Here is a 72,089-nt window from a genome sequence, read left to right as displayed (position 1 = left end):
GCGACTGCAGCATGAGGGGCTCAGAGCAGTCTCCTCGCTGTCGTGCTGCGCCCAGCCCGGGGAGGTTCGGCTGCTCTGATTCGAAGGTGGGCAAAGCCCGTACAGGAGCAGGTCGCTGCATATGGTGTTTGAGCTAAAACACCAGCTTTGTCAGAAGATAACGTAAGCGCTTCAGGTCGAGTTTAGGCTGTATTATTTGACAGGCTTTATTGCTAACGTTTCAAAGACAGTTCTAGCTCCCTCTCGTGGAGGATTAGCCACAGGCAAAGTTTTCCCTATTAAGAGGACATAATAGTTACACATTTATATATTCCTGGTCCTAAAGTTTATATACTAATAAGATAAACTCTTTTATTAAACAGATTAAAAGAACCTCACACTCTAATTTCGAAAAAAATAGCTCCTTTATCTGCATTATATTCCTACGCTAAACCACCCCATTCATCAGCACAATACTCCATTTCTTCATCAGGCTTCAGCAAAGCTTCACAAGGCTCCTTTCTCTCCTCAGCGCTTCCCCGGCTCTGTCTGTGTGATACTCACCTTGCCAGCCGACCTCTAGCTCCTGCTCACACTATACCTGAAGATGGAAGATGCTCTTCTTGCCAGAGCACTCCCTCAGCACTCAGCATCACATCAGATGACAACTACCTCTAGGATAAACTGAACAAAACGAGCTCTTTTTGAAGACAATATTTATACTTCATTCTTGGGGTTGTTTTCTGAGCTGTTTCAATATTTTTTTTACAGTATCTCTTTCACAGCAGTGATATAAAAGGTGACACTGCCATCTGGTAAGAGAATAGCTGATGCCATGTAGAGAAGTAATACCCATTTCCCTGTTCTTTCATATTTCCATTCAGCTCTCCATGGAAGCATAAAATACAAAGATTACATTATCTTACTAAGTGCTCATGTTTATTTGATGGTCCTTCATGGTCTGAAGTCCTTTCTTTCCCTCATTAAACAGAAGAAAAAGAAAAGTGAACCAAGAACCAGGGGAAAAAAAAAAGCATCATCCAGACATAAATCCCTACAAGATGCATTGTGTCTGACTGGTGAGAAAGTATCTTGTTGTTTCATTTTTACATTACGTTTTCTATGGGCTATTTATGTGAGGTATTAATTGATATTGCATATCAAAATAAGCAGTATTTTGTTAAGGTCAGAATTCCACCATGTGTCATGTTCATCACTGCACTTAAAGTACAGACCACATGCAAGAAGTCAATTTTTTGTACAAAAACTGTTTTTTAAAAAGGAAGTTGTACAGTCTTATAGATACAAAAAGAAAAGTGATTACATAACATCAGTGTTCTGTAGCACTTAAAATGCCATTCACTGCTCCTGATGCTCATTAATAAACTAAACCAAGTAATTTTTATATGATGTGTTTCATTTTTGTCTATATAGTGGTAATAGATATTGCAACTGATAAATAAATAAAAAAAAAATAGTCACCCACAAGACTGCCATAAGAGAGGTGGATGATTTTACACAGAAGCACCCATTAGAGAAGAGTTACTTGCATTTTTCCCAGCCTCTGCTGGCCTCCACTGAAACAGTGAAATGCTTCCAGCACAGCAAAATGTTGAATTTCACCTCCATGGCTGCAAAGAGAACAAATACAACAGCTGCTTTCAAGGCAAGTGCAGCGAAAATAAGTAATATGAATGCTCCTGGAGAAACAGTGGACACCTTCTATACCTTTGATATCCAATCCAATCCATAGCAGGCTGCTTGATTATCCCAGGTTCAACTGTTTGGATAGCCCAATCTTTGTTACTGTGTGAACACTAATGTCAGCAATAAAGTAAATAATAATAATGCTGAGTACAATCTCCCTTGAGAGAATTTAATAGTTTTGATTTGAAACGTCTGTACTAGTGAAATCTGACAGAAACAATCAACATCTCTTGAAAAGTCATGCTCCTCATAAATCAAAGATGATACAGTGGTAATATATCATCTCTTACATTTGTTATGTGTCTTATTTTCACTTTAATTTTCATAAAAACAATTACCCCCTGTAAAGAAGCTAATTTGCAATAACATGAATCTGTGGAAGCACAAATGAAGCTTAGTAAATAAGAACAACATACTTTCATTACTGTTCTTGTGACTGGTCTTTGCAATGTCTTATTTCAGTATTTTGAGGCAACTCACAATCAGCGAATTCACATCCACCAGGAATTTACCCTCCTACTCAGATGAACTGAAAGAAATGAGTGGCAAACACTGATTCTGCCTGTGTCGGTGGTGCTCAGTCAGTCAGAGCTCCCAGCAAAGAAGACTTGCACAGAATTTTCTTTTTTTCTGGTAAAACTAATTTTTGAAACATGATATTACAGGATAAAAAACCAAAACAAAATCCCAAGTGTGCCTCCTTATTCTACCTTTGAACATAAACACAAGGTACATCATGCAAATTGTTCCACACATTAACTGAAATTTGCAAGAGGCTTACAGGAATGCCAAAAACAACATACGTGTCTTGTTGAAACCTCCAAAACTCTGATAAAATCATAACTTTAAGCTTGTTACCATCATTACTGGCCAAGACAATATTTTATTTGGACACAAATAATCAAATTATATCTTAATTGTTTGTCACTAGGCAACCATTGATTTTAAGGTGAGTGATCAATTCTTGAGGTCAAAGAATAAGCTAAACAAAACCAGGACTTACCAGTTAACCCTTTAAATAATAATTAAAACTGAAGAATTGCTCTTTTCTCTAGCTGGAAAACTACTCTTTTTAACTCACAGCTTCAAAGAATCATAGCAGGTACATTTGTGTGGTTTTGCTAAATCAGTCCCCACTTTTAATTATGTAGGGGATATAAAAATGTTTCTATCAAAAAAGAAAATGAAAGTGAGTATGAGAGACAGACTTCAGTGCATTGTAAATCTTTCCTAAAGCTCAGGACTGAAAGCTACTATTGGGTCATTTTACCATGTCTCCTACAATGTCCTAGTAAGAGTATTTTCATATTGTTACTACACTTTTCCTTTTCTTTGTCTCTTATCTCTGCTACAACATAGCCTAAATGCTTTTAGTGGAAACTGCTCCAGAAGTGTGTTTTCTCCCTTGGCTAGCAGTCATCTTCCAGTGTCTAACCTGAACTTATTTGTAATCTATTTACACGCATTTTTTTCTGGCATCAATCACCCATTAGTTTATCTAGCTTTTTCCCATTGTCCTCAGTCTCTAGATTTACCTATGAGTAACAATCCCATTCTTTGTGTTTGACAGGCAAAAGAGATCAGCCTGTTAGATTCCTTTTGTGCTAGAGGATCTCTGCCCCCTTAATATCAAGTATCTGGATTAGTTCTTGTCAACTTTTATTTTTCTCCCATCCTCTTCTTCCGAATCTGTATTTCAACCATGTCTTACCACTAATATTTCCTCTCTTCACAGGAAATGTCTTTCCTGATGATCTGCCAATTATATCTGCCTAGAAGTGAGAAAGATCTGGCATGATTATTCCTTAAAATAAGTCATACAAGTTGGCAAGGAAACAAAAACAAACAGTCCTTCTACAGAACACTTCAGACATCTGTACCAGTGAAAGGAATGTAGGAAACTGAATAGAAGACCCTGAACCTGTTAAATATTAAGTGTGATTACCTATGCCAATTAGCATAACTGAGAATGGATGGGGTAATTCGTGTAGACTGGATGTGCAGCAGAGTAATCCCCCTGGGGTAGGGGAAGAGACATGCTGTTACCTTCTACCAGGGAAGCACCCCCTTGGCACAGGGGTAGTGGAAGATGTTATGCTGGAAGTGACCACGTAAAGGCAAGAAGACCCAGCACCATGTTAGAAGAGTGACCCATATAGTTGTTCAAAAAACTCTCTCTTAGTGTTGGGAAAAAAAAAGAAAATTCTATTAATGATTTCAGAGGGAGGGCAGTTTGACAGAGAAGGTGAAGAAAGGAGTAAAGAAGGAGACTTCCAATGGTCAGCAGTGCTTCTAGGGGAATCAGCTGTGCATACATAGGCAGGTCAAGTAGAGGAATAATTACATGCTAGATTAGCATTTCTAGGAAAAAAAGAGGAAGAAGAACAACTGTGGACACCAAGATAGACGACACCAGTTTCAAGGAACTGATTATATTTCACTGGCAGAAAAGTAGTTCACAGAGAAAAATCAAAGCAATTACACCATCTAAAAAAAAAGAATGAGGAAACTTAAAAAGAGATCAGCTTGACAAAGTCATGGGTCCTCAATAATCTCAACTCAAGAAGAAGGTATACAACAGGAAATGAATGAGAAGCAAAATATTTTTTGAAGCATGAAAGACAGAATGAGGCTGTCCAAGGCACAAAGGCAGATCCAACAGGCAAAGGTCATGAAGAACAGAAAAAAACACTCTGTCCACACATATTGTAAGGGGAAAAGCACAGAAAGAGATGGTACAGAAAAAGGCAATGTTGTCTGCTTTAGAGTGACATTCATGAGTTTATATTTTCCTTTTGTATTGGCTTACTCTTACCAGCTGCAGATCTTTCACATCTTCCTATTGAAATGCTGCTTTCTCTTTTTCTGCTCCCAAAACTACCCTAGCTCATCAAAGCTATTTTCCATATTTATCCCATCCTCCAGCATGCATTATACCCCTTACAGTTCTATGGCATCTGAGAACTCAATGGCACACTCTCCATCACCTAGGGAAAACATGGGTTATTATGGAACACAAACCAGACCCTTACAAGACCCCACCCAATACATATTCTACTTCTTTGACAGTATTCTCAGTGGCATGCTTGTTTGAAATCTGAATTCTAAGTCTTGCACCCAGCTAGTTATACATTGCCTTGGCCAAATTTCTCTAGTTTATGTACGAGTGTGTCATAAATAACAGTATCAAAAAGCCCTAATAATGCCAAGATAGATTAAATTTACTACTTCCTCTCTGTCCGAAAGATATGTTATCCCATCAAAGAAAGAAATAATATTAGCTCAATACAACTTGTTGATTATCATTCATCTCATTTTGATCTTTTAAGTACTTACATGTATTTCGAATTTTTATTCCAGAATTCATCCGGAAATTGGAGTTAGTTGACTGATCTACAACTGTCCACCCACCCCTTCTCTTCCTCCTTCCCTCCCCACTCTTCCCTACTTAAAATAAGGACTACATCTGTTTTCTCAGTACTTTTCTTGTCTTCCAAGTTTGCAGAGAGTGCAAGCAGTTCTGATTTTCAAATAATTTCAAACAACTTTAATTTCGGGATGCCTAAAATGTTGGCTGACACAACATTCTGATTTTTCATTGCTGCTGTGAATTCTGTTACTGGAGAAGGCACTAGATCTTAATAGTATAAATTACAGACATCTTTCCCTACAAAGATTATTTCCAAATAGCTCAGAATCAGAGGCAAACAATCAATTCCCTGTTGAAATTAAGACTGTTTACATACAGTAAAAAATTAACAGGAATATGTTAAAATAATCAGTAAAAATTCTCTTTATCTTTTATGTAAGGGTGTATCAGATACCCTAGTTTAAAAACATGGAAAGAGAGAAGACTGGGAAGAGAAAGTGAGAAATATTAATATATTACAATATTATGTTTATGCTAATGAAGACCATAAAAAGAGACATGGATACTATCTACATTATTTCATGGCATATTTTTGTTTTCTCTCCTCATTTCTGACTGAAAGTACTTGAATAGGCAGATACTTCTTATCAGTACATTCCCAAAAGTAGACCACAGAGTAGCCTGAGAAAGGAGTCTTGGCTGAAATCACAGACAAGAAAGAAATCCATCTCATAACACATGACTAGCTTTTGACATTTTAAATATTCTTGCTTCATGCTTGCCGATTCATTTCTTGATGCTTTCTTTCCTGGAAGTCTTAGCTACTTAGTGACACACCCTTCACTCATATATGTTTTGAACAAGAACATAATTTTTACCCAGTGCTGACAGCTTGTCATCTTCCTCCCAAGAATTCATACTGAGAGATGCTGATCTTGAGGTATATCCAGGATTGAAAGAATCTGCTTTTGGTTTTTGCTTAATAAGCTAAAATCTGTGAACAACTCTGGCACATGAGGTTGCGCTGAAGTACTGAAATCCATTTTTATTTACGCCTCATTATTCTTGGTGCAATTCTCTATTTTTTAATCCTTTATTTAAAGGAAGTTTGTCAGAGAAATTCTTTCTTTAAAGGAAGCTTGTCAGAGAAATCCTTTCCTGTTTGAGAATAACTTGGATGATTAGAACTCAGGGACCCATCCTCCTCCAGCCTAAGCATCCCCACCTGGAACCCTGTTTTGCAAAGCTGGTGCAATACACAGAACTCAAAGAGGGTTATGCTACTTCTTCTAGTTACTCGTAACAGCAGTGTTTGACCTCTCAGGAGAAAGTAATTTTGCTGTTCTACTTTTCTCGTTATTTCTCCAGTGATGGGTTCAGAAAGAAAAGGCTAGAGTACAGAAACTCTGGGTTTATATTGTCATCAGTTTTCAAGCCTGAAGAGATGTTAAAAAATTCCACATCATCCAGACATGGCTATACCCAAAATCATGATAATAGAGGCAAAGACTCAGCATTTTGCAGTTTTACTTGCATAAAATAATCCTCTCTAATTAGGCTGGGGAAAAATCTATTTAAAATATACCTCATGTTTTAGACCACCATGATGCCATGTCATACTCTGAAGAAGATGAAGTCTAACAAATAAAAAATTAATCCTGAGAGTAGAGTGGATATGCAAAAGAGCAAGTAAAATAATATAAATTTAAGGCTTTGTTCAAGTTTGTTTAGTTGGGTTTTTTTATTGAGAAGGAAACCTTGGGTAGCTGTAATTTTATTGCAGGGGGCATCACTCTTTTTTATTATTAGAATGGAAGTTCTCAAATGCTTTTATCATGGGGCTGTATCTCAACAGATATACAGAGCTCTCTATTTCCTTTTGCAGTCGCACAAGATCCGTATCTACCCTGCTGAATTGCATGAGATACCATCCTGCAAGCACTTAGTGTCTGGAACAGTGCCTGCTCAACATGATCAGCCAGCTGTCTTAAGGCCACCAACAAGTGTTCTGCAGACCAGTGATTCCAAAACCCTTCAATGAACAAATATTTAGAGCATTCATGTCTGCAAAAATGTTTTATTACATTTTTCAAACCCACAGAATAATTTTTAGAGAGACATAAAGGAGGCAAAAGGGCTCCAGAAAACACCATTTCAACAGCAGTACTCCTTTTAAGCTCTGCAAAACTCATACATGCATGCTCATACAAACTCGTACACGCTCACAAATGTAATCTATCACAATTTGTTAGGGCAACACAAACCTGGGGACAAAACTATGAGCAAACTATAGTGTCATTCACTTTTGACCTTTCCTGTTTAGAAAAGGCCAAACAATTTCTCGTCCTGCTTCATTAGGAAAAAGACATCACAAAGAATCATACAGCTCCATTAGGACACTTCAGACATACCCCCAAGTCCTGCTCCTGCACAGAGCGGTGGTAGTACAACGTCACGTACAGAAAAACCCACCTGCAAATGCACAGGGACCAAACCACGCCTGGCCACTCCCTCAGTCAAGGCATTGGGTTTCTTCCACCCAACTGCAAATTTTCACAGAACTTAGGCGAATTGCGTCTCTTCATGATTGCCGACTTGCCGCTCACATCAACCAATGAAACCAGCATTTTTGGATAAGAAGGCACAAATCCAGTGGGAACACCGCTGAAAAGGTAAGCATTAGCCTAAGAAGAGGAGGCTGCAGTGACGATGTAGTAGGTAGGGAAGGACTCCTTGCACAATGTATTTGCTTACAAGCCAAGTACTAACTAGCTCTAAATAAGCTCTCTTTAGTAAAGTACTGACACCAATTAAACATTTCCAAAATTGGTTTAACTTGATTATAGTTCTAAGGTTTGTAAATTTTGGTTCTAACAATCTTATTTATTCTATTGAGCCCTTGAAATTTTTTCTCCTAACCACAAGAACTAATATCTTGTTTATTTATGGCAGAGAAAAGGGTTGATAATGGGAGTTGTCTAATTCTTATATAATCCTCTTACTAAAAAGGAAGAAGCTCTAAAGGAAAAAGTAAATATTATAGATGTTTTATAGTCAGACTACACACAAAATATTACTAGTACTCTGACAGTTTTGTTTGCATATGGGTAATTGGTTTAAAACCAACTGTAGAATAACTTAAAAATACATTACATATGTAAAATCCATAACAGGATTCTATCAAATAAGAAAGTAAAACCTGTGCTTTCTAAAAGACTCTGAAGGACACCTTTGACAGCAGGTATTGTTTATGGTCTAACTCTGAAAGAAGCTTACCAGACCTATATCCAACAACTACTGCATTACAGCATGACCTAGTGCTACAAGGAAGTCAATTATTTAATAAATGTTTGAATCACTGAAGTTTATAAAAGAAGATTTTACATCCTTCACTGACAGCACTTCATACCTTCATATATCAAAACTTTAAAAAAAAAAAAAAATCATTAGGGCACCACTTCTCAGAGCAGTAACCTGAATAGATTTGTAGACCAGAACTTTAGGATTAATTAGGAAGACAATAGGTATTCCAGAAACTGACCCACTTCTGCACACGTTATTTTGTTTATTATATCTAATTGCATTCTTTCAAAAATACAGAATCTAGATCCAGGAGACACCTGTATAATATGGCATATTAAGAAAGTTTGCCGTATTTAGAAGGAATTAGTAGAAGTTAAGCTACTATGAAAAGTCACCTAATCCATTTCTTAAGCACATACAATTTCAGATAGCTACATACAACATGAGGTCAGAGGGTTATAATTGCAAATAAACCAGCACCAATAGGAATATTTATTAAAACTTCTAGCAGTACACAGCATATCTGACCTTATTAAACTGGCATCCATTAAGGATATGGCTTAAGCCAGTGATGAGCTATGGAGAGTTTCATACCCACTGCAGTGTACAAATTCGATGTGTTCAGCCACTTAAACTTCCAAATTGGTGAGACTACAGCTCCCGTTATCAGAGCACAGTATTTGATGTTTCGTAGCTGACAAAAAGGTAAACATGTCTATGCAGAATTTAACTTCGCAGCCTACCTAGACTTCCAAGTTTCAGCTGGTATGTGTTGGCCAAAATCTGTCACACTAAACAAGCATTGCATAACATGTTTCTCCCAACCTCTGAGTTGGGCTTCACTCACCTAAATTAGGAGGCAGAAGACAAGAAGAAGACTGTTGGGCATTTGTGGCTTTGGAGATGATACTGAAGATATATTTTCATTTTTGCAAGTTGCTGAATTTAGGTAACTTTCTTTGTTAAAGACCTACTAAAAATTGTCAAATGTGGTTTCAGGTAAGATCAAAACTGAATTCTTCTCTACTGTAGAAGGTGGGTAGTCAAAAGCAAAAAGCATATTTGTTGAATAAATCTTTTTTATTCTGGGCTCGAACAGTTCTTGTTCTATGAAAGCATCTGAAATAACATGACATCTTGAGGTGTACAATTATTCACTTCTATTAAAAATTATCAGGTGCTTTATGACTATCAGTATTACTCAATACCTAAGTGGCAGAGTTTAGAAGTTTTTGGCTTACCAACCTGTTTGGCCTGAAGCTCCACCAGAGGTAATATATGCGTATCATAAATAATTCTTCTGGTTTCTAACAGGTGTTTGTATCCCATAATTATCTTCTACTTTGTGGAACTGTAGAGCATTACTTCTGCCTAATAGGTCATTTTCTTCAGGGCAAGAGGCAAATGAGCTATTGGATAAAACATAATTATATCTACATGCTGCTTTTTCCATGTCAAAGGAATGATCAGGACACTTAGTAGTGGTAGTTCTGAGTGTGTAGCCACCACGTTAATTGTTAATGACAGTACCAAGTGACAGTGGCACTTAGCTGAAGCAGTTAACTGCATAATAATCACTGCGGTGCATGCCATTGGATTCAGTTAACATTACACTTACCAGTTCATCACTCAACAAATCAAATAAACTATCTTTCAGCCTTGGCACTTCTACCAATACTATTTGTGCATATCTTATTCAGAAGTATGTATCTCTGAAATCAATCTATATTCATGCCCCTCCAAGGGCAAAAAGTTGATTGTCTCACAGATGACACAGAAAGGGGAAAGCAAACAAAATCTTCATTGGTTATTGAAAAGGAGGAAGGGAAATCAGTTTGCTTTTTGATAAAGGACAAAACAGATAATAAATTACATGAGAAACACCATGCAAAGGTTTCCATCGTATGCAACACCTTTTATTTTGGCCCTGCCTATGGGTAGCAATGAAGTGCTTTCCACGAGCCTTTGTCATGCGCTTTCCATGCTGCTCCGGAACACAGGTCCTTCTTTTGCATCCTACTGCAAGCACCCTCAAACAGTGAGGGAAGGGCACCCTTTAACATTTGCACACACAGGCAGAGCCAGCAAACACTGACAGATATCTGCAAAAGCCAGCACAAACATTTGCTACAGCTGACAGATCATATCAAGTTTTAACTGGAACATTAAAAATGCTTTGTGTGAGCCATGCCAAATTTTCTCCCGCTTCTGGGTAGCTAGAGAGAACAAGTTATATGCGTCTTAACAAGTATTTATCTTAGCACTTGTCCTCTTTTCAGAAGTCAACCAGCCTGTTTTTACTTAACTTTTCTAAAATAATCTATCAATAATAATGTCAGGCTGGGAACAGACATGCTTTTCTTCAGTTTAAAAGTAAAGGGACACAAGAATAAATCAGCAGCCAAGATGCTATTGGATCATCAATTTTATGTATAATTAAAACTAAGCATTACGGTCATCCTGGAGGCTTTTCCCGGCTTAAAAACTCTACTCTAGCCCACTTCCTCCCCTGCAAATAGCCTTAGAAGGGAAACAAAGACATTCAACCATTCTTTGGTGAAGATATTCTTTGTAAAGGATGATTTACAAGATATCCTGATAATAATAGAAGCTAGAAATGTCTTAGTGAAACATTATTCACTTTTCCCATGCCTGTATGGTATAAATTTGTTTAATCTCCTAACCTTTCCACACTTATTACAGAGATATTGAAAAATAAAATCTACATATGAATCCCAGTCCTTACTTCCAGGAGTACTTCCAAATTGTAAGAAATGGACAATTTAATTTTAAAAAAGCATGAACACTGTGGGGACCACCAGCAGCCTGATCTCCCCTAGTGAGCAAGGCATCATATAAGCAATTTCTTTCTCTTGAGGCCAAAGTATCTTGCATTCCTGATTGCACCTTTAGCTTTTCCAGACTGTCTAGCTTATAGCCTTGCCAGAAATCTCCACGTGTTCCATAAAACAGTGCAGCACAAGCTGCACCTTCTCATGTCATACATGCTAGCAACACCTTTCCAGCCTGCCCCTTTTCCAGGTACATCTCACACCTGACTTAGCATTTTGTTTAGCTGCTGACTCTGTTGGATTGACATGCAGCATGTGGCAGTCATTTCACACGTAGCACAATCAAAGCCTGTCTCACTTCCAGAGAAACATGAAGAGAGCTGCCTGGGTGAAAGATGAGGGTGATATTCAGCTTACCCACTTTTTCCCCCTCCTCCTCCTCCTCTCACTTGTCTGGTACCCCTGTTCAAACAGGACCAGTCAAATGTGGTGATGTAATCTGAGGAGAAAAAACCTGTGTGGGAGCTAACTGTGGTTGACACCCATTGTGCCAGCTAGCACTGCACACATATGCATAGTTTTGTCATTTTATTCTTAAACAACTACCTTCCTTGTTTGCTCTGAGTGCAGAGATGCCAATACACTCTAAGAGGTGAAGGTGCTGCTCAGTGGCTCAGTTCCTGACAGGCACACGTAGCCCAGGATGTGAGCAGAGCTTCATCCCAGCTGTTACCCCTGCTGTTGTCAGCGCAGGCAAGTCATGAACTGACCCCACCTCTGTCCCACCCAGCCATCAGCCCATCTCTGACCACAATAGCCAGGATCTCACCTGTGTCTCAGGCTACCTCTGCAGGAGGAGTTTAGCACCAGGCTGATTTCATTCTGATGGGTTTCCTAGGGACAGCTAGGAGACCTGACGAGGGAAAAAGAAACAGGCTAGCCCCTGAGTTTATTTAAAGAGTATCTCCAACATTTTCATAATCAGTGTCACATAAGGAAAATTATGCCTGCTTAATCTTCTTGCTGTTTGGGTTTTTTTTAAACAATATTTTAGAAGAAATATCAATCTGCCATATTTATGATCTTTAAATCCTCTCTGGGGTGGGGCAAGATAACCACTAAGTATTCCCACAAAGCATTTCTGGAGGAAAAGCAGACTGCTGTAGCCTTCTACTCCCCTGTGCTCATAGGTCGTGCAGACAACCTGGGAAGGGAAGGTTGTCACACCCCAGCTCCCTGCAAATGCCAGCCACCTTATCTTTCATGTGGAGCCGCTTCCTTCTCAGCACTCTCAGGCTGGCACACCAGGGCATACATCCCCAGTGCACACCCTGGGCACAGGGCTGAAAAGGGAGGGAAGGAATCCCTGAGTAATTAATAAGTTTGTTTACCAGCTGGTCTGGCCCTGTCCTGTATTTGCATACTCCCCCTGGTTCTTCCTAAGGCACTCGTCCAAGCTGTGCTCCAGGGCTTAGTAGCAGTTACTCCAACCTTGACAATGATGAACACTTCTTACTTTTCTGGACCTGGAAGCTTTTTTAAATGTTTCTAGAAAAGGGGGAAGAATAGATTTAATTGGCACCAGAAGGACCTGGGAGATAGGTATCCCACTGAATTCAGAAAGCCAAGGGATGGAAGCAGGCATCCCATTTGATTCTCTACAGATGTACCTTGGGGAAAACACCTTGATCACTTTCTGAAGTTCATGTTGGAAACAGTTCCTGGGCAGGGAGCAGAAGGATGTCCTCCTGCTACCCCTCCCTAATGGGGCTGTGCTGTCTTGTTCTGACCACAGCAATATCTTGACTGCCTGGGTAGATCTCCACCTTGGATTTAGAGAAGCTTGAAAGGTCACTGTAGGATATAAGTTTCCTTGGCGAACTCCTAGGTAATTTGCCTACCAAAAGTTACTGACAATGGAGGGCTTCTTTGCAGGGCAACGGCCAAGAAGGTATCTTTTGACAGAGTCAGTGAGAGATAGATTTCCAGCAGCTTAAGCCCGATTCCAGCACCTAGTTAAAGGTTATTCCAGGATCCTTCCTCAGGTGGCTTCTAGATGAACAGAGGACACTTGTTACATGGGCAACACAGCTTTGTGCCACACATGGACTCCAACCAGTGTGAACAGGAAAGACAGAATAGGAAGAGGCTGATAATCTTTCAAGGAGCAAAAGTGGAAAAGCTGATAATTGCTAGCACTTCCCATACACTAGACAACTGTTGGTAACCTATATGCACACTAATATCCACACGCTGAAGTGCACTGAGAACCTAGCCCATGAGAGATCAGTCCTTGGGAGATGCATTCTAACTGGTGGTCATGACAGCGGTGTCCATGCATCATTATATCTTCATGTTCTTTATGAAATCCGGTTTCAAGGGAAAATACTCCAGATATTTCAGTCCAAACTCTTTTTATGTTAGCTTTGCAGTCACATATGCACTGCTGTATCAGCTAAAATACTGCTTTTGAGACAGATGTGGCTTTTTAACAATTTTGCAACCTGCTCACATAGCACAGGTTTGTTTCTATTTTACTCAGTTGTGGTGAGGCAGCAGGAGAGGCTGCTGCTGTCAAGGGGTTCATCGTCACTGGCTGCCATGGGGCCAACGGAGTTTTCCATACCATACTGAGACCTTGAGTCCTACTTTTTATGGGTACATTCTCTATTTATGATCTCCAAGTGCTAAAAGCCAAGGTGTCTTGGTTTCTACAATTGTAAAGATTCTTTTTATCTTTTACCAGAATTAGAAGATTTGATACTCTCTTTGTACCTCATCTCCTAGAGACTCACTTCCCTAGAACTTCTTTTCCTAAAAACACACAAACCCAGGAAGTTCCCATGTCTTCTGCTTGCCAAACTAAGAGTAACGGTGAGCTCTGATTATAGCCTAGAGGCAGTTAGCAGTGAAGAGGAGAGGTTTACGTCCCAGACAAATAGAGGGGAAAGCAGTTTTAGCTCATGCCCCAGGATCCACAGCTAGAGGAAGCTGTCTGTACAGCTCCTGAATGCCTCACTCCAAACCCGTGGAAGCAAGTGCTCGAGGTTTTGACCTGCTGGTATATACACCAATAAGCACTGAGGAAGACTTTTTGCCCAGGCTCACAAGCTGTGATATGAGCACCACTGGGTAATGTTTGCGTTCGAACAAGACCCTTATAAGCAGAGCAGGGGACAAGAAATATTGAGTTGAGGCAGAATAAGTGCAAGAAGGATGCCACATGGATTTGAGACTGGTATTTTGCCCAGCAGTACTCCAAATATGGGTGCACCACCAGTACCAGAAGTGGCTTAAGGGATCATAACAGAAATGTGAGAACACAATGGCACAGGGATCTTTTTCTACAGTGTTCCTCAGAAGCAACTTGAGACAGTCTATATGGTTCCATGATGTCTGCAAGACTCTGCCTCCATGGAAGAAGACGTGGCAGTTCTACCTCCTTATAAAACCACTCCTAATTGAGGGGCTCATGTGGCCAGTAATGAATTGGCACTCCCAAAGAAGCCCATGTCCCCCTACTGCAACCCCATCCATCTCCTTAAAAGTCCCAGTCACACAGTCTTACCTAGACACATCTTTAGCTGCCTTGCTCACAGCCATGCCCTAATCTTAGCCATACACAGAAAAAAGGCACTAAATTGTATCATCTGGCTCAGAGAAGATAACAGACAACACTGGGTGTGACACACACTAAAAATGCCACAGCTTCTCAGTACCCATATAAAAACACATCAAATAAAACACGTGGCAAAAATGGAACTCTGCCTGTGAAATGGCCTGTGAATTACTGGAAAGTTATTTTTCCTTCTAAAACAAATAAGCCAGGGATAAGAAATAAGAGATGCATGGTATATTTCTTCAATACTGCCAGAGAGTAAGGGGCTAAAAACTGCTGAGTCAGGAAACCTTTGCTATTGATTTATTAACCTTCATTAGCTGCATCTGCTATTACTGCTTCTTCAAAATTAAATGCCTTTTTTATAAGAATCTGCCTTGAAAGAGACTCAAATCTTCAATGCAAAGTGGGGCATTCTAGAATACATTTCTGAAATCACAACAGCTTATAAAAGATTGATTAATTAGAGAGTAGTAATTGTGGCGCAAAGCAAAAAGAGTCTGGACAACCATGTTTCGCTCTGGTCCTCCGCCATCATTTTGAAAAATGTGACTGTTGAATATTTTGAAAACAATTTCTGAATGTCATTTAAAACAATGAAAAAAGCTACTATTGACCACTCCTTTCTTCTAATTTTAGAGTTTACACTGTGATTTGATCCATTTTTGTAGGTTAGAACCATTTATAGCTCTTCACACATTTTAATTTCAGGTCACTTGCCATCTCTGAGAACCAGTGTTGTTACCTCTGCTGAAGGAGAGAATATAAATCAAAGACACTGAAAGGTTCAAACACCATAGAACAAGCACACACGTATCCATTCACTGCTTCAAAGTCAGCCCTTTAAAATGGTTACGATAAAACAAAAAACACAGTACCTGCACACTGTTCTTATGAAATACATTTGCTAGGTCTTCATGTAATACTTAAATGTACTTCCCCTGTAAAAAAAGAAATTCAAGTTTCAGCATGCACCAACTGTTTTGATTTGCCAAGTGATGTTTATCAGGTAAATTGCATTAGCACACCATATTTTAACAGTAATTTTACTTCCTTCTTAACCACCCCCTCCCACTATAGTCACGCATGGATCTCACACTCACTGCAAACAAGGGAGAAAGGCACATTTGTAATGGGGATCTTCAAAGACAGCGGCGTGTTTGGAATTATTGCAGGGTAACTCCAGACAGCAGCAAAATAAATGTCAGAAATAAGTCAAAGCTTCAAAGATTCAAAAAATGCTCTATTTCCAGCTGAGCTTCAAATGTGCAGACTAATCTTCTGCTTAAAAATAAGCATGTAAGTTAGGCGTGCTGAAGTCAAGGCTAAGCGGACACATGCTTGCAGGATTAGGCTCACAAAGTCCACATTTACAATAAGTGATTTCTGTTTTAAACAATTTCTTTGTCTCAATTGAATTTTTAAAAAAATCAATTTTAAGAACAGAATTCCTCTTCAAGATAGTTTACTACCACGCAATAAATGCAGCTCCTTGAAAGTAAAGAGTGCATTTCATAAGTTTTTTTAAGTGCATGGATTTAAACACGTTGCTGAACCAAAAAAGTCAAGTAAAAGTTGTCAAGACTGGGAAGGCATGGTTAGCAAAAGAAAAAAAACCCATAAAGTTCACAGAAGCCATCACATTTAAACTTGTTTTCATACTTGGAGAAAATAGTCAGCTTTTTGTTATGTATGAAAGACACAGAATATCCTTTCCTAAAGTAAGCATTTATTCAGAGAAGGGATTTTACAAAAAACCCCCAAACTTTCAGATGGAAAAAAAAAATCTTTTAATGAATTAACACACCTAAACCATTCAGCAGAATGGTTGTAATGGGACACATACATTTATTAATATACATTCAAAGCAAAGAGAAAATAACCATTAGCACCCTGCGATATATCACCAAGATTTAAGACCTGATACTTATTCCTTGGGTAGACTCTGGTTCTACAAAATTGCAGATATTTAATTTTAATCCCTGGCATAGTGGCTCTACCGAAGTTGCTGCCACTTTCCAGGGTGACCCTCTGCCTGCTTTTAAAACCAGAAGCAAGACTCCCAGTCTGCTTAAAAAAAACCAAACAATTAAAAAGAAAAGAAAGAAATGGAGGAATATTTAAGGGACAGTTTGCCATGGGTACCAGCCACATTTTTCTCAAGATAAATGATGTGCACTGAAGGAGAGGGAGAGGGAGAGGAGAGGGAGAGAAGAGGAAGAGGAGAAAATTAAAAAGTTCAATAAATGCCTTCTTGTGTGTGTATATGTAACATTATAAAAAAGACCCACCACTAAGACACATAAATGCACACAAATCATAAAATATAATTGAATATAATTTTGGAAAAACACTCTTAAAAGCACAACACCAAAACCAAATGAACCTCCAAGACCCTGAAATGCAATGAAATTTTCATAATTTCAATATGGGTGAATAGCTGCAAAGACTATTGCTGCTACCAACCTCCCCCACTCCCTGAAATTGCACTTACGAAAATAGGAAAAGCAAGAGAAAATGCATTGACAGAACACCCCCCACCCCCAACCCCTTCTTTCCTCTGTGGCTCAAGAAAGCATAAGCAGTATTTTCATACTTTGTCCTGGCTGAAAAATTAATTTCTCCCACACTCGAGAGCCTGGGCTGACGTAGAGGGCCAAGAGAGATGTTTGAGAGTGCATTTCTGAAACCGAGCCTTCTCCTCGGTAAACTGAACTAGCATCCCTCTTCCTACCTGCAGTCAAACCTCAATTACAATAATTCAACACCAAGTAGGTGAGCTTTAACAGGAGGGGCAGCGAGAGCTGAGAAGGTGGTGACAAGGGTTGTTTCTTGCTCCTGGGGTTGAGCGTGCTGACCCGCAGGCTGGAAGCCCAGGGGGGTACAAGCCTCCTCACGCTGCCAGACTGGTGCAGGGCAACCATGACTTATGCACCAGGCTCTGGGATGGATTCATGTCTGGGAACATGGGTAGTCGCCCTGGCTGCCAGGAGTGATGAGCCTGATTCCCACTACTACTGCCTTACACCACACCATCTCTTCAACATTGGTAGTGCTGCTCTTAGGAAACTCCCCCTTCCCAGTGGGGGTTTATCAAAATCCCTTTATTTGCATGTTTTTCATGATAAAATCTTTATTGGCATCTTCCTGTACTGCAAGACAGGAAGGTAAAATAATTGCTTTCTATTGAAGGAATAAGCTTTTCCACTGCTTGATAACAAAAATTTCCTGTGAGCTTCCCACGCTTCCACAGTTCTTATCTTAATAGTTTTTGAAAAATATTTTTTTTCTTTCCTAACTTCCATTGGGAAAATTACCTTGAATTCTCACCAAAAAATTAGATCTATACATTACATTTGAGTAAATGTAGAATATAATTCTGTATTAAAAACCAGTGTATCAGTCAGTTCATGTTTTTTTCAGCACACACCCTAATGACAGGGGAAATGATCTGTGCAGAAAAAGTAGCAATGGGAATTCAACAAAATGGGTGTTTCGGTGCAATGAAAAAATTAGGTCCCTTGGTCTTGCTTAAATACGACAGAAGATTAGAACTTCCCAGACCTGAGTATCAACAGGAATTTTGGGTGCACAGTAAACTTACCTCAGAATCCCAGTTAAGTAGGGATCCTCTTGTGGTTTTGGTTTGTTTTGGAGAGTGGGGCTGGAGAGAATAAATCTCTTCTTCTCTCCGTCTCCCATAGTTAGATGAGAATAATTTAAGTACCAGATTTATTCTTAAAAATAAGAACTGGCCACGCTTTCCTGAGTTCCACCAGTTTGTGAAAACTGCAACACGTACATTTTACTCAAAAAAAAAAAAAAAAACCCAACAACTTTTCAACTAATTTTATCCAATAATAGTCATTCACTAGTGGCACTGTAAATTTGCAAGCAGACAAACGTCAAGTCTAAAGTCATGAGCAAAAGATCTTTTCAAGCTGACAAGCAACAGCTGCAGAAAGACAGCAACCTTCCCAGAAGTATTCAGTCTTTCGAGAACTGAATCTTAACAAGAAATCATGTGCTTTGCAATCATGTAGCTACCCAGGAATATTGATATTCTCGTGGAGGTCAATATGTAACGCCAAAATAGCTGCTGCCTAGGAATAGATTTGACCAGGTCAGGAGACAATTGGATCTTTAAATTTAAAATTGTTTAGAGAAAGTATCACGAGAAAATGTACTGAACAGGGTCATGGAATACGTTCATCCATGAACAGATAAAATGGTGCCCTTCAGCTGTTAGCTATGTAATTTGCAGTACTTTCTTTTACAGTTTTAAAAGTTATTTTTGAAAGCAGTGTGAAAGAGAAAACTGCACACATTTGTACTAATGCTCTGCATTAGACTACATCTTTCCAGAAGTGTCTTATCTGTAATTTTACTTAGCCAAATTATTTACATGATAAAGCTGATATATCTCTTATTAAAACAGATAGTCCTATAAATCGAAAGGTGTTAATGAGAACTGGGACACCTAATGCCTAGGAAATTCTACAGAAATATTTCAGTTTTACTCTCTCCCCAAAGGTTTTACCCACAGCTCCACTCAAGCCGCAGCTTAATTCAACTCCAGAGGGAGAGCTCTCTACTTACAGCTCGGCACCAGCCGCGTTTCACAAAATGGACAAACTGCTATCAGTCATTTAGATCAGGTAATTCTCAGATGGGATAAACTTTTATACCTTCAAGACTCCTTTCACGAGTTTTTGATTAAAACCAGCTGTTAAGATGATATTCATATAATCAGTCTTAAATTCTTTCTTTTAATATTTCAGCTGGGTTTTTTTTCTGTTCTTTCTTTAAAAAACAGGCAATTACATCTGCTGAACACAGTCTTCTGAAGACTTGCATTTGATCTTTCTGCAAGTAATCTTTTCAGAAAAAAATCATTGCTAAATCACTAAAAGAAGTACTTTGAAAACAAAGTGCATATAATGATTAAAAATATTTTTAAAAGCACATAAAAGTTACCATATTCAAGGACCCTTCACACACAAATACATCAAATAACATCTGTATCATAAATTTATGCCACAGTCCAGGGTTAGGTCACATAATAGGGACTAATTGGGATCTAAATACATGATTAGGGCCAAAGTACAGGTCACAGCATCTATTTGTCACTTTGACTAAAGAAAAAGTTCCATATACATTGAATGCAAAGTCTCTTCATCTTCTTAAAAAACAGCAGACAAGACCCTGCCACTACCAAAGAGCAGAACTCCTATTAATACTCCAGCATCACCTTTCAGAGTCATGTTCCCATTAACGAGTAAAGCTACTACGCCAACTTCTTCCATCAATCACATTATTTTTTAAAAATTTAAATTGAAGCAATTATTAGTCTTCCTGATGTTTCAGCCAGAAAACTAGCATAACCAAAGCAACTGAAGTTTTCCTTTATATTTTACATCCTGACAATTTACTAGCATCTGTAGAAAATACTTCATTGTGTGAGCACACATGTACTATCACAAGAAATTTGAAGAACTATTTGCCTAGAAGGAAAATTGATCTTGTGGATATGGTTTTGCATGACTAGAGCTTTACAGTGCAGCTTTTTAAAGAAATTTGAGTTTTCAAAGTGTCAGCCTCTAAGTGCCAGACCCTAGAAACAGGGACTCATAAATTTGTTTGCATTACACCAGGTACTATTGCCCCCAAAAGGAAGAGTCCTGCAGCATTCTCTGACCTGCACGCACCAGCAAATTCAAATGTGCACAGAGGGATGTTTTCAGACAATATTTGGCAGAAGAGGGAAAAGAAGGCAATAAATGAAAAAAAAAAAATAACAACCTAAGACACATCTAAGAACTAGATCATGTAGCTATTAGTGAGGCAAAATCCCTGTCCAAATGCAAGATCTGAGCCATCCGTCACATCCAGCCTGGCACACACCAAGGGAACAAGCAAGGACAGGTGCTTGCTCTTTGTATGGAGCTGTGTTGATATCGATCACTGTCCCTTGCCCAAACAGTATGGTAGTGATGTGAAATTATTACTAAAGCCAACCAGCTCAAAGCTAAAGGCGTGGAAAACACCTTCACTCTTGAATCTTGTCAGAATACTTCTGAAGAAGGACTGATTAAATTTTTTCCAAAGAAAAACTCGTGAGAAATGTATACCAAATCCAAAGCAGAGTGTAGTCCAGAGACAAGTAAAGAAGGCCAAGTATCTCCTCGTATGTGAATGAAGTGGCAGCATTCCAGTACGAGAGAATGGGAAGAAACCATCCTGAGCAGTCTACACCTTAGCCAACTCCATATATTTGCTCCTTGATACTCACACCCCTGTATCTATCCCCCCGTGGATAAACACCCTTATGAGAGGGGAGAGGGGTTATGGAATCAGCTCTCTGTTCTCATGCAGAGCAGGAAAAGTGATGCAGAACTCAAAATTCAAAAAGCAGGCTGGGCAGGAGATGTGAAGGGGATGTTACAAAGACATTTCATTTTATTTTATTCCAAGCCTTTTCACCTGCACCAAAGCATGAGTTTTTGCATTCTGAATTTACCTAGAAAAACACATCTGGCTACAGCTCTGTCTTTTAGAACCTGAGCTCCCTCTACACTAAAACTCCTGAGCCATTCACCGTTTTTTCTTAATCCTCTCAGATTTCTCAAAATGAGCTTTTGGCGGGGGGAGGGATGGTAGCGAAGTCTACAGAAACTCATCCACCTTGCGCTTTTGACACAGTGCCAGCAGCCTGGGGTAACCCTCGACCGGAGCCGCAGCCCTCCCAGCAGTCCCGCCTCCCACGACCCACCCAGGGACAGCCGGGCGAGCGATAGGGCGCTGCGGGGCCGCTCAGAAACCAAGTCTCACTCCTCCAAAAGAGCGACTCTGGAACGCGCTTGGGGTTTGGTTGTTGGTTGGTTGGTTTGTTTTTTTTTTTTCACCCTCTTTTTTTTTTTTTTCTTTTCCCCCCCCCCCCCCCCCCCCCCCCAAGGGTTTCCTCCCCGCGATGAGCGGCTCTTTCCACGTGCACTGCCAAGGTCCATCCTTCCCTCCCTGGCCGCACACACGGCACTGGGCGTGTAGCCGGGGCTCTATGTAACCCCCGCCGGCACTGCGCGGCCGCGCCACAGCCGCTCCGGGCCGCCCGCCGCCCTCCTCCGGGGGCGCCCCGCCGCCGCGCCCGGCCCTTGCCCGCCGCCGCTCCTCTCCGCCCGGCCCGGGACGCTGCCGACCCCCCCACACACACACCCCCACCCCGGGACGATGCCTCCTCCGCTGGCGGCCGGCCAGCCGCCCGCGCCCGCCTCGCCGCGCTGAGGCCGCGGAGCACCGCGGCTGCCGGCGGAGCGGAAAGTGAAAGTACCCGCCGGCGGCTGAAGCCCCATGGGAAAAGCAAATCCCGGGCGCCCCGCAGCCGCCTCTGACCGCGCCGCGCCCCCCCCGGGCAGGCGGGCGGCGGGGGGCTGCTGAGCTCTGCCCGGCCGCCGCGGCTCCTCTCGCCCCCCTGCGCGGCGCTCCGCGGGCTGCGGCACCATGGGCGAGACGGCGCCGCCACCATGACCGCGGAGCCGCCGGCGCAGCTCCCCGCCACCCTCTCCGCGGACCATGTTCTATGGTAAGGAGCGCGCACCGCACCGCACCGCTCCGCGCCGCAGGCGGCGGCGGGCAGAACCGCGCGGGCGCCCCGCTCCGCCTGCGCCCGGGCCGGGCCGGGCTCCGCCGCTCCGCGCCCCCGGCCGCGCTGGTTCCTCACCGGCTCCGCCGCTCCGCGCTGCCGGCCCCGCCGCCTCTCTGCTGTGGCGGCGCGGTGCCGCCCGGTGCCCTTTTAAACCCGCGATGACGGCCGGGGAAATTCCCAGTTTTGCTTTTCGTTTTTTTTGTTGTTGTGGTTTTGTTTTTTTTTTTTTTTTTTTTTTTCCCCCTGTTCTCCTTAGAATGAAAGTAAAAGCGCCCGGTTCCCATCCCGCCCGCTGCCGGGAAGCGGAGCCCGGGAGAAGCGGAGGCGAGCGGGACGGTGCGGGGCGGGGGAGCTGCGGGGAAGCGTTGCTCCGCGCCGCTCCGCGCTGCACCGCGGGCACCTGCCGCCCCGCGGGGCGCGCCCGGGCCGGCAGAGCCGCGGCTCCTCGCCCGACGGGCGGCGGGGGCGACCCGCGGAGCCGCGACGCGCCCGCCCGCACCTTCGCGCCGGCTCAGCGAGGCAGAGGGGGAAACACTCGCTCCGCTCCTGGACTGCGGGGTGGGGCGGAGGCTGCCGCCCGCGGAGGTGCGGGTGGTTTTTGGGGTGGCCAGGTGGCCCTGCGGACGGGCTGCTACTGCGGGGACCGGCCGGGAGCGCGCCCCTTCCGGGCGGCACGCACAGGAGGGGGCTTCTAATTAAAAAAAAAAAAAAAACAACAACAAAAAAAAAACCACCGAGAGGGGCTTTTTTACATTTGGAAATACGGGAATGCTAACTCTTCCCGGCTTTTCTGGGAGAATTTTTTGGGACTTTCCAGATACAACTTACGAGTTTTGGGGAGTTTACTGAAAGGATGAGGTATTACCAGTAAGACACGCTCCCTCTCTTTCAAAGTGCTGGTTGTATGGAGCGCTATCAATTCCGCTTCTTTTGAAGTTACCTAACTTTAAGAAAAATCCTTCCACTTCTCAATCTAAAGCTCCTGGAACTTTCTATGGCACTCGTCTAATGGGTTCCAGGGGACTCATTTAGGAACATCTGAACAGGTTTCATCACAATCTTGCAGCGGGACAAGGGGACTTCATAAGTGCACAACATCTCTTTCAGAATTATCTGCATTGATTCTGTAATTTCCTCGCTGAAAAAATATTCACAATCTGTACAACAGATAAAGTAAAAATAAAAGAAGCAACTTTTCAGTTTTCACCTATTGTGTCCACTTGTTACAGGAGAAACAAAGTTGTAAGTGATGGAATCTGTTAGATTGATTTTAATTTAGGAGATTGTATCTTTTGAAGCTCATCATATCCACGAGTTATTTGTATCACTGTTATTTGGAAGCAAGCATTGCAGGGTTTTTTTGCACTGGAATCAAGGGGTGCAATGGTATGTTGGAAAAATGTTGGCCTGTAATTGAGTTCTTGCATTTTTTTGTAAACTTATTTTAAAATATTAAATCTCAGTCCTACAAACTGATAATTCGCTTGGCACAGACATAGTTAGTGTAGAGATTTACACAGGTAAAGCTCTGTGGAAGTCAGGTGTCTACTTGGTGTTTGAAGATTATAATAGGTTAGTTAGCCTCACCTAGTTTTTGTTATTTACTACATGTAGGATCCATTTAGGACCCATTATCTCTTCAGGCTAGATTTTTTGAGATATTAATAGACCTTGGTTGATCAGTATATGGAAAGGTTAGAAAATTTGGTTTTCAGGACATCAGATTTCCCATTGAAATTTGGCAGGCAGCTTGCCACGGGAAGAATTTTGGAATTCAGCTTGTACAGGTAAAAATTTTCCAGTCCTGTTTCTAGGACAGAGGTGTACATCACAGCATGTTCACAAGTAATCTATCAGAAAAAAAGGCTTTGGTAGTCAGGAAAAGTGACATTATGCATTCTGCTTTGAAGCAGCAGTGTGCAGTGGGAGTCAGCTGGGCTGGACTCTGAGGGACTGCATTTCTCTGAATGGCAGATGAGCTCATGGTGTGACTGTGGCTTTTGCATCACAGAGGTTAGGTGGGTCAGTAAGGATTATGGTCCAGTTTCATTTTTTTCTTCTTAGTTATTCAAGGTTTCTGTCTGAGGCTGGGATTTACTAGTGACACCCAAGTCCAGAGATGCCCATCTCTGAGTGCTGGACTGGCTGTACCCTTGCTCCATCCTTGCTGGAGAGGGAGGAACATAGCAGCTGGGGTCAGGGCATCCCTTCTGCCTTTCCTGGCTGAAACCGCAGTTGCTTTGGGTGTCGTTGTTCTTACTGAGTAGCAGAGATGGGTAGAGAAAGCTCATACTAGTCCAGGAACCTGCTGTGATCTTTGCTAATCCTCCAATATAGATTTCTAGCTGGGTTTTTTTTTTCCCCAAACTTTTAATTTCAGCATCATCCTAGCCAGTCTAGATGTAGGCCAGAGTCCAATTATGAGCGTCCTAATCCCAGTATCATCCTGTACCCAGTATCCTTCATTCCCAGCATCAGGCCAGTCACCTGTAGCCTCCAGTTACCCTGTCAGTCCCTTCAGGCTCTTTTGGTATTTTAGTCTTTTCTCTCTGCCCATCCTCACTGAACTCGTATTTTTCTGGATGTCATGCAAGGACAGAAGACCAGGGGTCTGAACAAAGCAAGATGGTCCACTGAAGGGAAAAAAAAGTGAGGGACAGTGAGACTTGCTCCAAAAGATTGCAAAAAACTTGCAGAGAAGGGTGTGTTGCTGCCTTATCTCATGTTATGGCCTCTAGTATGGATTTATACATTTGATCAGCGTGAAAAGGACATGTTCATGGGCATTTGTAGAATTTATAATATGAAAAATGGACAATTAGGATGAGATTCAGCTGCAGATTAAGACACGCAAATGTCTACACCTATTTGACTAAGACACTTGTCTACATATGGACTAGGTGGTTATAGTCCAGTTGTGATCAATGGAGAGATCTTGTCAACCCTTGCAGTGAAACCTGGAGATGAATTCAGCCCAAGTAGACACCAAGCAGCTGGTCAGCTCAATAGTTGTAGGCTCTTAACCATGCTGGCTAAATCATCCTTGAGTATGAGGGAGTTTAGACACCCAAAGTGTCTTAATCTGGAGCTGAATCCTTCCCCCAAAGTACATGTTATTTGGTTGTTCAGTTAAACTATTTTAACAGATTACATAATGTATTTGTTAATACAGCATACACTCTATGGCATTTAATATGTACTTAACTGCTCTTGTAATCCAGCCTTTTTTAGATCTATCTTTCGGGTTCTGCCACTGCTTCTTGTTCTGTCTCCAGTGAATTCATCTAGTTGTGCAATGGGAAATAAAACAACTCACATCCGTGAGAAGTATGAGAATATACTAAGCCACGACATCGATGAGCTGGTAGGTAATAGCTCTTGGGCTTTCAAAAACTGTTGATTATTTTTAGGTGATAGCAAATAATAATAATAAAAAAGCTCTAATGTTAACATATGATAGAAGACCAATTTAAAATCACATGTTATCCTGAAATGGTGGCTTTATCTGAGCGGGTGAGACAGTTCAGACTCTTTAAGATCTCTGAAATATGTGGGTGCTGCCTATTTGCAGGTACAAATACCGTGATACAGGTATTTGTGCCTATGCACAATGTGGTTAGACACATGTACCATTTGGCCCTAAATAGTAGAATATATTACATTTAAAAGTACTCTTTTCTGAAGTAATTTCATGACTACTTCTGTTTAGATCTTCTTATCAAGAGAAGAAAGCATTACACAACCTGTAATTTGTTCTACTAATGGCAGACTTACTGACTGAAGGTTTATGTTGTTCATTGAATACAAATGCGCAGAGGCACAAAATTGATAAAACAATAAAAGTTTTACCTATTAATACATCTTGTTTGGCCAACAAGCAATCAACTTTTCTAGATGGCAGCAGACAAAAACTTAACTTTCTCAGTTGTGAATCTCCTCCATTATGGCTTTATCAGCCAGATTTATTACAGCTTTGTAAAACAGTATCGTAACAGTTTACCGATCCATACCCAAAACCTACCTTCCAACTCTTCATCTTGAATTATTAACAATTAAGTTAGTCTGTCAAGAACACTTTAATGGGAGAAAGCACTTTCCATAGTTGGATTAGCAGAGGCATTTCTACAAAAATGGGATTTTTCTGAGTTTGTCACTAAACAAGAACTCATCATTCTGTTGCAGTCTTAAATCAAGATTTATTTGCACAAAATACAAGTGATATACAGTGCTTTTCCGAAGGTGAAATCAGGAGCCATTCTATTTCTTCACACTTATGATCCACCACCATCCTTCAGAGCACTATGCCAGTGGTTTCCAACCTTTTTCTACCAAGACACATCAGCCCTCATCTGGAAACAAAATACCTTTAGGGTCAGGGAACGACCATTTATTCTTCAAAAATATTCTGAACCTGTTGCATTTGTTGAGATTATGAAGAGAAAAGGGTACTTCTCCACAGATAAATTACCTCATTCTGAACAAGGCACCAAAGATGGGGAAAATATTCATGGCCATATTAGAAGACATAAGTAGCCCCTTTGGTTTGTCATCTTATTTCTGACAAAGACCAGTGTTTCCCAGAGAACAACAGTAAACCCTCTTGGTGAGCAGTTACAAGATAGCTGATCTATAAGAGAAAACAGCACAACAGGAATAACAGCCTCTGGGAGGCAGATCCTGCTGTCGTCCTGTGGTGGAGAGCCATGAAGTGCATCCCAGCTCTGCTGGAGCTGCAGGGTCAGGGAAGGTGGGTGGGTGTCCTGGGCTGGAGATGGCAATGCCTTGCCACTACCCAATTGCAGGATGAAGCTTGATGCACTCAGTGCCTTAGGGTTGCCATCAAGGATTTGAATGGAGCAGTGCCATTCTTCCAGATACATTTTGAGTCTTTATCTTTTTTACTGTAATAAATATTATAGAGTTTTTTAGGAGGCTGTATGAGAACTAAAACTGTTATTCAATTAAATAAATAAATAAATAAATAAAGTCTTAATGAATTAATGTGTGGGAATGTACTGAACTCTGAAGCTTTTACTTCCTAGGATAGGCATGCACAAGCAACTATTGTGCAAGTTTCTTCATTTTCCTGTCTTTATTTTTCCCAGAGAGATTCATTTGTCTTCTGTGTAAAATCAGTGTAGTCTTGTCACTATAACTTAACAGCAAATCTTACGGACAGGGCTGTTTGGGTGAGAGCAACTGCCCACTAGGCACTTTTCCGCAATTGCAGAGCCAAAGTCAGTAACTGTCAGTCCCTCAGCCTGATGTTTGGAGGCAGTTATGGAGAAGACTAGTGGGTTATATACTAAACCCCCACAAGTTAATTTGGTTTTCACTAATGCCTTTTCTGAGGCCAGGGTTTCCCTTAGGTTGCTTTAGTCACAGCCAATAAACTGCCTTCAGAAATGGTTACTGTATGTTAAAGTAAAGATGATCTGAGGAAATCAGTGAGAATGGGTAAAGACCTTAGCAGTTAGCAAATGCAGCCACAGATATATAGGTTTTAGGGTGATTATTTATTTATTTATTTTAAAATCTTGTTGCTGTGTGACTGCAGCAAAAATTCATTCTGTTGTGGTACAAGCAGAGATGTGTATTATCTTCCTAATGTTTTGGGTTTGCTTTGATTTTTTTTTCTCTTTGTTTTGAAAACACTTCCTGGATGAAGTTCTGTTCATCTTGGGTGAACTTCTGAAATATAGGCAATGTTACACAAAAATTTGCAGAAAAACTTTAAGAATTAAGGTGTCCAATGTGTTAATATGCATGCCTAAGTGAGCAGATCTAACAAAATTGTCATGAGCTGCCTTTTTAAAAGCTCTTCTGGTTGTATTAAGTTATCTGGATACAGGCTGAAGAAGAAAGTGAAAGAATTTTGTTGAGTTGGGTTCAGTTGTCATCTTGATGACAAGTGTGAAAGTAGAAGAAAAAAAACCCCAGAGAATAAACCATTGATAAAAGATTATGGTCATGCAAAGGGAGCAAGTGATATTGCTTAGGACATCTTCTGTTAGTGCATATGCAGAGCGAGTGCTACAATCTGTTTAGATGCCTGGGGCATGTATTTATTGAGACAAACATTGACAGACATATTTGATGTCCGTGTAAGATTTAAATATTCCTGCATGTTTTAAAATGCCAAAGAACCAAGTAATTCGATAGAATATGAAGGTTTAAAATGCATAGATTTGTGTCCATTTCTCAGGTCTCCAGTATGAGAGAAATATGGAGCTATTGTAGGAGTCCAGCAAAGGACCATAAAGATGATGAAGGGACTGAGGCATCTCTCCCATGAGGAAAGGCTGAGAGAGCTGGGACTGTTCAGCCTGGAGAAGAGAAAGCTCAGGGGGATCTTATCAACACCTGAAGGGAGGGTACATAGAGCCTGGCTCTTCTCAGTGGTGACCCGTGACAGGACCTGGGGCAATGGGTACACACTGAAAACAGTTTTTCAGTTTGAGGGTAACAGAGCACTGGCACAGGTTGCTCAGAGACTGTGGAGTCTCCCTCCTTGGAGATATTCAAAACCCGTCTGGACATAGACCTGGGCAACTGGCTCTAGGTGGCCCTGCTTGAGCAGGGGGTCAGAGCAGATGACCTCCAGAGGTCCCTTCCGACCTCAACCATTCTGTGATTCTCTGTGATTCTGTGAATACCTTTAGAAATTGTAGGTAGGTTGGGGTTTTCTTTGCCTGTTTGCCAAGGAAAAGCTCAGGAGTCTACACTGACCCTGCTACATCCGAGGAGATGCTACAGAACAATCTAGTGTTGACATCACCAGCTGTTAGTGAGAAACTTGGCTCACTTGATTAAAAGTCCTTCCTTCCATGTTTAAACAAATATGATATTTTACAGGTAAATATGTCTGCAGAGTATCGTGACAGGTGCTGCAAGAATAAAAAACATGAAAATAGCAAAGTGTTTTTCTGCAATGATACTCAGGTAAAATTTAACTTCTCAGAATTTACTTTAGAGAATACAAACTCAAAAGGTTCTTTTTACAGTCCAGTCCCTGAATAACATATTGTGATAGAGAGTAATATTACCTTTTAACAGTCAAATCATGATATTCAGACTTGTTCCTTTTTTGAATTTGGAATCACACAATTTGTCAAGTAAACTGATATTTTTAAAATATGAAGCAATTCCATATCCAAGAAATGCCTTTTTTTTTTTTTTTTAAACTATAAAGATCCTTTTATATTTTAAATACAAAATAGTACAGAAAACTTCTTTTATTTTGCCAGTGGAAGTAAACATAAAAACTTCCCAACATCTGTTTTCATTTTTCTACAGAAAATCGCACTAGCTAAGCTTTTCACTTCAGATCTGAAAGCTTTAAAAGTAATAGTTTGGGTAGATCTCAGATGACAGTGTCATGGTTTAACCCCAGATGGCAATTAAGCACCACACAGTTGCTTGCTCACTCCCCTCTCCTCGCAGTGCATTGGGGACAGAATTGGAAAAAAAAAGTAAAACTTGTGGGTTGAAGTAAAGACAGTTTAATAGGTCAGAAAAGGAAGGGAAAATAATAATAGGAATAATAATGAGAATAAACCAAACAAGTGATGCACAATACAATTGCTCACCACCCACTGACTGATGTCCAGCCAATCCTTGAGCCGTGGTGCCCCCCCGGCCAACTCCCCCCAGTTTACATACTGGGCATGATGTCACATGGTATGGATTATCCCTTTGGCCAGCTGGGGTCAGCTGTCCTGGCTGTGTCCCCTCCCAGCTCCTTGTGCACCCCCAGCCTCCTCTGGTGGGGCAGTATGAGAAGCTGAAAAGTCCTTGACTTAGTACACACATTGCTCAGCAACGACTAAAACATCAGTGTGTTATCAACATTATTCTCATCCTAAATCCAAAACACAGCACTGTACCAGCTACTAGGAAGAAAATTAACTTTATTCCAGCTGAAACCAGGACAGACAGAAAGCACAATTGCCAGCTGTTGCTGCAGATTTTATCATGACTTGATAAAAGGACTGATTCCAAAAATCATTCACTGTTTTCCTAACTGTATCAGCTGATTTCATTATGGCTATGATTTCTCCCTAACATCCTTACACTATTATTACTACTACAAATTGATACTTTAAATATTTTGAAGAGATGGCAGGTAGGTCAGATTAGTGATGTGTTTCATTGGAAAAGACTGGCATTATGAAAGCAAAAGAAACTAATGGTAACTGATGGAGCTTTTTTTTAAAGACAAACCAACTTTATAAAGTATTAATGGTGCACAGCCTTTTGAGGACATATTTTTCTTGCTCTCTTTACAGGAAATAGAATCACTACAGAGTATGGCATGCAATATGCTCAGATTCTTTCATAAGCAAAAAATCAGCAAAGACTATAGATGGAAAGCAGCATTAGTCTCTTGTGGGACATTACAGGTTCTACAGTGCAAATGCGAAAGACATAAAAAAGAAAAGGTGAGTGGTACCGATGGTCTAATGGTTTATTGGAAATATGTGATTTATTCCTTAGAGCTCTTCCACACAGACTATCATATCTACCTCTCAAAGGTACAGCTATCATGCACATGTTATACGCATGATAAATTTTGCTCTGTATAGCATAAGTCTTGTAGTAGACTTTAAGCTCAGTGCAAAGACTAAGACAGTGATCTGAAAATCTGTAGTGAGGATATATACTCAGGTTCAGTACTGAAATACCTGAGTTAATTCTCCAGTAAAAGATAACGACCACACTTGTGCGAAGAAGGCCTTTAACTTCTATAATGTATAAAAGCGTAGTTATTACTTCTCATTGGGATTTTACCCCAAGATTAATGTTTAATTTGGTTTGTTTCAAGTTTCTCCCCTTCCCATAATTCCTTGGATCTTTATTTTAAGCACAGTAACTCAAATGCAACGAGAACAGTTAGATATGAAAATGTTTGGATTTTTAGTCATCGGCAGAATCCGCTCTTTGATGCGTCACTGAAATCTAGCGCAATGATCTACAGACTACCATAGCAAAGGAAGAGCATTCTTTTAGGTGTGGCTCACAGTTACCTGTTGAACACAAAAATGTCAAAAAGCCTCCCAATAGGCACCAAAAGATATAATTCTTTATGATTGGCTTAAATAGTTGAAGACTGCATTTAACTTATTCTTTTTCTCCTTGAAATGGAGAAACTCTTATAATCTAGGAGGAGATCTTCAAAGTAATGCTGGTGTTTATATTTTCCTTAGCCACCTTCGGTGAATCCAATGTTGCCTTACCATAAAAGGTATCCCAGCTAAGTCACAGAAATCAGTGTCACCCTTGAAACTCCTGCTTAACCTCATGGATGCCAGGTTTTATTTAAAGACCAGTTAAAGTAATTTGGTAAAAATTATGAAGAGTCATTGAATATGGACAAGAATCATGGTCTTCTTGTCTCTGGGTGAGATCCTGAACACTAGGCCACAGCACCAACCCCTGGGAACAGGTCTGTCTTGTTCCACCAGTCTCAAGGTACCACACATGTAGCCATATCTTTTTAAGGTTGGCTCCTCACAATTTAATTGGCTTCATTTTTCCAGTCCTTCAAATAATGGAGGATAAATTTTAAACCACTGACAGAGGACGTACATGTTCTCAGTTGCACATGCTGGTTTCAGCTGTCCATATTTGCTGTGTGTCAAAGCCACATTCTCCCAGTCCGGTGGGCAGGGGCGGCAGCAGGGCTGCGCTCAGAGCGAGAACATCGCAGGGATGAAGGCTGTGTACCGCCACAGCACGTTTTGTGAGTAGCCCAGCTTTCTGGCTTAATTACCAGCTAAGATACCTCCATTATTTATTGAGATGTAATAGAATCAGTTTGTTTTAAAAGATGTCTATATGAAAAGAATAAGCACTTCTCAATTAACAATGTAAACTATTCTTTTTCAGGTTTGCACGCAGGTGAATACACACAATAAAGATACAGAAAAAAGTGAACAGTCCAAAAAGAAATGTAACCAAGAATTTTGTGAACTGAAGGAAAATATATCTAGCCTTCGATCCTGCTGGAATAAATTTGAAAAAATAATTTTCAGGTGATTCCAGGTGAATCCTGCTCTTTTCTTTCGAAGTGGCATTACTTGGTATCTTTGCATTTTACATGCATTCTTCAAGTAACTCTGCTCGCTTATATAAACACTTTATGCCAGAATTCTGATGGAAAGCTACTGTACCTTGTTCCTGGAGATGGAATAAACAGAAATGGCTAAACCAAGCTGCTGAAGTCCAAGAAGTGGAAATAAAAGACCAGTGTTTGAAACGAAGAACTCTGCAGAAGGCTGTGTCCCACCTTCACGCTCTGGAAACTACTTTGAATTTTCTGATCTTGCGAGTAACTTTATAACACTGTCATATGAAAGTAATCTCCTTACATATTTACTGCAATTTCTAAAACCATCTTAGAAGCTGCAGGTGAAGAAAACTGTATGGAAAAGTAGCTGGTTTCTTTATATAAAACGCATCAAGGACCAAAAGAAACAATTTACCAAACAAGGAGCTGATCTTGGGTCTGTTCTGCTGATGCAATATTGTCTTCAGCATGGGTATCTAATGGATCTGCAAACCCATATAAGTTTGGAAAAGGTTAACTTTTGAAAAACTTAGGAGGGGTGCTGATTTTTGAGAGACGTAGCACACTTCTACTGGCTGAAGTAGAGGCAAGGCAGCGAGACCTGTGGAAGGTGAAAAAGGAGATGCCTGAACGTCAGTTTGTTCAGCTGACTGGAAACAGCACTAGCCTTACATATCCTAGAGTTAGCTGCAGGAGGAGCTAGAATTTCTTACCTTCAGATTGTGATTTCTTATATGCAATTATTTTATATAACGTGTTTAACATGTTAGACAAACGTGACTTAAAATATTTTCAGAGACTAATATATTGGCATTTAACTAATAAAGTGTTCATATTTAATTTTGGATAAATAGAAGTATTTTTATAGTTGTTTATAAGTCTTTTGCAGTTTCTTACTTTGATATCATAACTCCTTTGGTAATAAAATATTTGTCTTCTATGGAATTGGGCTGTTGACTTTTTGGGTGTCATTACTCATTTTTTAGCTTTTTTTCACAGCTAGTCATTAAAAGCACAGCTGATAACATGACCTCCAGCTGCTTGGGACTTCCCATTATAAAATACTAATTTCTTAGCTGCTTGTAACCTGTCCAGTTTAGGTAAACATTTCCATACCAGGTATCTGCCTTGGACTAAATACTTTGGAAAATTTTTAGTTAAGTCAGCCTGTTGTTTCCTGGTTCAGAGTAAAGTAACATATATTGTTTTATCTGTGTTAAAAGAAATCTTCCATAGAACTACTCTGAAAAATTTTTGATATTCAGAACAAAGACTTGAAAAAATGGTGGGATGTGCTTCAAAGAACTGTATAGATCTCCTTTGACTGGAATAAAATCACTGTACTGAATCCATGAAACCCAGCATGCCCCACTGGTAATGGGGAGGGAAGAGGTTAAGAGCAAAGCAAACACACTGTTATGCTTTCCTGGAATATACCCCATCCAACCCCCCATCTATTTATGGTGAAGAGGCTTCTTGAGGTAGGAGCAGCATCTTTGTAAAACTGTGATTGAGACATTCATATATTCTCTTTAGCTCTTGATGTAAGAGATTGCAACTTTAACTCCAACCACTGAAAAAAACCCAACAAACCCAAACCATAACTTTTTTATGTAACTCTTTTTATGGAAAGGGAAACAGATTTCCCAATATCCTACTACAGATAAGAAAATGTAACCAGTTGTGTAAGAACTTCTCTGGAAATCCCTTCTACTGAAAGAAGTCCCAGGAGTCTGAGGATTAAATTTGTCTCTGAGACTGAAGAATAAAAAAGCTTTTCTTTGGAAATCTAAGAACAGTTGAAAGCCAAGATTTGTTTCCTGATAACCACTTGGCAAGGAAAGGTCAGTGGGAATTAAAGGAAAAAGAAACAGATGCAATATTGGCTACTACAAATCTGGAAGTTCAGTCAGCTTAAATGACTTAAGCAGCAGCCCACAAATTAAATCTCAAGGGAAATCAAGCAGTTTCAGGCCTATCCTGGGGAAAAGACCAAGGTTAGATCCAGAGCAGAAATTTAAACTAAGTGATTATGAAACTGTGGTTTTTTTCTGATTGCTTCTCTTAATAGATATCCTGCCTGCCTGATTCTTGTTGCCAAATTTCCTGAGTCACTGCTTACATGCAAAGACTAACTGCTAAACGCTGTCACTTGTGCTCTTTGATTTGTTCTTTCTATTTGAGAACCTTCTCTGGTCTCTCCTGAAATTACAAATGTGACAACAATAAACTGTTCTGCAGGAATGGGAAAAGGATTGAAAACCTTGCAGGGTATCACCACCATGCCTACCTCCCTGTCATTTTATGTATTTGTTTATTTATTTGGCCACAGCAAAAAAGGAATATGACTAGGTCAAAACCATGATTTAGAAATACATGGAATTTATGGGAGGGTGTCAAAGGAAAACAACTTAGATATTTAAATTAGTAAAAAGAATTTTAGTACTGTTGTTGCACAGGATTATGAGAAAGCAGAAAGAAGCGACTAACCCCCGTGAGCAAGATAATGTTGCACACTTTTAGCAGCAGGAGTTAGGTGCTCTGTGATTTATAATGAGAAGGAAGAATTTCTGGTGTTTAGGAAGCCAGATCAAGGAAGGCCATTGGATGAGAATGTTCAAATCTCACTTTACACCACCAAACAGGTGTTTACAGCTGTAGTTCTTTAGCTAAAGATGCAGGAGTAAACACCTCCTGGCTGTTTCCTTCCAGTTCTACATCTTCAGCTTTGTGCTGAGCAAAAGAGATGTTGGCTTTATGACAGGTTTCATTCAGCAGCTACTTAGGTTTTTGTTTTTTGTTTTGTTTTGGTTTTTTTTTTGTTTTGGTTTTTTTTTTCCCCTCCTGCTATCTGATTGGAATGGTTCATGCTGAACTAGAAGAAAGGGGAAGTCAGCATGAGGAATATCACGGAGTCAGTCTCAGCAGTGACAAACAGATTTTGCAGACTCTTGGCACATAAATGAATTTAATCCAGAATGAAGGGAAAATGTATCTGCCTTCCTCCGAAGAGGGTGTGGTGAAGTAAACAAGAGTCCAGTAGGAGGAACTTTCCTAAAAAGAGGAAATAAAAGAGGAATTGGTCTCTACTTATCTGTATTTAGCCAATAAAATCAGAAATACAAACCCTTATTACAATTTCTGCTCACATAAAGTGAACTTCACAGTAAAAATATAACTTCTGCTTTTTTTCTTGCTTAATCATTTCATCAACAAAACAGTGTTCTAACTTCACGAAGGAGAACAAACCCAGATCAAGCTTAAGTTATATATTATACCTTACAGCCCTATTAAAAAAAAGAAAAAAGAATTATTTACTACAGCTGTCACAGTGACAGGCTCTATATAAAGTAAACTCTCCATATAGTTAGGAAAAAGAAGAGATACAGAGTTAACTTTATATAAGCAGATCACACTGATTTAAATATCTGGTACACTGTATTTTTCAAGGTGACTGAGGAATCCAAATCTCATCTTGCAAGTCAATTAAAAAAACCCTATCCTTTGAAAAGAATAGCTATGTCATTTTCTCCCAACCACTAGAAGCCAGTGGATGGTCCTTGCATCAGGTCTGGTGTACATGAGTCCAAAGACATCACAGTATTCATAAGGCTGAAATGATGTTACCTATCCCTAAGCTATTTTATTTAAGACAATTTCACATTTGGCTACAAAAATACATGCATCACAAAAAGTTTTATTGGCATATTCACTTTATTGTTATGTTAACAGGTGGCAAATTAGCACTAGGTTGTGATTTACATTTATTAAAACAGAACTGACACTTTAAAATAAATATAATATACCAAATAAGATGCAAACAAACCCAGGAATTCTGCAGAAAAACACTGGATGGTCACAAACACAAATATTCAATGTACTGAGGGGCAAGGCAAACATAATAAATGCAATGCTGACAAAATTAATCACTTCAAACACATGAATGAACACTTCATTTAAAACCATGAAACATCAATAAACAAACTTATGAAGATACATACTAAGTATCATATGAAGGGTGAACACCAAGAGTTAGAGCAATCATATAAAGTAGGTATTGTAACAGTCGTGGAATACTCAGCACTTCACAGATCAGACCCAAATCCATTTATGCTTCTGCCAGAAATCCAAATGAAACTATGATAAACCATGCAGTACTATTTAGAACTTAAGTTTAATATTCAGCTATCTTAAACTGAGTATTTGATTTGCTGACTCAAAAGCTGATGTGCACATTGGGGAAACATGATTTCCCTATTGATTATTTTTATAAAGAAGAAACATCAATTAAGAGAAAATATGAATAAGCTGTTTTCTGGCAACATGAAATGGAATGAGGCTAAGTATGATCCTCCAGAAATGTGTATTCTGGAATGACATAAAAGACCAAACCCACCGAACTAGTATGCAAGAGTAATCTCTTATATTATGAATAATGGAAAGAAAATATCAACCAAGTAACTGCTGAATACAGCTATAGAATCTTTCACCTAACATTTCTTCCAACACTACAAATATGTAACCCAGACTTTCCTCAGTGAGTTGAAAAAAAAAACCCCACCAAAACCAGCAACAGAACCATCACAAGTTGACCTGAAAGGCAATAAAACTATTTTCACCAGTCACCAAAACCAATTTCACCAAAGATGAAAATTCTACCCTGTAATACAACCCATATAATTTATAGTTTACTCAAACTGAAAAGAATTGAAGTTGCAAAAAGTGCTCTTACAAAACACAAATGTGACAGCCAAGATAAAAAAAACACTTGTAACAAGTTTGTTCTTTGCACATATACAAAGTCTATGTGATGGGAACTAGCACTTCTTGCGAACTTTGCAATACATTGACAATACCATTTCATTTTATAATCAGAGTAATTACATAGCCTACATCAGTGTGCACTGCTACATGCTTTGTTTAATAGCATTTAAGCTACTACAGTCATATTTCCTCCCAGTGATTTGAAAAGCATGCATCACGAAACCGTTCTGTTCGCACACTGCGTTTCAGGCACTCTCGGTCGCAGTGGTGAATTAGGAGCTAGCAGTCTCTCTCAGGTGACAGAGAACTTCCACGACGCTTGAAGACCGGATCGGATCATAAAATGCATGTTGGAGTTACTAGCCTGTGAACCTCGCTGCTACCCGCGGCGGCGGTGGAAGAGCTGGAGCAGCCGCTGCCTGCGGCCGCAAGCGCCGGCGCAGCGCCCGGAGCACCATGGAGAGCTCCCGCTCCCGCGGCCGCTCCCGCCCCGGCAGCCCCGCGGCTTCAGCTCCGCCGAGCCACTCACGGGAGTTCAGGGGCACTCGGCGTCTCTTTGGTGAATTGGAAAGGTTCTGCCTAAATGTTCATTTCATAGGGGCAAGATGAGAAGGTGGTAAAGCACCTCCCCCTGCCCACTTCCCTGGAGTGCTGTGTAAGACTGAGGGTGTAATTATTCATAGAACCATATACTTAAGTTGCTGTATATTTAGATTCCAGTTCTGAAACTACCTAGGGTGTATCATGCATAAATATAAACCTGTGTAAGATACATCATATAAAGATTAGCCTTAGGCTATGTTGGTTTTACTACCGAAGCTGGTATTCTTCAAAACTCCATTGTACTTGTATCAGTATAGTTCCAGCGATCCTGCACTCCTTTCTGGCACAGAGATAACCCTTCTGTAACAGATATTCACAAAAGCAGAATAGGAATGCAAACAGCTTCAGGCCAGACCTCAAGAACAGCCTTCTCCTTGTTTGTTTATATGGAATCTACCTTTGACTTTTTTTTTTATTTTCTTTTTTTTAATTGAATGGAAGAACCATAGTAAGCACACTAGGAAGACAGAGCAGCAGGTAGTAAAAGAAAGTCTGTCAGAGAGTCAGACATTGGTATAGAAATCATTAAAGCAATGACATCAATGAATTTCACTTTAAATGGACAGTAACTACATTAGTCTACTGTCTGAGGCTTCACAATCCTCCAGTAGCATTCACTCCTGTTTTGTATCAGCTCTGCTTTAGTGAAACAACTTTTTACATTTGTGTAACTTATGAGTTCTCACAAAATACACATCTGCTCACATGCAGACCCTACAGGTATATATATATATATTCACACACACAAAGGACTGGAAAGACAGATGCTAAATGGAGTAATCATATAAACCTAATTTTACACATGATCTCTAAGGAATTTAGGCTTCTAAGTTAAATATCTGTCATCAGAGGACGACACTAGCTAAGTTTAGACACATCAGTGAAGTGCATCAGCAGTGCATAGTTCATCTAGGGGTTTTGTCTCACAATTATCAATATTTTGATTCTTGAGACATTTTGGAACACTCCCCTTTCAGTATATGTATTCATGTTTTTTCCTCCCATGAAAACCAAGGCATAAAGGCAGGGGGGAGGGCTAGGGCAAGAAGATTTGGAACTAGGTCATTAATACATTACAATTTGGGAACTTCCTGACACATGTAATACACCTAAAGATGTAAAATTCAGAGTCCATCTCCCTTAACAGTTTATTTTTTCTTTAAATATAAAAAACTTGTTCCCATATTCAGTTCTGCAGGGGCATTATGAAAACAAATCTACTGTTTCCTAACAACATTCCTCTAAGATGGAATTACAGTGATCTATGCTGATAACTTGCATAATACAGTCTATGGTCTGTAACATCAAGAGACTTTAGAAACCTATGTCATCCAGTAACAAAACCAGTTGATAAACTGGAAACATACTAGGCTTCTGATAGTCTCACTATACAGCAGTAGACTGCATAGTTAATTATATTTTCATTGCCTGCTCATATTTATTGTAGATTCAAACACATACACATTATCCAATGTTACTACCAACAGTCATTTACGTTTTATTAGACCTTCTCATAAGGACAAATTAAAAGCTCATGAAATATCTTTAAAATTCTTCTTTCAGTTTAGATTATTTCCCTGTCTAGTCCTTGCTATAAATCATAGAAGTGTAAATAAAGTAAGTGACATGTCACTTGAGTAATTTACTAAAGGCTGTAATGGAAGCAACGAGTTACACAAACAGCTCAAAAAGCAGAAATTATGGTAACTGTATGTGGATTGATTTGAAAGTAGGAAACCTGCCACCTACAATTCAAAGGAGAAACAGTAAGTTTTTTCTACAATTACAGCAATCCGGGAAAACCTGGAAGGTACTTATCTCTTTATGTTCTGATCAAACCTATTCTGGACTTGTGTCTTTGCTGCTGGGACACACAGCTTGCAGTGTGCAACATTCAGTCTGTTGGCGTCCATGGCCCAAGTTCAGGGCAAATTTTCTAAAGCAGGCTTATCTATGCAAAGGATGCAGGATTCCAATTTTTCCAAGTACAGATATGAATGTGCCAAAACATGGATGCTAGAACCTAAACTACCTAGAACATAATTTGGCTAAGATTTGTCAGTTCTAACTATCATACCAGTCATCCATCCTACCATGCTCAGGAGCCAGCTTATGCAAGTTATAATAAAACAAGACTACACTGAATGAAGTATAACTTCTAAAAATAATTTTGTATAAGAAGTGTAAGACAATTCCACACCATTGAACTAATTCTAAAACATCAATAGTTTGTGGCCTGCAACATGACTACATAAAGTCTCCTTAAATCTCTCCTCCTCTGAGACTGTTACTTGCTTTGGAGATGCTTTTCTTCAAAATAGGCCCCATTGATAGTAATCACAAGTTTTGAGAATGCAAACAATGATCATAACACTATCACGAACACTACATTCTATTTTGTATAAGCTACAAAGAAATTCTATGAACTGATACTAATGGTGTTTGTGAGCTGAAAGTAAACACTTCTGACAAGAAGAGTATATTTACTATGGGAAAGGCACAATTAAGTTCTTTCAGATTGTTCTTTCACGCATAACTAAGATGGTGCCAGTACTTCAAAGCAAAACTTCACAAAACAAATTACCACATTCAGATACAACTTAAGTGATTTGGCTTGTGAATGGTTTTAATATCCTCTGTAATTTATGAAAAAAACAGTAATAACTTCCAGGGCCTGACCCTTCTTCCCAACAAATTAACATGAAGTCTGTTACAAACTTCAAGAGACTGCTGTTCAGAACCCAAGAATATACAAAATTGCAAAAAAATACGTAAGGTATTAACACACAAACCCATGGAGCACACTTACTCCATTATGTACTCATATGTAAGCTGTGCTATTTGTACAGGAGTAAGAATAAAAAACAGTCACTACTTACATCAAGTTCCACTGCTCCAATACCATACATTTTTATGGAACTCCTTTTTTTTTTTTTGTTTTGGAATCATCAAGAGGGCTGTTTTCAAAATAAGAGTTCAACATTTAAGGTAGAATAAGCATAGACTTTGTCTCTCCTTCAGGAAATGAGGAAAGAGAAAAAAGGAGCAGGACCTTTGGAAACCTTTAAAGACAAAAAGCACAAAACTTTTAGATATGCTAGTCGTGGTGGAGCACAGGAGGAGGAAGACAAGCATTTCTGAACAAAAGGAACTTAATAAAATGACGATACCATATTTGTCCTTAGAAATACATAAAAATATCAATACGCTCTTATTGGAAAATAGAACACGGAAAGACACAAAATTCTTGCTTTTCTTCCTACATGTGAACAGAATTCTCAGGTAGTTTTTCCACTTTGATGCTTTCAAAAATCTTAGGAAGTAACTGGAAAGTCCAATTAGGATATTAATATTAAGAGTTTAAAGGGATCCAGACTTTTTGCACTTTTAACTAGGAATTTATAAGGAGTTCCTCATGTTGTTTTCACTTAGAACATAGCATCTAAGTAACTGTCCCATATGAAGGAAATGCCTCTACAGAGAAACTTTTGAAGCCCAAGTTCTTCATGGCTAGTTCCCTATGGGTAAGAGTTATCCTGCACAAGTGATTTAAATAATCCTTTATCTAGTAGGATTTACAAGAAAAATAACATTGAACCACTTCTGCTACCTAAGTTACTTAACACATTTTTACCTTAATTTTAAATATTTCCAACAGACATTAAAGAGTATTTCCTTGAATGGCACAGTTTTAGGTACCTGCTTTTTTTATATACAGTATATATATTTGTTTATAAATAACTGCATAACCAGAAGATCGCACTCAGAAAATTACAATATGATGTTTCAACATGTTTGCAGCATGAAGTTTAATAGGAAGGAGTGCTCTAGTTTTCCATGCAGCAGTATGTAGCAGATGCTTCTGATTTCTCATTTTCTTTTTGCTTTTAAGAATGTGTTCACACAACCATTCTTCGAATTCCACACTCACAGCAAAACTTCGCCCATTCCACTGGGTACCTTGTTCCACATTCATGGCAGAACTTTGATAACTGTACAGGTGAACTTCCTTCGCTGCTTTTTGAACTTCCTCCATTGACTGAGGATGCGTAGTCTCCACTGTCATACCCAATTTTACCATCAGACCTGAAAATCCCCAGATAAAGAACATTCTCTGTAACTGAATTCAGTGTAACTTGATGCAAAATTATTCTAATCCTTGCAGTGAATTACTGCTATTGTTACTGTCATTTTCATGCTTACACTTCCTATTTATTTACAGTGGTATACCTTATAACTCTACTTATATCCAGATACCCACCTTTCCTGCAAGAAAACAAAAAATGCCAACATTTTAGGAGCAGGACCAAATATCTGATTCACTACTTAGTTTTATCCTACCCTTTAATTTTTATTATCCTACCCTAAATTTTTATCCTACCCTTTAAAAGTACAGACAAAAATTTGTGTGCTTAGCATGCAGATTTCATTCAATTTCAAGTGAACCACTCACTTCCCATTTGAAAGACCATTCACTTTTTTTCAACAGATCCTAAGAGGCTTTTGACATTTCTAACGCTGCCTTCTGTGCACATCTGAGACAGCTGATGACAAAGGTCTTCTGTTAGATGATAAATATGCAAAACATATGGAGTATCTTAAACATGCCAAGTAATATTGACTATGAGTTATCTATTAACTGCAGAGAACAGTATTTTCCCCAAGTTCTTTTGTAATAAGTACTCCCCATTAATGAAGGCTCTATTGCTGAGAAAACCCACAAAGTTAAAAGCTACCTTGAGTAACTGTCTGAATTGCTGGTTTTCCTTTTGTTTGTTAGAGCACCTGTGCTCATGGTTCTTGCCACACTAGGAGGGGTTGATGTCCGTGTTTTTGTTGCACCTCTAAAACAAAATAAATATCTGATGTTTTATATATAGACACAGAAATATATACAAGAACATGCATTTACAAATAATATAAAAAAAATAGCTCAACAATCTACACATCAATTAATTGTATGAAAAATATAACTTATTTCCTACCAAAAGCAGACAGAAGAGCTTTGTCATGAACTTGGCATGGTTTGGAATGAATATGACCTGAATTTACAATGACAAACTAAATGGAACAGCAAGTCCCTTCCTGTTCATGTGTTTTACTTGCTATCCTACCAAAATACAGGTAGATCCTGCATTACTGGTTGTTTAGTATGGTCTAATGTCTACCTTGAGAGACTACAAGTCACTTTTTAGGACTAGCAGGGCTTTCAGAGAAATTGAGAGCAGCTGACTGCAGGTCTTAATAGTTTAAAAAAAATGTAGAAAGGATACCACAATCTCAATACTTTGTGTCCAGTATGAAGTGAGTCACATGATTTCTTTTTCTTCATAACCACAGACTTTTTTAGGATGCATACTTCTCAGAAAATGCTGTAAATCCTCTTTCTTCAAAGCATAAATATTATATTTATAAACATAAATAGAAGGAGGAGAGGAAGAAGTCTATCCTGCTGGGCATCAGGGCCTGATTTTTTTTCTAGCCTGTCACAGTGTTCTTAAAAACTTGGCTTCAATAGTATGACCACTTAGCTGTGAAAGCCGCTTTGCTCAAGACTCATGGGTTTTATGAGAAGCCAGTATGTGATGAATAGCTCATCCTAAACATACAGAACATCTCACTGCTTGCTTTGATGAGTAGAGAAACACCAGAATCCCCTGAAAAATCTGAGCAGCACTAAGAAAAAAAAAAGATAGGAAGGGGCATCCTTTTACCATCAGTGACCAAGGACAGAATTTTTCGTCACTGCTCAAAAGAATTACCATTCACTGGGATTTCTTCTTTGGCAAGACTTCAGTGACTATGACATCTTGTGCATCACCTACTAAGTTTTTCTGTTTTCATTCTTGAACACTGATGCATAAATGAAATTTAAGTTGGGACTGGCTCATGGCCATTAAAAAAAATGAAAACAAGACACCATTAAAAAAAATTAGTTCACCAAGAGCCCAATCAACAACAAAAACCTGTAAGTGATGATTTTTTTTCCTTCTCTTCAGAGGAACCTAACTGCTCCTTTCAGAATTATAAACAACTTAGTCTTGGTTTGGTTTTCAAAGTATATATAAGGAAATGCATTCAACTCCAGTAGCTTCAACTGCAACACTGGCACAACTGAGGAAGCATGTAATAACTCCTGAATTTTAGACACACTGCATAAAGCATTTCTTCCTTCATGATAAGAGAGTAGGCTAAAGATGGCTTTTCAGCTCTGTCCATCACTTTAAAAACTTCAGTGAAAAAGTGATCAAATTATTAAGCACAAAAGTGGATATCAGAAACTAAATTTAAATCAAGTGAAATTGTATCTAACGTATTCAAGTTCAACAAGAATGGCTTCTACATGCAACAGCTGGAGTGGAATCATCAAAGATTCTGGTTCACTGGGCAGAACACCAACCTCCTCCATTAGTTTTCCTGTCCGCCCACTTATTTATAGGAAGGAGATTCTTAAGATTGTTTTATTAAAAAAAAAAAACAACTTTGTAGACTGAAAAGCACTACATAAGTTATATCAGAATTAAAACCTATTAAAAGTTATGTCAGTCTTTCAGAAGTTACAGAGTTCCAGGATAAAAGTTACAAATCTAACTTAAATTACACTGTTACAAGTATGTACAACAGTACAGATGCTAAATACTCTATCTTTTATTATTTCCCCTATCTTGTCCATAATGGTAGGAGTCCTAGATGTTTGAAAAAAATTAACATGAAAAATTGTCCACTACTCTTTCCCGTATTTCATCTCTTCAGTTCTCTAAAACATGTGTAATACACCCTCATCCCACTAGGTGCTCTGAAAATTCACCTGATGCTTTAAATACTGGGTGTATACTAAAGAAATTTCCCAGAAATCAGCATCCTAAACCCATGATTTTTATTGTGTGTAGTACAGCATACAGGTCACTGCTTCAACCAGGGCAGGGATGGGGGTGGGGGGAAGTCAAAATATTGAAAAGCCACATTGAAAGTGCACTGTCCACCCTGTCTATTGCGGAAGGCAGAGTCCCATGAACAGATAAAACATCATTCAAGGTTTAACAGAATATATTAATTCTAAAATGTTTAAACATAGCTTTCTGCATAATTTCTGCAGATTTTTTCCCAATTAGTTTTCTAAAAATACAGAAAAAAACAAATCTATTTTCAGACTAGAAACTTTAGTATGAGTCTTATAATTAACTGCAATGATTTCTGCCATTGTTGATGAGTAAATCAACAGAAGTAGCAGGCTGTCACTGTCTATTACTTTATTCATCCCAGATCTACACATGTAATTAGCATCAGGCTTCATGTATATTTGATGACAAATCTTGAAATTGCATCCTTAAGTTGCAATCTGATCTCTAGAGACAGATGTCTTCCAACAAAGACAGACATTCCTGATTATCACAACTTTTGCCACCACAGCTTGATCTCTTCCAATCTGTCCAACCTCTGCTGCTTCTATCTACTTGTCCAGTTCTGTTGTTTTTTTCTGTTTTGTTGGATTGTTTTGGTTTTGCAAAGCTATATAAATCCCTAAGTGGTATCACGTGAAGTATTAATGGAGTCTGACAACAGATGCCACCTTAAACTCTTAAAATCTGGACACATCTTTGAAGATGTTTATTATACATTTTCAATTTCAAAAGAAATAAGATTGAAGAGGACTTCCCTTACTAAAGCAGCTCATGTTGTACATCTAGTTTAATTACCACTACTTGCAAAATGAAAAACTGAAAGAAATTTGTAAAAGCAGCTTGTCTTTTTCTATTTACGCATTCACAATATGGTTGGATTTTGCCACAAAATACTGAAATATTAAGTGCGCTTCCTAGACAGGGTGTTTTCAGATATTCTTGACAGCTATCACTGTCACCCACAACAGCTCATAGGTCTGTGCAAAACCATAAATAAGTTCCTTATGACTAATGGCATGCATGCCAAAGTCCAAACTTTTGCCATAAACAGTAACTAGCCACACTGCTATGTTGAATTTAACATAGCAGGCTAATAGCTATTCACATTTGTTGAATGCTGCTGGCATGTAAGTTATTGAATAACCTCCTGTAAGGAGGGCAGATTTAATTCATGAACTCAGTGGACATTTGAGTAAGAACAGTGATGTTAGGAAGAGCAGAATAAGTGCCTATATTCTTAAAGAAGTTCTCTCAAGAAAAAAAAATAATCATATCACTGCTCTATGGATAGGGTCTATTGTAAGCATATTTACTAACTCAATAAGCCAAATTTTCAACATCTTAGTAATATATTATAAAAAATTGACCTAATTTTTGATGGTTCACACGATTTATAGCTCTAACCAAACAAGCAAAACAACAACAATAAAATCTGTTTGTCTAAAAAGAGCTCCTCCCCCTTTCATTCCTTTTGCATCTTCAAATAGAAACACAAGTTAAAATATTTTGGCCATGTATCAAAGATACTTCAGCTTTGGTTACAACACTAAAACAGCAATAAGAGATTTAGACACAATTATACTATTTAAAGCATTACATTCCATGTACAAGCCACATAATTCACTACTAATTTATCTTTTGCAATATGCTTTAAGGTATTGTTTATGAAGGATCAGCCCATTTGAATTTGGCATCTTCCACATTATAATAAAGGGTTAATGACAATATAGTATCTATTTACCTTTTTTAAAGATTGGAATACCCTTTCTTTCAAATTTAGATCTTAAACTTGCTGAATATTCAGAAGCCTTTATATGAGATAAACTAGACTTAATAAAATACTTTACCAATCATTACAAAGTCTGTCTTGCTTACATTCTTGGACCACCATAGCTATCCTACAGAAGTAGGAGATAGATGACTAATTGACTTTAAGAGAATAAAATTACTTTGTCATAAAACACTTGCCTGTAAGGCAGATATCTGTACAGTTATCGGGCTTAAATGCTTACTTCAGCTTCACATCATGCAAAATCAGTTTTACCTCAGGTTTACAAAGATAGAAGTTCATTAGTCTTAGTCCATAATCACTCAGTGACAGCAGACATCAAATCTGAGAAAAGTTTTTGTCTTTCCTGTTCTACTATGAAGCCATTCACCTAGCATGAAACAGATACCTATACTAATTATATTATATACCCTTCTCCCATAACATTTATATTGAAGACACATGGGGCAGCAGATGTCTGTCAAGGTCACACTTTTACTATTCCAATGCTTTGGAGGAACATTTCTGCAAAACAGATAAGCCACGCTGATTTGTAATACTTACTTCTTTATAGGCAACAACTCATTTGGTCTTTTGACGGTACTGTCTGTTTTTGTATCACTGTCATAAAACCTTTGCACATTTCTTCCAGTTCGCAGTGGTGGGCCTAACTTGTCCATCTTACTACTAAAATATATAAAGGAGTACTCATAAGGAGATTGCTAGATTGCTACTCAAATTATTGCAAAAAAATTAAAGTACTCACAATTAAATATTATATTCCCAAAGAATTCCCATTGACTAAAAAAAAAAATATGTACAAATCAGACTTTAATAATCCAGAAAACAAAAGGGTTCTTCTTACTTTAAAGAAGAGAGGATTTCATATACTTGTATTTGGATTAGGTTTCCAATGTATTTTTTTTAATTCTTTTTTAAAAAAACCAAAAACCTAATGCCAGTTATCCTCACAATCTGCACAATGCAATACACAGAGGCAATACTTTAATACTTTATTATTATGGGTAACATTTCCAAATGAAAAAGAATAAACAAAAAAATCAAATTTTAAAATATTAAACAATTAAAGTTTTAAAAACCCCCACCAAAATAAAACACATCACCATCCCTCCCACACATCATCACAAGGAGAATTGTAGTTTTTGAGAAATCACAACTTACGTTAGAAAAATTAGGTCAAGTGAAGTTCTGTGTTTTTATCATCTTAAACCATACAGCAAAACCTGCAAAAAGCCCACTGTATCTCCTTCCCTAATTCAATAATGTAGCTGACGTTTCTTCTCAAAGCCTAGTAACTTAAGTCTTAACTGGAAAACGATGACACTTACAGTATTTTTATTGATCTTTCTGAAATTAAAGAACTATAAACAAACCAATCAAGATTAATGGAAACATCTGGGTAGCTGAAGCTTAACTATTCTGTAAGTCTCCCACCCCTAAAGAGAAGTCATAAGGAAAAAACAAACAAGCAAAGCCAACAAAACACCCACCCCCTCACACTGAGAGAAATAATTTCTTAAAATTAGTGTGCAGTTTTCCAATTCTTGTCATACAACCTTAATAAACTACAATGCCAGCAAAATTGCTAAACAACTAATTGCTGCCAAGAAAACATTATTTTCAATACAGCTTTTAATATACTAAAAAAAAAAAAAAAAAGAGCTCTTTTGTATCTCCAACACCCATGTCATACTACTTTTAATATGATGTTATTGTAGAAGGAATATGAAAAGGCACAGTACTATGAAGTTTGCAATGTAATTTGGTTTTTGGGAAGCTTCTGCTGTGAACCTTGCAACCCGCATTACATCTCTGAAGCATGAAAGGAAATGTCCCCATAAGGAACAAAAATTCAACAATGTTAAATGATATTCATTCATTATAAAGTCAGCAGGGAACACTGAGATTTTAGTCTTGACAATTTAGCCCCAAATAATGCAGGCTATAAGATAAGTTCCTCTAGAGTTACACTTCCCACTCCTCCCAAACAGATATTCTAGCTCAAACTAATTACCTCCGGAAATGCTTAATCAATTCCTGTTTGACCAAATGCACACTCTTTATATATTTCCCAAGGACTGAGAAGCAAGACTGAGGTCTTCTGACACTAAAGACACACACTCTAACCTATCATGATTTTCTTAGCTCTTTTCTGAACCTTTAAGAATTTATCAACATAACCTGTGAACTGCAGTCACCTACAGCATAGAGTACTGCAACACAATAACCTAGAAGCAGTCATGATATCATGAAAGAACAACAATACTCTTCCACACTTTAAAAAAAAAATAAAAAATCAAAAAACCCAAAGCTGACAGTCCTTTCATGTACTAATGAAGAAAAGCACAATCACAAGAATCTTCTGAAATGCAAAGACCACCACCAAGACCACTTCTTATTTACCTTGATTTCACTGAATGAAGTTACAGTGTTAAATGAAAGGAACAAGGTATTTTAAAAATATAATGGTTTTACAGGCTACACATGCTGTATGGCAAATATATAAGTGGAATTTAAAATTTACTGATACTGGTTAAGTGTGCCACTCATTGCATTTCAGCTGTAAGACAATACTGGATGTGTTACTAACAGATGTGATTCCCAGGAGGCATAAATCTGACCAGCCTAAGATGAAATAGTATGTTTTATTCCCAAAATAAAATAAAAATGACAAAGCAATTTCTAAGGGTTCATTTGCCATATTGAAAACATCATGTAATTTTCCAAATCCCAGTAAAAAAAATAATTTAAAATACTGTTCATAAATGAAACACGCATAAACAATTAATCTGTATGTGCGAAAGATCCCTGGCTGGCCACAAACAATGGTGTCAAGTTCCGCTAGGCAAAACAGTTTGCATATGGGGGTGGAGTTTGCCTGTTTGCTTAGCCTTAGGATAGGAAGATCCTACCCATTTTTTTTTCTCCTGAAGATGTAATTACTTCTGACAGCTTACTAGAACCACCCTACCCCTCAAGAAATGTAAGACAGTGTTGAACTCTGTACTCTTACAAAATATGTATCAAACGTAGGATCTTAACATGACTCACTATCCAAATATAAGCCTAACTACAATTTACATAGAATTAATTTTCCTTTTCCCAGTTCTTCAACATGGAAAAGATGACATCCTATTTTCACACAATGAATGAAGGTTTTCCTACTGACTACAATACAGAATCACATGCTACTCTTGAACTCTTACTTGCTTCTCTAGGACTCAGAAGTTATGCCCCTGTGCTATGCTTTCATTAATACTTATAACTGGCTGTGCTCTTACTCTGTCTAGGCAGAAAAAGACAACTCTCACAGCAGAGCTCAGATGACACATCCTGATCTACATGTACAAAGTAAGCCTCACTAATGCTAACCTAGCTTATGTTGATGATACTGTGGTGCACCCTCTTGGTAGTCTTTTACCTGGGGAGCAGAAGAGAATTCAAATAAAAAAGCATAGCAAAAGTGACTTAAAATAAGGAAGTTATAAAATTTGGTAGCATTTCTGCTCGTACAAAATAAAAAATTATACTGCGATATTGAAGTTGAACTTTATATGAAATTAAGTTCAAGAATCCTTTACAGAACTAAACTCCTTAGAGACCCAGTTCGTTTTAGCATAACCTTTAACTCATAGACACGAACAGCTTCGTGTGCCTTTCACGACAGTTTCAGGCAGCAGTTCAAGAGTGCCACCTAAAGAGCAAGAGGGAAACTGCATGGCTGCATATGTTCACTTCTGTTACATTAGCCACCAGATAGTCATTTCCTTCCCCTTTGCATATTCATCACAGAGAACAGGTACCATGATTCTCAGTGTCTGATTAAATTTCCCCCCTCCAACATACTTGATATTGCACAGTATAATTTTAATTCTACTATTAAACCTCACTACCTCTCCGCCAAATCTGGAATTATAACAATCTAGGAAGGTTTCACTTAATTATTAAAAACACCCAAAATTACCATTTCCCTTGGGAAAAACTGCAGGATCTTGTTTCTTACAGCAAAAATTGAAATTTTACCTGGCTCTTAAATACTTGTCAAGGGAAAAAGAAAAAAAATAAAAATCATGTGATCGCTTAACATTCCATTTGAAAGATTGCCCTTAAAACAATACATGTGCAACACTGTGCTCAGTAAATCAGTTCATTAACAACTCAGAAGGAAGAGCTTGACATCTTACACCATGAGCTCTGCCTGACTTAGGTACAACAGAATCCCAGATATCATGCTATGGCTTGTCATTTTACTGGTTAAATCATAACATGTAACAGAAGAAATAAATTTTGTTTCATCCTAATGAAGGTTATTTTTATGAAATTTTAAAAGTGCTTTTATTTTATAAAATAATCCTAGCTGCAATTAACTACAGCCTAAATTGTAAGATGTTTTAATGTTTAAAGTCTGTGTCACTACAGTCTTAACTATTCTCACTCTCTGACTTAGGATGTTGACTGTTAGTGTCTCTGTCCCTGCTCTGATATAATTTTGCAGTTATTTCAACAGAACCCTACATATTTCCTGCTCACACACCAATAACTAAGGCTGAAATGATTAAAAACAAAATTGTCACTAGTAACCAATCTGAGGCACCTAACTCTTCCATGTTTGTAACAGTGCTTCAATGTAACTCCTGATAAACTTGTTCTCAGAAGCGAACACAAAGTAGCTAAAAGAAAAAGAAAGAATTGCTAGGTCTCAACTATAACACATTTAACAGCCATCTGTGAGAAGACTGGTTAGTATGACCAGCAAGAAGCCATAAGGACTGGCTGGCAAAGACAAGAGAACACAAGTTTTTTAGAACACAGAAGTGAGAAGAACTGCAGTCAAAGACATATTCATCACATCCGTACTCTTAAAAACTGGAAATTGTGTAGGCAATTAAGTGTGGCTATAAACCAAGCTAACATTCACTGTCTCTCAGCAGAGATCATTAACTGAGAGCTATGCCAACCAGAAGTCATCTACTTGTGGTTGACAGCACATGTGAACAGAGAGAACCTGTGCAAACATCTTTCCATATATTAACCGCTATTTGGCTTGGTCACCTCACAATTTTTCCTCCAAGCTTCAAAAGAGGTAATGGAAGACTACAGAATACATAGTAGCAAGTCCAGTGACCAACTGACTGGTAAAATTAAATAGAACTTCCTTGCTACTAAGAGGGAAGGTCACAATTGGCTTGTGGTCTGTGGCAGAGGCCTTTTTCTTTGATTTCCTTGAATTGCAGGAAGTTATGCCTAACGTTTTCTCCTTTTAAGTCTCTTCACTTTTACAAAGAAAAAAAATCATAACACCAACCACTTCGGCATATTCTATAACTTTTTAATCTACTTCATATCACACTTGACCTCCTTTGCTGTTAATTTTAACATCAGAAAATGCATCTTTGCCTACTTCAATGCTCCTTAAACATTAATGGTGTTTATAAATAAAGGATAAATTCCAAACACAGCACTTGTGAGGCTCACAGTGAGAAAAAAAAAATGCAAGTGAAACAGACCACAGACTTCTAGAACTAGCAGAACATAAATATGAAAAAGTATAAATTACAACATTAAATGGAAACTCACCCTGCTTGTGGGTTCACCATTCCCAATGAGTTTTTATGAGCTGGTGATAATGTCTGAATTTTGCTCGCACTAGATCCAGATGAAGATAGTGCTTTATTTGAAGAGGCACCTTGCAGTTGAAAGCGAGCATGGAAATATAAGAAAATGTAAGATTTTGCTGCTGGAATGATACAATTCATTATATATGTTTTGACTGTAAAATTCAAAACGAGTTTTAGAAAAAAAAAAGATATGAGGATAAAGCAAGTATGTTTCCAGAAATTTACAGAAAATATGCAATTGAGACATAATGGTCTATTCAATATAAAAACCCCTGGATTTCAGTTACTTTCTTCAGAAAGGAAAAGGAAAAAAAAAGTCTGTACAAACAAAGTATGTACAAACAGAACATGTTTGATATCTGATGATATCTGAAATCAGATTAAGACCAGTGTTTGCAGAATTATATTATAGTGGGCGCAACTATGCATTTTCACCAATTCATAATCATATTTGGCATACAAATTAGTTACAGAATTAAACAACAGAAAAGTGTCAGGTGAGAGATCAGTATTGGATACAATTACACATTACTACATAGAATGATTTTGCAGGTTCAACTCGGAAAAAACCTAATTTGATCCGATATATAAAACCAGAGGAGAATCCTATGTGCTCACGTGTCTTGTTGGGTAGATGCCAATCAGCGCCCCTTCCAACTTTACTTTAAAATGAATTTTTACAAACCATTATATCAATTTCAACAATAAACTATATAGCCATCATATATGTAAGTCAAAAAAATCAGGTCACAAAAACATTGACTTAAAAAAATTGTATTATGAAAGACAGACACTATCTTATCCACTCATGTAACACTGAACTACGGTTTTTTTTTACTTTGTCAGTTTAAACCATTGGGCAATGCTGTAGAAATCCCTCCAGCTATTAATGGAAAATTCATAACATTCATTTCATACCTACAACAGTTTTGCTAACACCGCTTGGCTGTGGTAAGCGTGATGATGACGACGGTGTGGATCCGACAGAAGGCATCTTCTTAACTGCAGCGGGTTTGTACTGTAACAAAATACAACCTAGAAATTTAAGCAATTAAATCAAACTATCTATATAACACGATAGGTAGTTATCTCAGGTACTGTGGGAAAACAGACAATGATTATCTACTAGGTAAACTGTTTCTGCTATGGGATCATGCAACTGGTTTCCGCTAGTCTGATTTCTTATACATACAGATGATACTAGTAGATAATCATCTAACTCAGTGGTTTTGTTTTTTTCATTTAACTGTATGTCTTTGTGTGCTTCCCACTTTTCTACAGGTTTTCTCACCTATTTCCACAGCTGTCTCATGAGATTAACGTTATCACCTCATTACCAGTTAATTTTAAAAAGAATACTCAAGGGCAGGATCATTTTTGTCTTTCAAATCTTACTTTCACCTGTGTGCTCTGGACCAGTCCCAGCACTGATTCAGAATACAGTGCAAGACAACACAAGCAGTTACTTAGTGATGTTTCACTCTTCACAGCTTCCAGAAAAAAGAGCATTACCACTAAATGAAAAACACACACACTTTAATCCTTCATTTGTTTCCACCATAAATCAACTACTGCAGCTCTTACCTTAATACACCTGAATTCCTCTAAGCCTCTAATTAGCCAAAATATTGCTGTCAGTTGTCCTGTAGTCATGTACCTTTGTCCACTTAAGGAACAGCCTTGAATTGAATTCAGAAGACTTGCACAAGAGAAATTCAACTTCCTTTACAATACTGCATCTCTACTTCCTGCTACTACCCTTAGCGGTCATTTTCACAAATCTCTGAATTACATTTATGACTGGTTTTGGTTTTGCAATTGCTGCCATCTGATTTATGGATCTCTTCTACTGTTGTAAAAAAGCAAAAACCTCTTCCATGTTTAGTGTCTGATTTCAGTCTAGCACAAATAATAAGATTACAGAATAAAACAGTTAATTCCATTTAAGAGCAACACTCTATTTAACAAGTTTGGTTTGATGTTGAATGCAATTTACAAGTTAAGAAAAATGTGGTAGTTCACCTGTGTTCGTGTAGGAAGCTTCCCTTTGGTATCAGCTGCCAATTTCCCTTTATTAGTAATACGTGCTGCTTGTTCCTTACAGAAATTGATGTGTCTGTCAGCTGCATTTTCATTAAATCTCCTCTGGCAATATGGACACTGAATGTAATCTTAAAAACATAAAAACCTAACATTAATAATGCATTTTAAAAAGTAAAGTGTTTTCAAGTCTTTTAAAGACCAGCTCCAGCCCCACCCCCAGAGAAAATTAAGGCCTCTTGAATCTGAATATCAAATACAGATTGCTGGGGAAAAGAATATTGTCCACATGTAACACAAAAGATGTTTCTTGTTTGATGGATATAAATGAGAAGAGTGGTTGAGGATCATAAATAACCTAAGCAAAACAAGAAACACTTTGAGAGATGCTATTCAGCAGAGAAGGTGACCAAAGAGGCATCCAAAAAAAAAAAAAAAAAAAAAAATCACAAACACAGTTCAATTTGTTCAAGATATGAAAATGTATTAAAACCTTTCCCATACAAACAGCAAAAGACAACAAAAATCAGAAATTTAAGAAAAAGAATCTGAGGAAATCCAGCCAATATTAGGATATATCTACGAAGACATGCAAAACAGAGTAATTGGTGGCTGTATTATTTTTCAAGATTTATTTAGTCACATTACAAACAGTACTACTTGTAGGAAATATTACTAACATTGGGGAAAAAACAGAAAGGTTATGTAAATATTTAAAATACTAAAAGATCCCTCATCTGTATGCTGGAAATATACCCCTTAAAATACACTGCCCTTGGAAAGTAAAATGTTTGGACTGCAGTTTCAGATAGACATTTTAGTGTCTAGAGATACAGATGCTGAATTCCCCATATTACAGTATTCAAAACCATATAAACATCAACTTCAGAAGAGCTGGACACTGGCAAAGCAAGTTAAATTAGTATGTTCCTAGGTGATTTTAGAAATATATCAAAGAAAACGAGATATTCAACAGTCACAGCCTCCAAGATTAGTTAGATATCATACAATCCAAAATAAGATTTGGATTACAAATTACTACTCCAAATGCAGCAGATCTGGCTTAAATATTATCTCTTTAAATTAATAAACAATTTTGAGTGAGTCAAATGATGTAGTGGCCACCAAACTATGAACTGTAACCCAAAGTGAGCAAAGGACACAGAAAGAACACAGGAATCCTTCAGAGAAATGACACCATGGGAATCTCCTGTGATAACAACAATGATTTATTTATTTTACATAAACTCCACTACTGTCAGAATACTCAAACATAAACTATACCTTCAGAGACAGAAATTCAGAAGCAGAACAACTGTAATATCTTCGTAGTCAAACCAAGACAGGCCCAAAGTTAAAAAAACCCACAGAGGTTAAAAAAATCAAAACAGATGAATAAAGCAGCTATGGAAACCCCTAGATAATAAGAAGAGACATTTCTAGCTAGTGTACAGTGCCATTCTCACAAAAGATTTTCAAAGCCCACTAAAGTAAATGGATCAGTCTGTAGAGGATTAATGCATACTCTTTTAGAATCAGGGATTGTATCTTCATTCTTTTGTAAAATGCTTAGCACCAGTCAGCCACCTGGCTATCTGGAAGTACTGTTCATACTGTCCAGAAGCACTCTTAGGATTCAATGTAAGCTTCATAAAATACAACCTAATCAAAATAAGAGGGCAGTACACACATGCAGTCAAGTTCAATGCAAATGGGGTGACTTAAGGTCCTTCTTAGTATCATGAGGCTATTCCACACTTCTTCTAGGGAAAAGGTGGAACAGGAGATCAAAGAACCAGCAATACTGCTTCTTTGCAAACTCAAAGCATGCAATTAAGTAGGAACTAATAACACAGAACTCTTTACTTCTAAAGGAGAAAGACTAGCAGCTAGTTAGAGACAGGCATGCCAAAGACAGAGCTGAGTAGGAGAACATGAATATACTCCATGATACCATGCACAGTTATCCCTCTCTCCTACATGTAAAGTGGAAAAGGAGTGACAGTAGCTGCCGCTGCTCTACTTTCGTTATATTTGTGAGAAGAGAATCCACTGATCAGTTCATGCGTCTCCTCTTCATTCCTCGTTCCCTATTCCTAAGTCTTACCCACAGCAGCAGGATGAAGCCAGGAGACTAAGCCAGTAAGACTCAGGTTGGAAAAAGTAAAAAATGGAAGGAAAAGAAATGGAGGCACAATATCTTTTCCCTTTACATCCTATCTGTTTTTAAGTGGGCTGAATAGAGTTACTTCCTTCACTTCAAATTCATCTGCGTTCTCTGGAATGAAGGGAGCACCATTTTAGAAACTTTTCCAATCTAGATTTAGTTCTGGGCACTTCTGCTTGTAATTCAGAACCTATACAACTAGATTATTAAAGATCCTTTCCATGATCAAGCCTTATGTTTCTTATCCACAGCATTAGCTACTGGTTTTATCTTATTTTAAAATGCATATGGCATTTCAAAATAGTGTGTACTGAATGCTGAATAATACAACTTCACTTCTTACTATGAATGCACCATTACAATCCTAATACCGTACTAACACTTTTCCTGTAGAGAAACAAGGTATGGAACACTCACATCCTTACTTGACCACAGGCAGGCAGAAGTAAACAAATGCTTTTTTCCATTTTTCCCAATCTTTCTGAAAATAACCATTGAGCTGATCAAATGGTATAGCTCTTAAGACAAGAGGAAGAAATATATTCTCCAACCTATTATCACATCACAGAATTTAACTGAAAAGCATATTTCCTTCTCACTCACATCAGACTGCTTCAATGCTTTACCCAGCCTCAGTTCTGAAGGCACCCAAGGATTGTCACTCCTTTATGAACAGAAATCCCACAGATCTCACACACCCAAAACACAAGTACAGCCACCACATGAGGAAGGATCACATGCACACTACAGCATACGCTGCGTGCATGGAACTAAATGTGAATTCAGTAAGAAATGGGAGAGAACACATTTGAAGAACACAGCTGATGTGCATTCCTACAATGTTAATAGGTTGTGGATGTCCAGCATCAGCAGCCAATTAAAAAGGTGGTCCACTCTTTCTGAGCAGTTCCACTGTTATGGACAGAAACAAGGTGTTGAAACAATTTTTCCAGCCTCTGGTTTATAAGATGGTAGCAAGCTGCAAGCTGGCCACAACTACCTTTCAATGCGTTAAAAACAAAGTCATGGGCTTTGAAAGCTACACAGGATGCCAGCCAGCCCGCCCCACTGTCACAAACCAGCATCTGCATAGGGATAATCAGGTAGTCATCTTCAAGAACTTGTGAATACTGTATTCCAATAAATTCCTTTCCAGTTCAATTTTTTAAAAATTAAGTTAAAAAAAAATTCTAAAGAACTCAATTGTTTTACATACCAGGGTCATATGATGGCGGAGGTGGTGGAGGGAGTTTTCCACCATCTTTAAGATTAAGTCCTTTGGCTGCTCGTATAGTTGCTATAAATTCCTCATGCTTTCGTCTCCAGTTGGAAGGTTTTTTGGGTGGTTCTGGCTAAGAAGCCAAAAAAGAAAGAGCTTTATACGTTTGAAGCTCTTGCTTCAAGCTAAGTATGTGCCTTATTTTAGTATACAATATTATAGTTAGTTTTCTTCCAAATCCTAGTTGATCTAATTATCACAAATTGCCAGCAGAAATGAGCCTTATTATGATGCATATATGGTTTGCCTAAAATGTTCATATGCAGAGTAAATTGTAACATACCCGTGGCTTAAGAGGTTTTACTGTGGGAATGTCAGTTCCTTCTGCTCTCTGTCGGCTGGAATCAAATGTCTTCCTTTTCTTGGAAGAAGTTTTTTGGCAAATGGGTCCATGCTTTTTCTACAAGCAGAAAAAAACCCAAAAGGTGAATATAGAACTTATTTTTGAAAACATAAGTTATCAACATATTATTTCTCTCTTCCTCGATAGGTCAATCGGCGAACAAGGCCCAACTCTTGATGAATAATATCAGACTGTTCTCACTTAAACATTTATGCCAGCCATTACTTTTAAAATGAACTACAGGAATTCACGAATGCATATACAGTCACAAAAACTTAGGAGATGAAGAAGAAAAATAGGAGGCATCTGTATTTGCTCCTTGCAAATAAAAAATTGATGGCAGGTAGGCAGCATTTGCATTAAGTGGCAAGACAAATCAGAGGTGTCTTAAATGCCTATTCATATTTAAGGGCAGACCAATTTCTATTAAGACTGAAGAACACAGTATTTTAAAAATGGTTAACAAAACACTTCATTTACTATCTGAGACTGCATAATGCTAGGGCTTATATCTGCAGAGGTAAGGAACGATTCTGTGACCCTAGAGAAGATGCTTTTAGAAGCATGTGTTTTCAGAAAGTGATGGGATGCTAAAATAAAATTAACCTCCTTCTAAATAGCTTCAGAACTGGGATAACTGAAATTGATAATTATTTGGGAAAAAAAACCAACACAAAAACCCCACCAAAACCAAGCATCTAGGTCTACTTTATTTAGCTATAGTGACCATTGCTTAATTCTCATATCAGCTTATCAGATCTAAAAGCCAACAGTGCTCATGCCACTTACCAGTGCTGCGGGAAAGAAAGTCCTTCCACAAATCCTACATGGCAACAGATCTCCAGTTTGCACTGTAACCTCACCTTAAAAAGAACCACAACATACTTCTATAAGAAAATTTGTTTAAATTTGTGATAAAAATATAACTCCATATTCTTAGCAAAATTAACAGTTGTTATTGTAAAAGTATACATTCTTTGAACTGTGAAGACTGTGCAGAACAGAAAGGAAAAGAAGATACATGAGTCCTTATGTACTTTTAGAAGCAGTCAGACCCTATAACATGTTGCCATCAATTCTGATAACTTCACAGTATGAAACTCTGCACCTTTAAAAGGATGCCTGTATGTCAACATGCAAATGACAGATTCACTGTAAGTCAAAATGATAGCCCAAACACATGCCAAGAATTGGTATTTAGTGGGTATTTCTGTGTCTTTGGAAAAGAATCACCTGTTAAAGTATCAAATATAAGTCACATCCCATCACTTATTTTTCTCTACTAAGTTAAAGTATTTCACTTTCTCTTGCAAAGAAAAAAATCTTTAATGCTATTTTTACTATGTATTTTATTCAGATTATTAATTGCAGTTTACAAAAGCATTTCTGATGTTGCTATTCAAGCATTGTTAACAAAAATATAAGTGGTATATTTGACATACAACACATTCACAGAATCAGACAGAAGACCAACAAATCAAGGTATCCAAGCCTATGCAATCAAATATATTCATACAGGATGCATTATGCAATGGAGTCACAGCAGAGATGAAAAACTCCAGGTTTCCCAATAACAGGCATCTATTATATTCAGTGCTGTACCAGAGGGATACAGGAATATTTTTATATCATGTATACATCAAGAAAGAGGTAGTAAGTTTGAGAGTCAGTAGTTGCTTTCTCTGTACTCAGTCTGACTATTGCAAACGATACAGCTCCCTCTATTTATACAAAGTTAAAACAAAACCACTTTGAATTGACTTGTATTTCAGACAAACCAATGGCTTAAACTACTGAAGTTATGAACACAGCAACGTTCAATGATCTGATCAGTTTTTGTTCCCAGTTCCCCAGTGGAAAACCATTTTCCATCTAAACATACGTACTTGTAAGTTAACTGTAGGACCAGTCCTAAAGAAAATATGTAATTTAACAAAATGTCTCACAGCAAACAAATGTAGATTCAGGCCGCATGGTTCCCACTGAAAACCTTTTTTTCCAAATGAAAGATTAAAATTGAGTGAGATTTCTAGTACCCATATGTAGCTATTAGGTCTATTTCTGCCTTTTTCAATTACTTAAATGAAATTCATCATCAGTATTTAACTATGCATAATGTATTAATTGTATGAACATATTACAGAGCACAATCCATTTTAAAAAAATCACAAATCATATGACAAGTGTTCTGCAGTTTAAAACATCTATGCTCATATCTTTAATTAATTTATATACCTTTGCCATGTAGACATGAATAGACCCTTGGTTACAGCATAGCAAGACTATACTGACAGTGAGTTTTACAACTGAAGCCATAATCAACCTTCCTTTTGTGTCATCTAAATGTATGTGTTTAGGTGTACAAAAGTAAGGGGAAGTAGGAAAGATAGAAACGTGCAGATAAATCTTGTCTTCCCTCTCGCATCTGAATTATACTTGCATATTATCAACTTTTGCTAGGAACTTATTGTTAATTGTATTTTTTCTATCTCCATTTTAAACAATCATGTCTGAAAACTTTTCCATAGGCCTGTTTTCTTAAATGCACAAGCCTGAGCATAATGTTGTGCTGGTTTTGGCTGGGATAGAGCTAATTTTCTTCACAGTAGCTAGTACGGGGCTATGTTTTAAATTTGTGCTGAAAACAGCGTTGATAACACAGGGATGTTTTTGTTACTGCTGAGTAGTGCTTATACAGAGTCAAGGCCTTTTCTGCTTCTCACACCACCCCACCAATGAGTAGGCTGGGGGTGCACAAGAAGTTGGGAGGGGACACAGCTGACCCCAACTGACCAAAGGTATAGTCCATATCACATGACATCATGCTCAGCAGTAAGAGCTGGGGGAAGAAGGAGGAAAGGGGAGTGATGTCTGGAGTTACGACATTTTGTCTTCCCAAGTAACTGTTACGCGTGATGGAGCCCTGCTTTCCTGGAGATGGCTGAACACCTGCCTGCCCATGGGAAGTGGTGAATGAATTCCTGGTTTTGCATTGCTTGCATGCATGGATTTTCCTTTACTTATTAAACCGTCTTTATCTCAACCCACAAGTTTTCTCACTTTTGCTCCTCTGAATCTCTCCCTCATCCCACTGGGAAGGTCTGAGCAAGCAGCTGTGTGGTGCTTAGTTACTGGCTGGAGTTAAACCATGGCAAATGATAATCACAAGTAATAACACGCACACTGGTCACACATAGCTTAGATGGCTGGAACCTGCCCTCACCATTTTCCTCAAGGATAAGCAGCATGGTTGTAAGCTTTTCTCAATTTTCCCCACTCAAAAATGCAAGGTATGCAGAGTTTGTTTGTTTCATTATTTCATTCTTCAGTGTTCTCAGCACTCATAATAATGCTAACAGATGCCACTGCAAACTCACTTCTGCTAAAGAGTTCAATTTCTTTTTATCACATTACCTAATACAACCCTCAGCTTTGCAGAAACAAACAAGAGGGGCATTTCATGGAAACACATAGTGACACTGTGTCTTTAAGAAATAAGCTGAAATAAATCAGAATTAGTGATCTTGAAATCAAGTGTATAGTCTAAGAAATTGACCAAGAGAAGAATTCTTCCAAATATCTGCCATAGTAAAAGAAGAAAAGCTACAGTTTCCACCATTTTTTCGAGCTTGTGTTTAAATTCACCATTAAAAGAAGTAGATTTGATAAATGCTCACCTGATCCAGCAGTATTTACATACCACATACCAACCAATCCATAACGAATGCCAATTAGCAGTCACTGCAGCTGCAGTTACAGAGCTGGATTTCCTTACAGCATTCCTACCCTCCCTTGCTGATGGCAGGTACTCAATCACAATTGCCAAGAGCTATTTCTACTGCCAACGCCTCCTCCCCCATAATACAAATCACTGACCCAAAACACAACAGGAAGTTATTTTAAAAAATGAAAGTTCCTTAAGTTTTGTTGAAAATGGGAAGCCTACAGTCCTTTAGATTTGCACACTTACCCCTTCAATTTCTTAATCATTTCTCTGTGATTTTCCTCACCTTTAAAAGTAAAAAAAAAACCCACCACCACAAACAAAAACCCGCAATGAAACAAAACCACAAAACCTTAACATTTCTCTCTAGGAGCCGATGAACCTTCCCTTACAGAAGGGTTAGCAATGTCATCAACATGGATTCTGATAATTTGAAAATAAAACGTGGAAATAAAATTGTGAAACCTGGAAAAGAGATGGGTTTGGGGTTTTTGTTTGTTTTTTTAAAAGGCATTCATGCATGGTATCTAATGCAGTCAGTCATGGACTGACTGAATTTTTTTCCTGAACAAAAGTTAACAGAAATAGTTGTTAAATTGGGATGTATTGGGGGGGAAGAAGGTTAGAAAAAGGGAACACTCAAATCAAGACACAGAAGAAGGATTTGCTTGGCAAATGAGTCTGAGAATAGAAATTAGTAGTTGCGTCATGGCAATTTTCTTCATTCTTCTTTAAATCTAGCAACAATGCAGGGATTACATCATTTTGGTTATACAACCACAGAAGACCCAAGATCCAGTGGCTACACTTCTTTTTCTTTTTACCATCTTTAATACCACTAATCACCAGCCATATACATGCTTCTATTAAACATAAATGAATATAGCTAACTTGGAACTTCTCTAATCTAAACACACTTAGGGAAAAGAGAAATATGTTCAAAATGGTTATGTGAATACCAAAGGAAGAAGTAGTATTTCAGTTGAAGCGATGCCAAAACTTTACACCCTATCCTCCTACTGTCTGCCTGAGACCAGGTCTCAAATGAAAACAGAGTTCAACCTACTAAGATGCTGGGTATCTGAATTAAACAACTAGACTGAAAGTTTTATTAGCAGCACTACAATAAATCTCATCACTTGTGTTTCTAAACTGTCCTTGTCAGAGCTCCTCCTCCTCCAACTACTTCCAGAGTACAGCTACCTTAAAAATTTTTTTTTTCTACCTACATGTAAATTATTGCACACATTCCTTTTGAATACGGTCACAGTCTAGTTACCCATACTTTCTGATCTTGAAGTGGGAGTTTAACTGTAACGTCTGGGTAGACCTTGAAGTCTGACAGCATAGCTGTACAGTCAGTCTCTCAGATGTAGCACAGTGCTTTCAATACTCATAGATGAATTTAGACTTCCTCAAAATCTAGGTTTTCAGGGAACAACTTTTTCTTTCTTTCTTTCATGTTCAAATACAGCAACTGACTTACAGTGGAAAGTGCAGCGTGCCAGTTCTCAGATTCATCTTTCTCAATGTATGGAACCATCAATATATACAAGTTCGATCTGACACAGACACAGGCATAATGTTAGCTCTTGCTGTCATGTTACAAATTAAGCAGTTGTGTAAATAGACTCCACGCTTAGAGGGAGCAGAAGTCTTCAGTATTACTGAACAGCTATTAACTGAAGTTTTATTACAGTTTTCTCTTTTGGAAACCTTTGTATACCCAAATATGTGTCTGCACTTAGATATAAAGTGCAGAATGCTTCAAAGGAACAAGACTGCACTTAGGCTTAGTAACAGTATTTTGTCATGTTGTAAAATCCGTCTGACTGCCCTTCAAAACCTTTTATTTACCTGCAGCAGTGACAGTACTAAACGACTTGGGCCAGACAACTATGATAATCAGATCAAGCCTCACTGAATTCAATCTTGCAGAAACGCTCTGGTACGATTTCCAGCCTTGAGACTAGGTACCTATTTGAAACCAGCAAGTACTCTACAACTGTTGAATGTTATTACTTGAAGAGTGCTTGCCAAATTCTTCCGCAAAATTGTATTTATTGCTTTTAACATCACTCCCCCCTCATCTCCAAAAGCAAGGTATTTTCCACTTAAGAGTTCCATATACTTCAGGTATGAAAAAAATTCCCCACATTAATTCATCAAGCCACAGCATCTAGCTCTTTGGGGACTGTCAGTCTCCAACCTATGTTCACTAATCAGTACTGACTGGGCTATATTTTTTAATCAGAATCACAGAATTGTCTAGGTTGGAAAAGACCTTGAAGATCATCCAGTCCAACCATCAACCCAACATTAACAGTTCCCAACTACGCCATATCCCTAAGCGCTATGTCGACTCTACTCTTAAACACCTCCAGGGATGGGGACTCCACCACCTCCCTGGGCAGCCCATTCCAACGCCTAACAACCCGTTCTGTAAAGAAATGTTTCCTAATATCCAGTCTAAACCTTCCCTGGCACAACTTGAGGCCATTACCTCTTGTCTTATCGCTTATTACTTGGTTGAAGAGACTCATCAACACATTAACTAACAATAGTCTGAAAAGACTAATGACAAATACTATAAACAAGAGTTACCTAAAAATGATACTGATGCAGTGACATAGGGAGGGAACACTTCTTTGAACAGCCCAATACAATTTAGAGCGTTAATTTTTAAAGAGCAATTTTAAAGCGCAATAATGAAAAGATGAATTATGTATAAAAGCAGAAAAACTTTTATACACACTAACGGTGTAAGTTTTGCAAGTTATTATTTTGCCAAAAGGAATTTTGAAACATAAATAAAAAGACAAATACACCATACTGCTTCACAACAGGCAGTACTTGCCATACTTGATAACTGATGACGTGCATGGCTTACCACACCAAGCAAATCCCTTCTCGCCTATGCTATTCAGCAGTTTGCCAGAAGAGTTAGAGAAACAAAGAGGAAATCACAGTAAGATCTGTCTCTTAGTATTCAACTGTTCACATACTTTGAAATTTTTATGCAATTAGGTTATTTGCAATTGTATAACAAATAGTGAACCAATCTACTATTATCTATCTATCCCTAATTTTAGAAGAAAGCCTTGTGAATTCTCTGATACTTCTGTATTGACAATGCAGTCTAATCTTGTATAAACCTGTCACTTCTGCTTCCAAAAGATAACAAAAAGCAGCATAACTTCCATTCCTTCAAGCTGAAAAGCTTGAGTAAGACTTTCATAGTACCTCTGTATGTTTTTATATCAGCTCCTCAGCCTGACAATGCAAGTGCATTATATTTGTCAAAATTACTGTTACTGCTCTGAACATGAGTCTGATGATGGTGAGTTTGGTATTACTTCCTTGAAAATAACATCAAGGAAAGTCCAATTGCCTCAAAGTGACAACCTGGAGGAGGATTCTGTGAAGAATTTTTTTTTTATTTTGTGACTAAGAAATGAATTGCATGCAGTTAAGGGTGGTTGTAATAGCAACACACACACAGCTTGCATCATGGTACACTCCCCTTTTCTGTAACTGTCTGTCCTTCTTTCCTCGTTTCCTCCTATGAAGTGTAACTTTTAATGTGAAAACATGCCAAATTCACACTACACATCCTTAAAAATAACCAGCTCTCCTGGACTCCTCTCTAGGGCCATATCTCATGGGATTCTTCCAGACAGATCCCTAAACAAGTCAAAGCCTGTTCTCCTTAAGTCCAAGGTTGAGATACTGCTATTTGCCCAGCTCTCTCTTCATAGGATCCTGAATTCAATCATCCTATAGTCACTGCAGGTAAGACTGCCCCTGACCTTCACAAGTTTGCAGGTATGAAGTTTGCAGGTATGAAGTTTGCAGGTATGAAGTTTGCAGGTATGAAGTTTGCAGGTATGAAGTTTGCAGGTATGAAGTTTGCAGGTATGAAGTTTGCAGGTATGAAGTTTGCAGGTATGAAGTTTGCAGGTATGAAGTTTGCAGGTATGAAGTTTGCAGGTATGAAGTTTGCAGGTATGAAGTTTGCAGGTATGAAGTTTGCAGGTATGAAGTTTGCAGGTATGAAGTTTGCAGGTATGAAGTTTGCAGGTATGAAGTTTGCAGGTATGAAGTTTGCAGGTATGAAGTTTGCAGGTATGAAGTTTGCAGGTATGAAGTTTGCAGGTATGAAGTTTGCAGGTATGAAGTTTGCAGGTATGAAGTTTGCAGGTATGAAGTTTGCAGGTATGAAGTGCCTCCCTTTGTCAGCTCCTCTATCACCTGGGTTAGGAATTTGTCATCAATGCATACCAGAAGCCTTCTAGACTGCTTGTGCCTTGCTGATTTGTCTCTCCAGCAGGTACTGGGTGGTTAAAGTCCCTCATGAGGACCAGGGCCTGTGAATACGAGGCTCCCTCCAAGTATCTGAAGGAGGCCTCATCTTCCTCCTGACCAGGTGGCTTGTAGCAGACACTACAACAACATTTCCCACATTAGTCTGCCTGCTAACCCTGATCCATAAACTCCCAGTTGGCTCCACAGCAAAGCTCCACGCATTCTCACTGCTCTCCCACATAAAGGGCAACTTCCCCCCTTGCCAACCAGCCGGTTCTTCCTGAGGAGCCTGTATTCATCCACTGCAACACTGCAGTCCTACCACCTACACATGATCCCAACAAGATCCTAGCCCTGCAACTGCATGCAGACCTCCAATTCCTCCCATTTGTTCCCATACTGTGAGTCTTAATGTACAGGCACTTAAGAGAGGCACTCAGTTGTAATGATTGTCCAGAAAAATTTATGAGATCTTCCCCTGTAACACATATGGAAACACAACAAAACTAAAGGCAAATATGCAGCATATTTGATCGATCTGACTTCCAGATACATTATCTGGTCTTTTATTAAAGAGTTTTAAGATCAACTGAAGCCACTAGAAAGCATGTGGCCTGCAAAATCTATGGCCATGTTACACAACTCTGCTTTGACATCATAAACTCACTGTTCTCCTGCACTAGGCTACAAGCACCATGACGACTGTAAGCAGGCAGTCAAGCAAAGACTGGTCTTCTCACACTAGCCTTAAACCAAGACTGCTTTGCACCAGTGACACCCAAAGCAATTCTGGACTTACATACTCTACTACATAAACGTAACTGGACAGAGCAATCCCAATGTAAGTCTGTTTGCTTATCAGAATATTACTTCATTAACAATAAAATAATGTGTTAAAAACAATTTTGATAATAAACTTCATTTATAATATATTGATTCCCAATTTGCTCCCTCCCTGGAATTTCTTTAAAAAGTAAGCCCACTCCTCACCACCTTCAGTCAACTGTTTAACATACTGCTAGAACTAGATTTTACTGAAATGCAACAACTGCTTTTGATAATAACCAAATCACATGTGTGTGTGCAGGTAAAACACATTCATCCTCCCACTATGTTCAACCAACTGAGCTCAGTCACTAGACCAATCTAGTTTCTGCAATTTAAGTTAAAAATGCAAATGTAAAATCCATTAGTTCTAAGATGCTGAAGAGACTAATCTGAAACACTCAAATTTCTATCTACACATATTACTTCCTTTCCTTTAAAGGTGAAACATTCTGAGAGCGCACTTCCCCTAACATATCAGCCTAAACTTAGCTTTCAAAATTTTTCCTTAAGTAAAACATTTACTTTCAATTTTGTCCCCAAAACATAAACATTAATAAAAAATTAAAAACATAACTGCCTTAGAAAAAGTAAATACATTGACCACAATTATACAGTGTATTAAAGGTCAAAATTAGATCACTTAATGGAGGTGCAAGTACGACTAGCGAAACATAGCAGTTCAATGCCAAGTCATACTTATCATTGTGTTTTAACAGCTGCCAGAGACAACTTCTTAAAAAGAATATAGATGAATAGTAGTTTTGCATCTCAATCTTTAATAGTTTCCAACTTGCTGATTTAAGAACAGTACCATAAAATTAATTCTTCCTTCTGCTGGACAGGTAAGATACCTAAAAAAATGAAAAAAAATCAAAACCATACAAAAAACCTGAAGTGTTGCAAAAAGGCAGGAGCCTCTTTCAAAAGGAGCTTAAGAAAATGGCTGCCAAGGTAAGGAAGCTACTGCTTATGCATCCAGTGAGGCAAGACAAAGACAAACACTAAAGGAAGATTCACATTAATATCATTTTTTGTTTTCAAAACAGAAATAATTTTCTACACTATTAGGGAAAAAAAAAATAAGATGGCATCAGCTTATTCCAAAATTCTGTCAAAGCAAGCATAAGCACTTGCTTTCAACAGTCATGTTACTAATATAAACCCCTAAACTAGAATGCTTGCACTGTTTGGGGTGGAGTGGGGTGTCTCAGACATTACCAGTGCCAGTGAAGGGTCCAGGGACCAATGTTACTACAGGACGGATCTCAGCTCTCAGCAGCGGATGCTATACAACAAGCCCTATGAGACCTGGAGGGCACACCCACACTGCTGAGTCTAAATGCTTAATCACAGTAGTCCCTACTTGGCATCTGCAAGGGAAAGCTCTGGGTTTGAGCCTGCAGGCTATTTCCTGAGCAAGCAGACACCCATCCCCTTCCAACCACAACCAGCGTTCCCCGGCTGCTAGAGCACAGGCTGAAGGGGAACGCTGGGGCTGGGTAAGCGCTGCCATTACCTACCACAGAGAGCTGGGCTTTTGCCCTCGGCACAGCTGCCCCTCTGCCCTTTACTCCTTAGGCAGCAGCAGTCCTGACCCGCCGGGCTGGGCTGCGAACAAGTGTGGGAAGCAGCATTCAGTCGGCTCAAGCAGCTGTTGCCGGCATCCTCCCAGAAAAAACAACAGACTGGAGAGAAGCCGATCAAATGCCACCATTGGACTGCTCCGGCTTAAATGAAGTCAGGAATTCAGTGCTTGGATCCCCTCCTCCATCTCCTTCAAGCAAAACTGAGAGCAAAAAACAAGCCAATGTGACAGCTTTTTTCTTTTTCTCCACTGAAACCAACTACTTGTTAATCCATCAAAAATGGTCCTGAGATTCAGCACATAGTGGACTACTCGGGAATGGATTTTTAAACTCACCTTAGAGATCACTATATTTTCAGGCACAGTCAGTCTATTGTTCCAAGTATTTTCACCAGTAAATTAAATGAAAATTGAAAAACAGCCAAACAGCACACAGACTGGAAAGTAACAAACGCTGAACTAGTGACCAGATTTAATATCAAATTTGTCACTTGCAATGACAAGTGTGCACTGATTCCTTCTAAAAAACTTTAATTTTATAAATTTTACTTTCAGTATCAGTCTAGTAATATAACAATACTGATATACAAATAAAGCAACAGACAAAAAAATCAACAAAAGTAAATTTTAGAAGAAACTTTTAAGTCACACAGAAACCTAATTTGACATTTCATTGAACATTTAAACTTGCACATAGTGAGAAAATGAAACTGCAACACTGGAAATATTATTTAGCTTTTTAAATGTCACTAACGCAGCTCTACAAGCCAACTAATACATATTCAACTCTTCACATTATGGAAAGAATCAGTATAATAAACTGGGTAGAGTTCTTTCTCATTAATAGCATGCTTAAATAAACAGAAATAAACCAGATCTTTCATCTGTAATGACCAGTTTCAGAAAAGCAAAGCACCAGCTTCTGAGGGCGTAAAGTCCTGAGCCTGAGGGGGTCTTCCAGTCATAAAAAGAGACCTGCAGACACCTGCCAAAAGAGAACGTCCTGCCCTCCACCATAATCACGTCCCTCATTCACACAACTGCCAGGACCTGCTGTACAAATCAGCTCTGGGAATTGATTTTGCTAAGCACTAATAGAGAGAGGGAGCAGGCTGAGCCAGATTTCAGAGGCAGCCCATGGATATGACTGTGCAACTGTGGTTCTAAACACAAGTTTAACCTGAAATGGCAACCAGCAATGTTCTTACGAGTTGCCAGTGGAGCAATGACTGGAAAAAAGAATAACACCCAATGAAAGAATTTATTATTAGTTTTTCCTACATTTTTCCTGTCTTGGGGACACCCTTCTACTGAAGCTTCATCTGAGCCTAACCTAATGTGCACCAAGAGAGACAGCTTAAACTGAAAGACTGTAAATAAAAGCAAAACCACTTGCTTCAGATGTTTTGAAGCAAATAAAGTATTTAATGTAGTGGCAGTTTAGCGAAAGAACAACATAGCACAAAGTGACCCATAAAAATGCAAAATCCTGTATTCTCCAGTTTGGACAACTTTAGCATTCAAGGATGCTCGATAACAATGTGGGATATGAGTGTTCACAATGCAAGGGCATCTGAAGTTTTAGAAACAGATTATAACCTGTGTTATTCTCAAATTAATCTTGTGTGTTCAGAAGGAGTATTTCACATCATAGAAAAATGCTTTGATAAGCTCTAACTTTTGAAAGTACTTTCAAGAAATGGTTCACACAATAAACGTGAGGTTTTACTATGATTTAGCAATCTATCCTCCCATCACTCCCAATGCCTACTGAAATGCAAACAAAACGTAAACCATTTCCAGTAAAGTAAGAAGTTGGACAAATCCTACTGCAAGAATGACACGGTTTTTCATGCTTCTGCTGTCATCTGTAGATCTGCTTTCTTCCCACCCTCTGTTATGAAGGTGCTAGAGCTTACAGAACACAGCTGGCATAGCTGGCCTTGCCAAGCTAGGTCACAGCCAAATCAATTGATGGATGGGCTGCAGATGACATGCAGTCCCAACTGCAGTCAAATACATTGTTGACTCAAAATTAAAGCAAGCTTTCCCCTTCTGGACAGGCAACATACGATTGCCACAGGACTATCATGACAGTTGGAGTGCCTAATAAAGCATTGTTTGATAAACGCTGGATACCACCTTTCAAGTTTAAAAGGCATTAATAGTCAGCAAAGCATAAAGAGTAAATCAAATAAAAGAGAACCTCTTGGGATTTTAATGCCAAATTACATTGTCCGCATTTATAGTCTTGATGAAGTCACTAGGCCTAAGACTAGAGTCTGATGACTGTAAAATCTACTAAAGACAGAAGACAGGTATTCAGTGAGAACTACCTCCCTTCTCCAACTGTGTTAGAAAGGATAAAGAACAAAGGCTATTTTGTACTCACCCCTATTTAAGCACTCAGTTACCTCTAGTGAAGCATGGAAGACTTAATGACTGTTTTGTGATAGTTACTCAGAACAGGTCTGTATTTTTTCTTAAGTAGTATGGCTAAAGCAGCTTGCAAAACACAGTAATGACAGGCCTAAAAAATACTCAGATAGCGATCTGTAACTTCATAAATTCCAAGCCAATACCGATGTTATGATGGATACTCTGGAGGGCGAGGATATCTTCATTAACACAACTGGCACAGAATAAAGTTGCAAATTCTCTGTCAGCAAAAATAGACCTCATCTTCACCGCACTGAACACTTCCATAGCATTATAAGCGTATCTAACACCCACCTCAGCCATCTGTTTGCTGAAAAAGGATGCCTGGCAAAGACGTCCGCACGGCTCGGTGCCGTACCCACCGCAGCGCACCCGCTGCCTGCGGCGCATCGCCGAGCCGGCTCACCGCGACCCCAGCCCGGCCGCGCAGCAAGGGAGGGGCCGGCGGGGAACGGCCACAGCCCCGCGGCTCGGCCGCCAGCGCCCAGCAGCGCCCCAGACAAAGCGCTGCGCGGCCGGCCCTGCCCGCCCCGCGCCCCCCAGCCCGCCCGGCTCCGCGCAGGGGCCCGCCGCCTCCCGCCTTTGTTCGCCGCCCCAAAAGCGCGCTGCTCCGCTTCTGCGGCACTCCCGGCCGCCTCAGCCCCCTCCCCCGCCCCAGCACTCCCGGCCGGAGCGAGGCGAGCCCGCCGCGCCGCCTCAGGGGGCTCCGGCAACGGGGAAGGCGGCGCCCGGGCCGCAGCTCCCGCCGCCGCCCCAGCACGCCCCACTACGGCACGAAGACTCGGCGCAGCGCGGCCCAGCCCGCCCCAGGCGCCCGCCAGCTGCCCCCGGCGAACGGAGGGGACCCCCCGCCGCCGCCCCTCACCTTCCAGTCCCTCCATGGCGCACCCCGGCCGCCACTGGCCCCGCCGCTGCTGTGGCAACGCCGCCACCTCCCGGCCCGCTAACAACCGCCGCTCCCATTGGCCGGGCGGCGCGGGCGGGCGGGCCCGGGCGGCCTCTCACGGCCGCGGCCGCGGGGCGGGCGGGCCGGCCCCTCTCCGCGGGCACTGCACCCCTCCGCCGCGGGCACTGCCCCCACCCCGGCACTGCCCCCCCTGCGAGCACTGTCCCCTCCGGCAGCCGCCCGTGGCGGGGAGCCCCGGCCCCGCTCCGCCCGTCGGCTGCGCCCCGCCTGGGCGGTCTCCCCGAGGGCTGAGCATCTTCCTGCCAAAGCCAGTCG

The 72,089-nt window shown here is 39.1% G+C and overlaps 2 protein-coding genes across 7 annotated transcripts; one reads left to right on the top strand and one right to left on the bottom strand.

The window, feature by feature from the left end:
* Window positions 1–20,465: 20,465 nt before the first annotated feature.
* IL7 (interleukin 7) lies at window positions 20,466–33,426 on the top strand. Of its 3 annotated transcripts, none has more exons than XM_074883317.1 (5): window positions 20,478–22,349; window positions 25,634–25,776; window positions 29,268–29,354; window positions 30,701–30,853; window positions 32,301–33,426. In XM_074883317.1, the coding sequence occupies exons 1-5, from the start codon at window positions 22,340–22,342 to the stop codon at window positions 32,448–32,450; spliced, it is 543 nt and encodes a 180-aa protein (XP_074739418.1). In that variant the 5' UTR covers window positions 20,478–22,339; the 3' UTR covers window positions 32,451–33,426. The 3 variants fall into 3 exon arrangements, with proteins under 3 accessions (XP_074739435.1, XP_074739418.1, XP_074739427.1); XM_074883326.1 differs by having other exon boundaries at window positions 20,479–22,349; window positions 25,688–25,776; XM_074883334.1 differs by lacking the exon at window positions 29,268–29,354 and having other exon boundaries at window positions 20,466–22,349.
* Window positions 33,427–36,176: 2,750 nt separating this feature from the next.
* Window positions 36,177–71,798, bottom strand: ZC2HC1A (zinc finger C2HC-type containing 1A). Of its 4 annotated transcripts, XM_074883274.1 has the most exons (11): window positions 71,733–71,798; window positions 58,776–58,849; window positions 57,927–58,043; window positions 57,581–57,716; window positions 54,180–54,328; window positions 53,076–53,175; window positions 52,117–52,225; window positions 47,083–47,205; window positions 42,585–42,692; window positions 41,809–41,934; window positions 36,177–40,910 (listed from the first exon to the last, which is right to left on the bottom strand). In XM_074883274.1, the coding sequence occupies exons 1-11, from the start codon at window positions 71,746–71,748 to the stop codon at window positions 40,832–40,834; spliced, it is 1,137 nt and encodes a 378-aa protein (XP_074739375.1). In that variant the 5' UTR covers window positions 71,749–71,798; the 3' UTR covers window positions 36,177–40,831. The 4 variants fall into 4 exon arrangements, with proteins under 4 accessions (XP_074739375.1, XP_074739385.1, XP_074739394.1 ...); XM_074883284.1 differs by having other exon boundaries at window positions 36,177–41,934; window positions 71,733–71,797; XM_074883293.1 differs by lacking the exon at window positions 47,083–47,205 and having other exon boundaries at window positions 71,733–71,796.
* Window positions 71,799–72,089: the final 291 nt, after the last annotated feature.

Source organism: Strix uralensis, chromosome 1 (assembly GCF_047716275.1).
Source record: "Strix uralensis isolate ZFMK-TIS-50842 chromosome 1, bStrUra1, whole genome shotgun sequence".
NCBI classification, from domain to species: domain Eukaryota; kingdom Metazoa; phylum Chordata; class Aves; order Strigiformes; family Strigidae; genus Strix; species Strix uralensis.
This window is presented reverse-complemented; position numbering and strand designations above follow the sequence as displayed.

Bases quoted from the DNA above. Each gene is read 5' to 3' on its own strand.
- IL7 (XM_074883317.1), top strand. The intron at 25,777-29,267 runs GTAGGTAATAGC...GATATTTTACAG, and splicing joins GCCACGACATCGATGAGCTG to GTAAATATGTCTGCAGAGTA. The intron at 30,854-32,300 runs GTGAGTGGTACC...ATTCTTTTTCAG, and splicing joins AAAGACATAAAAAAGAAAAG to GTTTGCACGCAGGTGAATAC.
- ZC2HC1A (XM_074883274.1), bottom strand. The intron at 58,044-58,775 runs GTAAGTGGCATG...TTCTGCTTGTAG, and splicing joins CTTTCTTTCCCGCAGCACTG to AAAAAGCATGGACCCATTTG. The intron at 40,911-41,808 runs GTACCCAGTGGA...TTGTCTTTAAAG, and splicing joins TGCCATGAATGTGGAACAAG to GTTTCCAAAGGTCCTGCTCC.